This window comes from Triticum aestivum, chromosome 2D (genome assembly GCF_018294505.1).
Source record: "Triticum aestivum cultivar Chinese Spring chromosome 2D, IWGSC CS RefSeq v2.1, whole genome shotgun sequence".
Taxonomy (NCBI): Eukaryota; Viridiplantae; Streptophyta; class Magnoliopsida; order Poales; family Poaceae; genus Triticum; species Triticum aestivum.
The window spans coordinates 322,674,707-322,746,795 of NC_057799.1; the positions used below are offsets into that span (position 1 = coordinate 322,674,707).

The 72,089-nt window shown below is 47.0% G+C and overlaps 2 protein-coding genes across 2 annotated transcripts; both read left to right on the plus strand.

Annotated features, from left to right (window-relative positions):
- Positions 1-11,634: 11,634 nt before the first annotated feature.
- Positions 11,635-15,669, plus strand: LOC123052952 (uncharacterized). The gene is made up of 7 exons (XM_044476321.1): positions 11,635-12,021; positions 12,236-14,077; positions 14,184-14,265; positions 14,347-14,413; positions 14,650-14,835; positions 14,936-14,996; positions 15,076-15,669. The coding sequence occupies exons 1-7, from the start codon at positions 11,823-11,825 to the stop codon at positions 15,249-15,251; spliced, it is 2,613 nt and encodes an 870-aa protein (XP_044332256.1). The 5' UTR covers positions 11,635-11,822; the 3' UTR covers positions 15,252-15,669.
- A 13,649-nt stretch (positions 15,670-29,318) lies between these two features.
- Positions 29,319-35,065, plus strand: LOC123052953 (protein LONGIFOLIA 1). Its single transcript, XM_044476322.1, has 5 exons — positions 29,319-29,866; positions 30,947-31,014; positions 31,103-33,184; positions 33,518-33,668; positions 34,071-35,065. The coding sequence occupies exons 1-5, from the start codon at positions 29,719-29,721 to the stop codon at positions 34,850-34,852; spliced, it is 3,231 nt and encodes a 1,076-aa protein (XP_044332257.1). The 5' UTR covers positions 29,319-29,718; the 3' UTR covers positions 34,853-35,065.
- The last annotated feature ends 37,024 nt before the right edge of the window (positions 35,066-72,089 follow it).

A 72,089-nucleotide genomic window follows, 5' to 3' on the forward strand; every position in this document is an offset into this window, starting at 1 on the left:
CTTCCTCAAAACAGCCACCATACCTACCTATTATGGCCTTTCCATAGCCATTCCGAGATATATTGCCATGCAACTTCCACCGCTTCCGTTTTGATGACTTGAGCATTGATTGTCATATTGCTTTGCATGATCATATAGTTGATATAGTATTTGTGGCTCAGCCACCGTTCATCATTTTTCATACATGTTACGCTAGATCATTGCACATCTTGGTATTGCCAGAGGCATTCATATAGAGTCATACTTTGTTATAGGTATAGAGTTGTAATATTGAGTTGTAAGTAAATAGAAGTGTGATGATCATCAATTATTCATTTTTAGAGCAATTCCCTAGTGAGGAAAGGATGATGGCGACTATGATTCCCCCACAAATCGGGATGAGACTCCGGATAATGAGAGAGAAAATATAAAAAGGGAAAAAAGAAAAAAGAAAGAAAATAAAGAAAAGAAAGAAAAAAAGAAAAAAAGAAATAAAGAGAGAAGGGGCATGCTAGTTCCACACTTGTGCTTCAAAGTAGCACCATGTTTTTCATATGGAGAGTCTCCTATGTTGTCACTTTCATATACTAGTGGGAATTTTTCATTATAGGATTAGATGCACACCCACTTAGTTTTCATATTGAGCTTTCAAACACTTATAGCTCTTAGTGCATTCGTTGCATGGCAATCCCTACTCCTCGCATTGATATCGATTGATGGGCATCTCCATAGCCCGTTGGTTAGCCGCGTCGGTGTGAGACTTTTTTACTTTGTTGTTTTCTCTGTATTTACCCCTATCATCATACTCTATTCCACCCGTGGTGCTATATCCATGGCTCACGCTCATGTATCGCGTGAGGGCTGAAAAAGCTCAAGCGCATTAAAAAGTATGAACACCAATTGCTCGGCTTGTCATCAGGGTTGTGCATGATAAATACTTTGTGTTAAGAAGACAGAGCATGACAAGACTATATGATTTTGTATGGATAGCTTTCTTTAGCGCTGATATTTTGAAAGACATGATTGTTTGTTGGGATGCCTAAGTATTAATGTCTTTATGTCAAATTATAGACTATTGCTGTGACGCCCCCGATTTGACCGTACACTAATCATGCACGCAAATGTGTACGACCAAGATCAGGGACTCACGGGAAGATATCACAACACAACTCTAAAACATAAATAAGTCATACAAGCATCATAATACAAGCCAGGGGCCTCGAGGGCTCGAATACAATTGCTCGATCACAGACGAGTCAGCGGAAGCAACAATATCTGAGTACAGACATAAGTTAAACAAGTTTGCCTTAAGAAGGCTAGCACAAACTGGGATACAGATCGAACGAGGCGCAGGCCTCCTGCCTGGGACCTCCTAACTACTCCTCGAAGCCGAACTCCATGTAGAATCATCCTCGGGATCTCTAGCTCCTGGACTCCAGCATCTGGTTGCGACAATCCGGTATAGAAAAAGGGAAAAGAGGGAGAAAAGCAACCGTGAGTACTCATCCAAAGTACTCGCAAGCAAGGAGCTACACTACATATGCATGGGTATATGTGTAAAGGGCCATATCAGTGGACTGAACTGCAGAATGCCAGAATAAAAGGGGGATAGCTAGTCCTGTCGAAGACTACGCTTCTGGACATCTCCATCTTGCAGCATGTAGAGGAGAGTAGATTGAAGTCCTCCAAGTAGCATCGCATAGCATAATCCTACCCGGCGATCCCCTCCTCGTCGCCCTATCAGAGAGCGATCACCGGGTTGTATCTGGCACTTGGAAGGGTGTATTTTATTCAGTATCCGGTTCTAGTTGTCATAAGGTCAAGGTACAACTCCGGGTCGTCCTTGTACCGAGGGACACGGCTATTCGAATAGATAAACTTCCCTGCAGGGGTGCACCACATAACCCAACACGCTCGATCCCATTTGGCCGGACACACTTTTCTGGGTCATGCCCGGCCTCGTAAGATCAACGCGTCGCAGCCCCACCTAAGCACAACAGAGAGGTCAGCACACCGGTCTAACCCTATGCGCGCAGGGGTCTGGGCCCATCGCCCTATGCACACCTGCACGTTGCGTACGCGGCCGGAAGCAGACCTAGCCTAGTGGCGTTCCAGTCCAATCCGGCGCGCGCCACTCAGTCGCTGACGTCACGAAGGCTTCGGCTGATACCACGACGTCGGGATACCCATAACTACTCCCGCGTAGATGGTTAGTGCGTATAGACCAAATGGCCAGACTCAGATCAAATACCAAGATCTCGTTAAGCGTGTTAAGTAACCGCGAACGCCGACCAGGGCCAGGCCCACCTCTCACCTGGGTGGTCTCAACCTGCCCTGTCGCTCCGCCACAAAGATCCACTTGCGGGTACTCCTACGAGCCGACCCGACTTTAGTCATCACATGTGTCATGTATAAAGTATATAAGTATATACCCGTGATCACCGCCCAGGTGATCACGGCCCGATAGTATAGCACAGCAGACGGACAAGAATGTAGGGCCACTGATGGAAATCTAGCATCCTATACTAAGCATGTAGGATTGCAGGTAAAGGTATCAACAGTAGTAGCAAGGATAGGCTATGCATCAGGATAGGATATCGAAAACAGTAACATGCTACACTACTCTAATGCAAGCAGAATAGAGAAGAGTAGGCGATATCTGGTGATCAAGGGGGGGGGCTTGCCTGGTTGCTCTGGCAAGTAGGAGGGATCGTCAACTCCGTAGTCGAACTGGGCAGCAGCAGTGTCGGTCTCGTAGTCTACCGGAGAGAAGAGGGGGGAAGAAACAGTAAATACAATGCAAACATAAGCATGACGATGCGTGACATGACAATGAACAGTGCGAGGTGTGTCCTAATGCGACAGTAGGTGGTACCGGCGAAGGGGGGGAACATCCGGGAAAGTATTCCCGATGTTTCGCGTTTTCGGACAGACGGACCGGAGGGGGAAGTTGCGAGTTCGATAGGTTAGGGAGGTGTGGTGGACGAACGGACTGCGTATCCGGATTCGTCTCGTCGTTCTGAGCAACTTTCATGTTGAAAATATTTTAATCCGAGTTACGGATTAAAAGATATGATTTTCTAAAGATTTTATTAATTTCTGGAATTTAATTAATTATTTAATTTAATTCGAAATTTGGATTTATGACATCAGCATGATGTCATGCTGACATCAGCAGTCAACAGGGGTTGACTAAGTCAAACTGACATGTGGGTCCAGTGGGACCCACCTGTCATTCACTGATTAGGTTAATTAGGGTTTAGCTAATTAATTACTGTTTAATTAAATTAAACAGGATTAATTTAGTTAATTAATTAATTAAAATTATTTTTATTTTTATTTTCTTTATTTATTTATTTATTAATTTTTATTAATTTATTATTATTATTATTAATTCATTTTATTTATTATTTTATTTATTATTATTAATATTTGAAGTTTTAAAACATTTTCTAAATTGTTTTAATTCGAAATTAAATGTTAAATTGCTACGGGTACACAGAGAGTGTACCCAGCTATTTGTATGTGAGGATGACAGTGGGTCCCAGTTGACTGCTCAGTCAGCAGTTGACTGGTCCCTGTTGACTGGTCAAAGTGGGCCACGGGGTCCCACCTACCATTGACTGGGCTAGTCCTAGTCAGTAGTTTGACTGGTCAAAGGGCCCAGTGGGGCCCGAGTGTCATTGAGTGATTTGTTTAACAGACTTTTAAACAAAACCGTTGAGATTAATTAGGACTGTGGGGTCCGATGTCAGCGGCTGTTAGGGATTTGGTTAGGGGGTTAATGACGTCCACGTCATCGTGGTTAACGCCGGCGAGGAGTTACAGTGCGCCGGCGACGACAGCAACGCGTGAACCCGCCGGGGCTTGCGCTACGGGCGTCGGTTCGATGCGCGAAGGGGACCGATGGGTAGCTAGTGGTCGACCACGTCGACCGGTGGTCGCGGGGCGGCTGGACTTGGCCGGCGTCGACGGCGGAGTCGACATCCGCGGCGGCACGGGCGGCTACCGGAACAGGCGCGGTGGGGCGATGCGAGGCGGGCAGCGGGCGGGTACGGCGCGGGGAAGGGAGAAGGGACTGGAGGCCGGAGGTGGCCTCACCGGCGTTGGAGAGAAGCGGGGCGGCGAGGCTCGGGGGCGACCATTGTGGAGGGGGATGGGGACGAGGCGTCGTCGCCGTGTCGGGGAGGCGGACGCAGTCCGGCGAGGAGGAGGAGGGGGACGCGGCGACGGCGGGGCTGCGTCAGGCGGCTTCGGGTCCTCGTGCGGCGGCGATGTCGGGTCGCGCGGTGGTCGAGGCGGCGAAGAACCTGCGGGGCGGAGGCGGCAGCCCTCGGGCGCAGGCGTGCTCGCCGGGGCCGCGGGGAGCAGCGGGGAGGAGGCTGTGGCGTGGGGTGGCCTTCTGCGCCGGCGAGGTGGGGCGACGGGATCGGGGTCCGCGGCGACGATGTATGGAGCCAGATGCGGGGCTGCGATGGGGCGGTCCGGCGGAGGAGCTTCAGCCGACCTGCGGTGGGTGGCGATGGTCGTCGATGGCGGCAGGGGCTAGCGGCGGGCGTCGGTGGATCGTCCCCATCCCGATCCAGATCGGGATCGAGAGGGGGAGACGAGGGAGTGAGAGGGGAGGCGAGTGGGGGAAGTGGGGGGTTACGGCTAGGGTTTACTGGTGGGGGCCTAGTAGGCCAGGGGCGCGGGGTGGGGGGGTGGGCCGGCAGGCCGCTCGGCCACACGGCCAACTGGGCCAAGGCCCAGTCAGGGGGGCAGTTGTTTTTCTTTTTCTTTCTTTGTTTGTTTTAGTTTTAGTTCTTTTTCCTTTTATGTTTTATTTTAGTTACACTTTATTCTTAGTTCAGCAAAATATGACAATAGCTCCAAATTAGTGTTCCAAAACAACCCACTACCCTAAAAAGTTTTACCTCAAGATAAAATAGTTTATGATTTTATAAAATATCAAAGGCATTTATTTAATAGTTTTACCTACTGTTTTAATCATTTAAGTGCATTTAAACTTTTATAAAAATGTTGTTTCTTCACCATAACTACCTACGCGATATTTGTCACGATCCGAACATTTTAGTTTTAACATCTGAAAACTTTTGTTGTTTGCTTTTATTTAAACTTTGAATTTGTTTTGGTTCTGAACCATCAAGAGTTTATCAACAGTAATGGGGTGACGTGGCATCGTTAACGAGGGATTACTGTAGCTTAATTATCCGGGCGTCACAATTGCTTTGAATCACTTATGTCTTAATATTCATGCCATGATTAGATATATGATCAAGTTTATGCTAGGTAGCATTCCACATAAAAAATTATCTCTTTATCATTTACTTGCTCGAGAATGAGCAGAATTAAGCTTGGGGATGTTCATACGACTCCATCGTATCTATAATTTTTTATTGTTTCATGCCAATATTTTACAACTTTTACATATTTTTGGCAACAGTTCATATGATTTATTGGACTAACCTATTGATCCAGTACCCAGTGCCAGTTCCTGTTTGTTGCATGTTTTTTGTTTCGCAGAAAATCCATATCAAACGAAGTCCAAACGTGATAAAAATTTACGGAGAATTATTTTGGAATATATGTGATTTTTGGGAGGTGGGATCAACGCAAACGGGGTCCCACAGCCCCCAAGATACACCAGGGCGTGCCAGGGGGTGCCAGGCGCGCCCAAGTGTATTATGCCCTCCTCGTAAGGCGGTTGGCGCCCTTCTTCTGGCGCAAGAAAGATAATTTATGGAAAAAATTGTGTAAAAATTTCAGCCCAATCGGAGTTACGGATCTCCGGGAATTTAAGAAACCGTGAAGGGCCAAATCTGGGGAACGCGAAATAGAAGAGGACAGAGAGACATATCCAATCTTGGAGGGGCTCCCGCCCCTCCGCCGCCATGGAGGCCATGGACCAGAGGGGGAACTCTCCTCCCATCTAGGGAGGAGGCCAAGGAAGAAGAATATGGAGGGGGCTCTCTCCCCCTCTCTCTCCCGATGGCGCCGGAGTGCCGCAGGGGCAAGGATCGTGACAACGATCTACATCAACAATCTTGCTACGGTCAACACCAACTTTCTCCCCCTCTATGCAGCGGTGTAACACCTCTTCTCCACGCTGTAATCTCTACTTAAACATGGTGCTCAACTCCATATATTATTTCCCAATGATATTTGTCTATCCTATGATGTTTGAGTAGATCCGTTTTGTCCTGTGGATCGTGATCTTGGTTGGTATGATTGTATATTTTATTTATGGTGTTGTCCTACGGTGCCCTCCGTCTCGCGCAAATGTGAGGGGTTCCCGCTGTAGGGTGTTGCAATACGTTCATGGTTCGCTTATGGTGGGTTGCGAGAGTGACATAAGCTTAAACCCGAGTGAGTGGGTTATGGCGTATGGGATAAAGAGGACTTGTTACTTAATGCTATGGTTGGGTTTCATGACCTTAATGATCTTTAGTAGTTGCGGATGCTTGCTAGGGGTCCAACCATAAGTGCATATGATCCAAGTAGATAAAGTATGTTAGCTCATGCCTCTCCCTCATGTAAGATTGCAAGAATGACTACCGGTACTTGTTATCAATTGCCTAGGGACAAATGACTTTCTAGTTGACAAAAGCTATCCACTTTTATTACCTTGCAATTTATTCGTAGTTTTATTCTCGCAAAGTACTCGTAGTTTTATTCTTGCAAAATAGCTTCATACTTGTTTTAGTTAAAGCAAACGTCAAGCGTGCGTAGAGTTGTATTGGTGGTCGATAGAACTTGAGGGAATATTTGTTCTACCTTTAGCTCCTCGTTGGGTTAGACACTCTTATTTATCGAAGAAGGCTACAAACGATCCCCTACACTTGTGGGTTATCACACGCTTCAGCGAGTTCAGGTCCCCCTTCGCCCCCTTAGTCCACACACTTGCCCGTGTGGAAGCCACGACGACCGACTTGGAACGCTTGGCCTTGGGAATTGGCGTCGTATTTGACACCACCTCCCTCAACGCTTCTCCTGAAGCAGCCACCGCGCGCCCACCAGAGCCCGAGCCAGGAAGCCCCGAGGAAGTGAGCGCCATGACCACCCGACGAGGCGTGGTCAGCGCACCCAAGCACTCCATGGCCGGCACAACCAAGGCCCCTGCCTTGTGCCCTGTCGACTTCTTCATGTGACGCCCCGAGCCGCTCTTGCTCTTGTTGTGCTCCCACAATGCCCGGGAGACCCCGCCAATGTCCACGTGATCCTCCATCGACAGATGCTATGAGAGACAAAGTCCATTTCCTATGCTCCCTGTGGGGTCAACACTCTTACTTGAAAAAAGCTATAACTAAACCCTATGCACTTGCAGCCTATCACTGGCGCATCACGTCTTCTCTAGTATCTCTCTCCCTATTGTGTCATGAATGCGTTCCCTTACTTGGTTACTCTTGCGGCCTTGCCTTGCCTTCAATGTCATCGATAATTCCATTCATGGGCAATTAACTAACCCCTTATGTTAATCCCTGATTAAATCTCCTAACTACCTTGACGTGTTTATATTTTTGCATCTTGCGTGATCTTTTTCCAATCTTGCAGAAGTTATATGCTAACAATTTGGATTTCAGCTTCGGCATATTTCAATCCTCGCACCACATCATTAGGTTCTTCCAATTTCCTCCAGGGCTCCATGCCCAACCCACATAATGTGGCGCTATCCTACATGATGTTCATTATGTTTTTGCCACTTCTCCCATGGATATGTTCATAGACGAGTGAGTGTCTATATTATTTGTCATCCCACAATGCATGTTTATAGTTTTTTATTTCTGAACTATTACCAAATTGTGTTATCTGATCTCCTCTATCACTATTGCAGATCAACGCCATTCTCTCTATCATTCATTTACTTTTCTTGCGTACTTTTACTTTTAGCAACCTTTCACCCAAACTATTTCAACCTTTCACAACCCGCTTGCTTTGGTCCTCGACAAACTTGCAGGCACTCTTTATAGATCTCTACGAGAGACAAGTTCCATTTCATGCGCTCCCCATTGGATCGACACTCTTACTTTGGAAAAGCTATAACTAAACCATGTACGCTTGCAGGCTATCACCGGCATATCGTGTCGTCTCTGGTATCTCTCTCCCCGTTGTGTCTTGAACACGTTCCCTTAATTGGCTACTCTTGCGGTCCTTCCTTGCCTTCAATGTCATCGAGAATTCCACTCATGGCAAATTAACTAACCCCTTATGTTAATCCCTGATTAAATTTGTTATTTTTGCTTCTTGCATAATCTTTTTCCACTCTTGTAGAATTTATATGCTGACAATTAGGATTTCATCTTCGGCTTATTTCAATCCTCGCACCGTATCATCAGGTTCTTCCTAATTCCTCCAGGGCTCCATTTCTGACCCTCATAACATGAGGTTATCATACATGATGTTCATTACATTTTTGCCACTTCTCTCATGGATATGTTCATAGATGAGTGAGTGTCTGTATTATTTGCCATCCCATCGATGAATCTTTATCATTTTTTCTTTCTGGACTATTATCAAATTATGTTATCTGATTTCCCGTATCACTGTTGTAGCCTCGGGTTCATCACATGAAACCGTGCAACCAAGATATTCTAAGTAATATGAAGAGCATGTTCTATTGTTTCCGGACATTTTCCCCAAGTGTATTGTGAGTGCAATTTCTTTCGGGACAGCCAACCACAATCTAGGCAAGTGATTTTTTCCCCAGTTCCTGTAAGTCTAAAGTGTGAGAATAGTCATATAGTATTAATTTGCTTCATCGAGCATCTTTTTGATGTAAAAAGCATACCTCATTATATCATTTGTTGGTTCCAATCTCTAATCTACTCTCTCTAAAAACATAGAAATATCTGAATAGGCAAAATCTATAGGCAAGATACAACTTGCAGTAAATGTCTAAGCATTTTGGAGATAGTTCTAATGCCATAATAAATATTTGAACTATTTATTTGTCTTTAGTTTTGGAGTATTTTTTAACACATACCAGTGTTTCCTTTGCAACTAAATCCTCCGTTCCTAAAATATAGGAATGGCAGTAGTAAGAGTTAAAAAGCTTTATGTTATTCCTGATGCCTTCAATGCTCAGAGCATATCACAGGTGGCTCCTTATACAGTGGCGGAGCTAGCATTTGACAACAGGGTGGTTACCCTATTTTTTACAAGCAATATAACATGTGAACGTCCTAACTAACTAAAAATATTACAAAGAAATATATCAATATGGTCTTACAAACACACTAAAATTCTTAATTAAATCTCAGTTTTGCATAAAGAAGCCTACATAGTAGATACTACATGGACCATAGTACATATCTTGAGAAGTTCGCAAAGACTATGTTTCTGGCCTATGCTTTTGCATTGCCATGAAGGTATCGATTATATCACCTTCATTCACCTCAGAGAAAGCATCCCTCTCAATGTATGTGACTAGGCAATCATCCAAAAGACTATCACCCATATTATTTCTCAACTTGCTCTGACTAAACTCATGGCAGAAAATGCTCTTCAGCATTTGCCGCTGCCACCGGTAGAATCAATACCATTTTTAGAAGCAAGTACACCAAATTACAGTGGCGGAGCTAGCATTTGACAACAAGATGCTCCACCCTAATTTTTTTATAAGCAGTATGACATGTGAACGTTCTAACCAGTTACCAATATTACAAAGAAATAGATCAATATAGTCTTGCAAACACACTAAAATTCTCTATTAAATCTTTGTTTTGCATTAAGAAGCCTACATAGGACATACTACATGGACAATACATACCTTGAGAAATTTAAAAAGACTATGTTTCCTTTTGCATTGCCATGAAGGTATTGATTATATCACCTTCATTCACCTCGGAGAAAGCACCTCTCTCAATGTATGTGACTAGCCAATCATCCAAAACACTATCACCCATCTTATTTCTTAACTTGCTCTTGACTAAACTCATGGCAGAAAATGCTCTCTCAACATTCGTTGCCACCGGTAGGATCAATAACAATTTTAGAAGGAAGTACACCAAAATATGAACTATAACAATTTGGGTAGGAGGACGTACATTTGAATGAAAAGTTGAAAAGGATACATTTTGTGTAAACTTACAAAAGACTTAGTATTTCTCAAAAAAATTACTTAGTACCGACATGACATTCCTTAGTTGTTTAGGTACTTGGTTGGATTGTAGTGAATTCAAAAGAGGCATTTATGTTCGAATTCATGTATCTTATAGTACCACTGGGAAAACTAAATATGAACATTTATATTAATTAGAATGGTCATTGGATAGGAGATGTAGCATATGGAAGAAGAGGTAGAGCGATAGATGGGCATGGAGTCAGAGCCTCTTTTCTTTTTGAGAAATACTAAGTCCTTTGCAAGTTTACACAAAATGTATCATTTTCGACTTTTCATTCAAAAATGTACGCCCACCTTCCAAAAATGAAAATGGGAACTCCTATGTGCCGCTCTCTGCGGCAGACTGTCGACCACACGCACAACGGATCTCTCAACTAGGCCGGCCCATCTCGCTAGCGACAAGTAGATAACACTAGAATAAAAAAAGGCGCGTTGCCGAGGTTCAAACCCAAGACCGACTGCTTTAGATCATATGATTCTAGCTAGTTGAGCTAGCGAGCTTTCTTGCTTACAATATAGCACAAAACCTTAAGAAACTCAAACGCCGATCTGAATGTTTTCAAAATTTTGAATGCAAAACTTTTTTTCCAACCAAAACGTCAATGTTTTATCAAATGGGAACATTTTGAAAATTTGTTACAAATTTTGAGAAAACTCAAACATTTTTTAAACATGCAAACGAATTTTGGAGAAGCGCACATTTTTTTTAAATGGGGAACATTTTTGAAACTACCCAAAAAGCTGAACATGAACAACTTTTCAAAAATAGGAACATTTTTCAAATTCCAAACAAAATTTGGAAACACAAACAACTTTTGCACGCAAACATTTTTTGAAACTCCAGAACAAAATTTGAAAACATGAACAGTGTTTGAAATTTGCAAAGAATTTTTGAAACAGAACATTTTTCGAAACTCCCGAACAAAACTTGAAAACATGAACTTTTTTTGAAATTTGCGAACAAATTTTAAAGGGAACATTTTTTGAAACTCCCAAACAAGATTTGAAAACAAAAACATTTTTTGAAAATTTGCGAACATTTTTTGTATCCCAAATAATTTTTGATTAGTTGTGAAATATTGAACAAGCACATAAAGAAAAAAAGGAATAAAAACAGAAAAAGAATAAATACAGAAAAAAACTGAAAACCAGTCAAAAACCAAAAAACCTGTTCAGGAACCTTCTAGAAGGTTCCCAAAACCAATAAAGACCAGGGCTGAAACCTTCCATAAGTTCCCAAAACCGGATGCAATCTACACGTTAGATAGCTCTGATTGGCCGGCCCAGTCGTACACTTAGGTGTGTTATCGCTGTATGCGTTACCTCAACAGTGTTTGACGCAAAGAGCGTCATATATAGGAAATTCCAATGCAAATAGATAGTACAGGCCAAACTCTTTTTTTAGACAAATTGGATCATTAATTGATGCAATTTCGTTTATTCGTACAGCCCAAACTCTGTTTTTTTAACATAGTACAGCCCAAACTCGTACGGCCCAATGTAATAGCAGGGCTTTGCGTGTTGGCGCGCGGGTGACAAATCGAACCCGACACGTCGCTTAAACCTAATCCAGGCAGCGACGCCGCCGCCGCCGCCGAAACCACGTCGCGCTGCTCTGCCCCTATCTTGCAGTCACCAGCAGGGAGGCTCTGGCGGTCTGCGCCCTGATGCGCTCCGTGTATTCAGCCATCTTCTGCCTGTCCCAGAAAAACTAGATCGGATGGGGAAGAAGGGCAAGCGGCGGGGCGAGGCCGCCGCTACGGGTGCGCCGGAGGAGGCTGCCGAGCAGGAGGCTCCCGCGGCATCCGCTGCCGCTTCTGATTCAGCCACGCCGAGGAGGAGCAGGCGACGGGGCGGCGACGCCGGGGCCGCGCAGGAGGCCTCCGCCACCGTACACGCACTGGATCCCGCCGATGCAGGTACGCGCCTACGCCCGGCTACGCGTCTCGTTGAAACGGTGAAAATGCGTGTGTCCCTGGCAGCGGCTGCGGCTAGGGCTGGGTTTATCCATCTGGTAGTCCAATGCTTTGCTTCCTGCCCTTGATTCGCACTAGCCATGCTAATCTGTCTTTGTTTTCCTTGTGCTGCTTGGAGAAAGCGTGTATAGCCGAACTGATTTTATGGCTTCTACAGGGAAGGGGACAGCGGACAGGGAAAAGAAGCCTCAGCTCAACGAACGAAAGAAGAATAAGAGGGAGCAATCTCCTTGTGCTGCTGCATCGAGTGCTGATGCTGCCGCCACGGGTAAATCAGGTGTTGACTGCACTGATGGGGAAGGTGTTATAGGAGACTCTGAAGTTCGCAAGAAAAGAAAAAAGAATAAGAAGATTATGCAGGAGCCATCCTCTTCTACTGTGTCTGATGACAATGCTGTTGAGGTAAACAAATCCGGAGTTGGCTGCAAACATGTGGAAGATGTACCGGGAGATGATGAAGCTAGTAGGCGTCCCAGAAATGAAGAGGATCTAGGCTTTTCTGCTGCAAACATTGCAGAACAGGATGTACCGAAGGGTAAGAAGAAGCCCAAGCTGGGGAAACGGAATAAGAACAAGCAAGAACCATCATTTCCTGCTGTAGTGGATGCTGCCATTGTGATTGGTAAATCTGAAAATGAAAGTACAGATGGGAAGGGCGTTCCAGGAATTTCTGAAATTAGTAAGAGTCCCAGAAATGGAGAGGGTCAAGATTGTCCCAAGGTAAACATTGTGGCGAAGGAGACACTGGAGAGGAAGAAGCCTGAACCCAGGAAATGGAAGAAGAATAAGCAGGGGCGATCACGTGCTGCTGTGTCTGATGATGGTGCTGTTGAGGCAGACAAATCTGGAAATGTTGGCACAGATGGGGATGATGCTTTGGGAGATGCGCATGTTAGTATGAGCACGGTAGAGGATCCATGCTGTCCAGAGGCAAACATGGCAGAGAAGGGGACACAGGAGAAGAAGAAGCGTAAGCCCAAGAAACGAAAGAATAATAAGGAAGGATCCCCTTCTGTTGTACTTGATACTGGTGCTGTTGTGGCAGATGAATATGGAAATAGCTGTATGAATGGTGATGGTGCACCACAGGATGGTGAAGCTAGTATTAGCCCTAGAGATGGAGAGGACCCAAACTGTCCTGGGGTAAACATTGCAGAGAAGGGGGTACCAAAGTTGAAGAAGAATAAGCTCAAAAAATGGAAGAAGAAGAACCAGGAGCAATCCCCTTCTACCTTGTTGGATGCCGGTGATGTTGTGCCAGATAAATCAGGACGTGGCAGCACAAATGTGGAAGCTGCATCCAGAGGTGCTGATGTCACTACAAGTCCCAGACCTGGAGAGGGTCCAGAATGTCCCAATGCAAACATAACTGAGCATTTGGTGGAGGAAAATAAAGTGAATGAAGACTACTCTCAGGAACCTAAGCTCAAGAAACAGAAGAAATGTAAGCAAGATCAATCCCCTTCTGTTATACCAGACACCAGTGGTGTTGTGGTGGATAAAATTGAAAAGGGCTACATAGAAGGCGAAGGAGGGGAAGGTCTACCAGGAGATACTGAAATCAGTATGAGTCCCAGAAATGGAAAGGGACCAGATTGTCCTGAGGTAAACATAGCTGAAAATTTGGTGGAGGGAAAGAATGAGAATAACGGCAACTCTCAGAAGCCTAAGCGGAAGAAACGGAAAAGGAAGAAGAGGGCTCAAGTAGCTGTTACTGAGGCACCTGCGGTGGGTGATGTCAGCTCAGATGAAAGGAAGGATGTGTGTAGGACAGGTACCGTGAAGGTTACAGGAAGTATGGGATACTCTATATGTGAATCTGAGGTTACTGCAAAAAATGTTGTCCAGGATATGTACTCACCAGGAGGATCGCTTGTAAGGTTTCAGAGGAAAAAACTTCTTATTCTTGATCTTAATGGTCTGCTTGCGGATATCACTCCAATCCACCGCAACTCTCGCGACTCTCGCTTGGCACATGCAAAAGTTCGAGGCAAATATGGTAAAGTTACTTCTTTAATATTCCTTGTGCAGCACTTTCCTTTTGGTATCAATCTGGATCGGAATTTCTATCTCATCAAAACGCTAATGTTATACTATTGCAACAGTCTTCATAAGACCATACCATGACGATTTTCTGAGATTTTGCTTCCAGAACTTTGAGCTAGGGGTATGGTCGTCAAGAATGAAGTACTGATTCTTTTCCCCTACACCTCTTCACTTGACATGATTTACCCGCACGGTGCTAATTCCAATTTTCTAATTCTCCAGAGTAAATGTGGATGATGTTGTCGATATCCTTATGAAAGATCTCAGGCGACACTTGCTATTCTGCTGGGTAAGTAATGGAAATGCATATGTACTTGCTACTTCTAATCTCTGGCCAAATTTTTTTGTTGATGGTCTCCACTTGGAGTATAATTGCAAGAAAGCCAGGTGGTGTGCATTTGCACAGTCCATGAAATGTGTGAAAATGTCATTTGCATTGCTATATTATTTTTGATTACTTTTTTCTGTTTCTCTTTCTGGAGTTACTCTGAAATCCCGATGCATTAACTGTTCTAATCTGCCCAGGATGCATCTCACTGCACTACTACCAAGTGTAGTACTCTTGAAAATCAACGCAAACCCTTAGTACTGAAGGAACTAAAGAAACTGTGGAATAAAGAGGACCCTGATCTTCCGTGGGAGCAAGGGGAATTTTCGCCTTCGAATACTTTGCTTGTGGATGATTCCCCTTACAAGGCTCTGTGCAATCCGGTACTGAGTTGTACCCTGCTCGTATTGTGTCGTATGTGTTGATGCTAAGCCCATCTGTTGCTATTCAGATATATTTTATGTTGACATCTGTATTTTGCAGCCACACACTGCCATTTTCCCACAACCCTACAGCTACCATAACAGGACGGATAATTCATTGGGTCAGATTCATCATTTTAAGATTGCGTTACTGTTTTACATGTGTCGAATCATTAATGCTGAATGTTGTTCCGTAAACAGGACCAGGTGGAGATCTTCGTGTGTATCTAGAGAACCTTGCTGCTGCAGATGATGTTCAGCGTTATGTTCAGGAGCACCCTTTTGGTCAACCTTTCATTACTGAGAGTGATCCGAATTGGGATTTCTATGCAAAAATACGTGACAGACTGGAGAAGCGAGAGAAGTGTGCCGCTTGATGGTCCTGTGCCTTGATACAGTAAGCAAGAGCTTTGGCCAGGCTTGTGTTGGATGGCAGAAAGTTTTGGCTCTGGAGTTCGTTTTGTTTCTTGGCTTGGCAGTTGGCATGACTACTTGTAGGCAGGGGGTATTGGTAATTTGAACATTTTTTACTCTCTGTTGTTTCGGTTTGTGCTTATCCTGAAGTAGTCAAGGCTAGGTAGTGTTCACAAGGTCGTACCTATTACTTCACATGTACTTTGGTTACACACATGTTGACATGCGTCATTAATCATTCTTTCCCCTGTATCAAGGATAACAGGGTTGTTATATTTTATAAGTTGGTCAATTATGTTGTAAGGATGTTAGAGTTTTGCTGGCTTGTAACTTTTCCTCCTCTTGAGTAAGTGATGTAATCTTTTCACATTTGTTGAACTATAGTACTGTACCGCCAATGGTGTTTATAATTGCTAGAGTGGCAACAGATAGCATCATTGCAAGTGGAATTGGTTGTTCTATGTTGGGACTTGAAATCTTGTTGACTTTGAGCCCAACATTTGTCTTGCTGTGTTTTGTTATGAAATGTCCAAATCTGGAAAATAACCGTGTGTCATTCCGTGCAAGACACTTATGCTTGCGAATGCTGTCATATTCTGAGCATTTTCTTTGTCAATATGGTGGCAGTTTTGTGTAAATAGATGTGATTAATAATAATTGTGATGACATGACATGCACATGCAGCTTTGCACTGGTACTGAAGTGCTTATCCTGACCTGAGGACTTGGATATAAGTGCGGGTTGCAGAGTCACGAGTTGCATGCCAAGTCGTGGATGGATGAAAGCAAAGCTGGCAGCTGAAATCTTCTACTGCCACACTGTTGTGATGATAGCCGAAATCTCGTCACTCAAGTGTTAGTATAAGCAGCCCAACTTGTGTTCCTTTATTTTTAACTAATAATGTTCACGTGAAAAACTGCATATTCACACACATGGCCCGGCCCGGCCATTGTAGCTCACCAGGTCCAGGACCAGGAGCTTTTGTCTCTGTCTCTGTCTCTCTCTCTAAAAAAAGAGCTTTTGTCTCCATTTACGTACATACTTTGTAAGTTTGTATACGATGATCCCTAGGCTAGGCTGGTCCCATGCACTCTGGTCTCTGGGGCTACAGTGAAATGCATAAATCAAGCATCATCAAATTAGCTTATGGGCATGGTTAACTTTGTTTGCTTGAGAGCAATGGCAACATCAAGCCATGGACCGCCATGATGAAGGCGCACGTGATGCATCATTTTCTGGACAAGCATATCATTTTCAGAGATGAATGGCATACACAAAGCACCTGTAGATTTGCAGCGACTCTTGTAGGAGGTTATTGTTCCCATCATCTCATGCAGCACGTGAGGGCTTCTCTTTCCCTCTCCCTTTCCCTTCTCATCAGGTAGGCAGGCAGGCAGATCTTGCTTTTCTGCCCAGCAACTTTCCTTCTTTTCTGTCTCCAACACCACTCACCCAAGTGCGTCTAGTGTAAATGGACGGATGGTTCGTTTCCTGCTTAACACACCGACCGTTTGAGTGGTACAGTAACTAATTTCTAACGGAGGGAGTATATTATTTTGTCAGTTGACCCAGCATGCCCTTGTGTAGGGTGGCGCATGGTTTTGCTACATGCACAAGTGAAGCCATCCAAGTCTGAACAAGTATCCACAAAACAATCAACTAGTACTAGTAATTTCAACAATCAAGCGCCCACTGATTCTTGATTCCGCCGATGATTAAACAAACAAATCTCCTGTTCTGTTCTAACGGTATTGCTGCTGCAATCTCGATGCATCCATCTTAATTAGTACTAGCTCGCTCAAATGTTACTAATTTATCTAGCCAAATGCGTTGGCTTCCGTTCCATGTGCGTCCAGAATTAAACACCTAGATAATGAGAGACCATGCTGTTTTTTGACTGGTCTCACAACCCAAGATTTGCTTGCGTGCTTGTTGGTGAGTTTGCTCATGGAATCTCTCAATCAAAGGATGAGGAGACCTGACCTAACCTACCATGCGGATGCGGACGCGGTGCACAACACAGGCCACTGCTGATCTGGTCTTCATAGGGCTCACATGGGTCATGTGGCTGTGGGTAGGGAAGCTTCTGATTGCTGACAAAGAAAAGGAAAGGAAAACTATGGAGCCAGCATAATGTGCCAGCCTAGCTTGTGCAGACAAGTCTTCTGTTTCTTCCAAGTTCCAACATGCTTGCTTGTTACTGTACTTTGGGGATGAGGCTTATTGGTGGGGGTAGACATGGCTCTTGTCCTCGATAACTTTGCTAGTACTAGTTGCCATTGCTATTGCTGCTAACTTTCCCCCCATGTGGTGCAGTTGCAATTCTCCCTGCCTTTTTGCTTCTTCTCTTATTATCAGGCCATGTCCAAATCTAACTCATAGTCATATATCTCTACATTCCGCAAAAAAAAAAATCTCACCCTCTGATAGTGATTACTCACCATTACCCTTGTACTTATAATAATTATCACGCTGTGGTGAATAAGCCTGTGATCATGGCAGGGTCAATGATCGTGAGGTCCCAACCCAGCATTTGAATGGAGCAGAATTGACAGGCACGCAGTGTGCATCTGACCTTGCAAATGTTGCAGTGAGTTGAAGAATAATGTACTGCATCTACCAGCTAGAAGTAAGGCTCTTTCAGCTTTATAACAAGGAATCAATCAAATGAATGCCACATCATGATTCCTGCCCCAAAAAGCAATACAAAGTTAAAGATGAGGACAAGCATCAGATCTTGCCTACTGCTAGCATGATTTCTTACCCACTATTTTTTTTACTCCGTGCAGCTAACCAAGCAGTACCCCTTCCATGATCAAATTTGCCTTACTATACCAGCTGTTAGGGCATGTACAATGCATAGCCTCAAGGTGATGCCTCGCATGCCATATGACGTAAAGTAGGTTCGGATAGGGAAGCGGGATCCTCTTCAGGAGGCGGGTGCTTGAAGAGAAAAAGTGTGGTCCGGTGACAAAAGCTGAAAAGGTTGGAGTGAAAAGTAGAGATGCATGTGTATTAGAGTCTTTATTTTCTATTTCTTAATGAGGCCTACTAGTGGTAGCTTGCATTGGGGAGAAAAAATAAATGTAGGCGCCTCAAATTACTTTCTGTCATGGGGCATATGTATCCATATGCCACCATTGTACATGCCCTTACAGGTCTCTAAACAATTGCAGGTTGGTGAATGGTGAGTGTGTCTGTCCAGGACGGTCATGTGTTTGGTGCTACCACATACTTAAAGGTGTGCTCTTCTGTTCACCTGCAAAACATTACTTTAATTATATACTGTTAATGAATACAGCACAATAGTAAGTAATTCTGATTGCAAAACACATTACGGCTTTGTATAAGTTAGGAGCTGTGAAGGGGTCCTCCATGGAATTGATGAATATGGATGAGGTATCTCTCTCAACCCTAGATGCTCATCAGTGATTTTAAATGATTAGAATATTATCATCTTAGACTGAATCATGCTAGCATCAATGAGCTACTATTATTATTGCCCAGAATAGTTCAGGAAAAGTTAGTCTGCCTCTTTCGGATAATCTGGTACACTGTCAAAATAACCCCTCACCTAACAGCAGAATTAAACTGTGGTCCGGAAGTTTGATTGCCATCAAAACCTAATAAATATCCTAACTGTAAACGGCGCCAAAAAGAGCAGTTGGTTACAAGACACAAATACAGGTAGGTAACTGACAAACGCATCTGATTTCGCTGAAAAATGAATTGCCTCTGTACTCAGATCCTAGTATCACTCCATACTGCATGTATACTCCACGGGGAATATCCAGTGCACCGAACTCCAGTAGCACATTTTAAAATACAACAACAACAAAGCTTTTAGTCCCAAACAAGTTGGGATAGGTTAGAGGTGAAACTCATAAGATCTCGCGACCAACTCATGCCTCTGGCACATGGATAGCAAGCTTCCACGCACCCATGTCCATAGCTAGTTCTTTGGGGATACTCCAATCCTTCAGGTCTCTCTTAACGGACTCCTCCCATGTCAAATTCGGTCTACCCCGCCCTCTCTTGATATTCTCCGAACGCTTTAGCCGTCCGCTATGCACTGGAGCTTCTGGAGGCCTACGCTGAATATGCCCAAACCATCTCAGACGATGTTGGACAAGCTTCTCTTCAATTGATGCTACCCCAACTCTATCTCGTATATCATCATTTCGAACTTGATCCTTCCTCGTGTGGCCACACATCCATCTCAACATACGTATCTCCGCCACACCTAACTGTTGAACATTTCGCCTTTTAGTCGGCCAACACTCAGCGCTATACATATATTAATGTTCTGTCAATGTGCTAGATTTTTTTTGTTTAGATTTGTTGAAACATTTAAAATGTGTTACAACATCCGATGCATCCATAGCACCACAAGGTGGGTGCACCGGATAAATTCCTACATGTGTAAGAGCAACTCTAGCAGAGTCACCATAGGTGCGATCCTCGTATGGGATATGGAGCGTGCTACATATGCATTTGGAGGTTGCGGCAGCTGTGCGCAAACACAATCACCATAATGTGGCCTCCATATCTTTTTGTTGTTGCATCAACTCAATACTCACAGACCCGTTTGAGGGACTAAAACACTAAATTTAAGGTTACATTACATTACGAAGTTGTTACAAAGTTGATGTCAAACATCGAGGATTTTTTATGTCTTGGGAGAATCACTAGTTGCTCCCCACCATATGCATATGTCATGAGTCCACTCATCGTCTAGGCACAACCGCGCGACGAGTCCGGTAACCTCTTCTTCGTTCCATTTCTTCCCGTCGTCGTCGAGGTCGGGGACGACATTTTCAAGCGGTGTAAGGCCCAATATGGCGTGATTTATCTTGGTGAATGTCACCGTCCCCATGTCAAATGTGCCCTTTGGAACCACACATTCGGCCCCTCTTGGCCTTTAATGCCTGCCCTGCGGTGGTGTGCTTGAAGATTTCACCGAGGCGGATGGCCTAGGCGTAGGTGGTGTTGTGCTCATCCTATGCCTCCTTAACAATGAGGTGGCAGTGAGCATGTGATGGCTGATTGAGCTGCTTGGGCGAGCTCTCTCCTCCTTCTCATATGGGATCTGCACGTAGTCGTGCTGGATATTCTACTAAAGGGAGTGTGTTTAGGGATTCCAATCCGGACACTCATCGCGGGCTGGATCCGCATGTGCGCCCTCTAGCGCATAATGATGATCTTCCTCCTCCGCTTGCTCCTCATCCATCATTTGCTCCTCCTCCGCCAAGAGCGGCACCGAGTCCCACCGCAGGGGAAGCGACATGGTGACGGGAGGGAAGTGGGGGTGATGGTGGAGGTGAGGAAAATGGAGGTTGAGGGTGGCGGGAAAATGTGGTTGATGAGTGGAGGTGAGCTATTCGGACACAGCGACGACCATTTTACAACTATGGGTGGCGGGCGGCACGAAAACATGGCGGATGGCGGGAAAATGTGACAGGAAACGTGGCGCCGACGACCACGGGCAGTTGCCACATGGCAGACGCCATAAATTGGCACGACTCCCAGTGCCATGCCATGGGCGTCTGTTCCATTGGCAGAGAGAGGATGGGATGCGCAGGAGGTTGAGAAGGGAGGTGAAACTACCCTCTCGCGCGAGCTGTTGGTAGATGGCGCGCCCTCCAAACCAACGGCCCGTAACTTCCAAATATGAAGGTTCGCGGATTCAATATAGAGCGCCCACCATAAATTATGACGATCCGGGACCGAATGACAAATCTGCTAGAGTGGCCATTTCGACCAAAAACACCGTGTCCGCTAGACATGCTCTGTTCATGAACATAAGACGTTTTAAAGATTTATGTCGAATTGTCTAAACATAAACATGAACATAGGGAGTATTTGTTATCTTTTTCTACAGATAAATACTACTCCCTCCGACAGAGGATGGATCAGAGGGAGTAGTAGTCCGGATTTCCATGCTTATCAGTTCCTTGTGTTAGGTCAATCCTTGGGCGCAAATGTGGACCAAGTGCTGCTGCTAGTCATCCACAGTTGAAAACAGTTTGCAAAACCGAAAATGCCAATAACTAGTACTCCCTCCGTTCCAAATTACTTGACCCATATTTATTTAGACACGGATGTATCTAGACACTAAACAAGTATAAATACATCTGTATTTAGATAAATTCAAGTCAACTAATTTGGAATGGAGGGAGTAATAGTGTGTGGGGAGGGTACTTTGATCATTTGATTCGGCCAAGAGTCCATGTCATCCGTCCCTTAATTTATTCAGCTTGCTGCAACTTGCTCAACAGTCTGAGTCTGAGTCTGAACCAAATGAAAAGAAGCGGTCCGAATCTGTTTGAAGGAAAAACAAAAAGAAAGGATGATAAAAGGAGAGCTGCTTCGGTTTTTCGGCGACGCTACGGGACTCCGGGTCAACCTTTCAAAATCTCTCGCGGCTCCCATTAGGTGCGAAGACATAGACATGGCTGATGTCCTTCAGAACTTTGGTGGCATTACGGCGGCTTTCCCGATTAGATATCTAGGCCTCCCAATCACGACGGGGCGTATTAGACTAGTACATATTCAGGCTATCCTGGACAGGATCCGGGCTCGCCTCGCCGGCTGGAAGGGCAGATTAATGCCGTTGGCTGGTCGGCGTGTCCTAGTACGCTGCGTACTTTCGGCCATGCCCACCTTTGCACTCACAGCCCTTCGAGTCCCAAAGAAGTTCTATAAAGACGTAGACAAATCACGGCGGCGCTTCCTCTGGGCAGGAGATGAGGAGGTGTCCGGTGGAAAGTGCAAAGTGGGCTGGAGCACGGTGACCACGCCTGAGCAGTATGGTGGTCTAGGCATTCACGATCTACCTCGTTTTGCCAGGGCTCTACGTCTGCACTGGTTATGGCAATCCTGGAAGAACCCGGAAAGGCCCTGGGTCGGAACGGGCACGCCCTGCGACGCCTCGGACAGGGCCCTGTTTGCTGCATCCACAGCGGTGACCATCGGCGACGGAGCGACGGCATCATTCTGGTTCTGCTCATGGCTGGGTGGACGACAACTTTGCCAAGCCTTCCCCACTCTTTTTGCCAGATCCACCAGGAAGAACCTGTTAGATAAGTGAGCAACTGAGCTTTACTGAGGGCCAAAAGCCATTACATATACATGTGTGGTAAAGTGCAGGAAACCCCTTATACAATGGGGATATACCGAAAAGAGACTATACACATCTAACACCCCCCTCAAACTCATGGTGGATCAACAACACTGAGTTTGGAGAGGAAAAAGGCATGCTGCGCTCGAGTCTGTGCCTTCGTGAAGAAGTCAGCCAACTGTAACTCAGAGGGCACATAGTGAAGAGCGAGAGTCTGATCCTGCACAGCAGCACGCACAAAGTGGGCATCCACACCGATGTGCTTGGTGAGCTCATGCTTCACCGGGTCACGCGCAATACTGATAGCACCAGTATTGTCTGACAGTAAGGGAGTCGAGGTGGCAGCAGACACACCAAAGTCCTCAAGCAACCACCGTAACCAGATCACCTCAGCCGTCAGCATAGCCATGGCTCGCAACTCAGCCTCTGTACTCGAGCGAGAAACTGCAGTCTGTTTCTTTGTCTTCTAGGCAATAAGAGAGCCACCAAGAAAGACACAGTAAGCAGACAGCGAGCGTCGATCAGAGGGATCACTAGCCCAGGTAGCATCAGAGTAAGCCTGGAGCTCAAGAGAACTGGAGCGGGGAATGAAAAGGCGCTGAGAGATAGTGCCACGAAGATATCGTAGAACACGGAGGAGGTGACTATAGTGGACAGAGGTGGGGGCCGAGACAAACTGACTCAGGATGTGAACAGGATAGGAGATGTCAAGACGCGTAACAGCAAGATAGACAAGGCTACCAACAAGGTGACGATAGCGAGTGGGATTAGGAAGAGGGTCACCATCAGAGGCACGAAGCTGAACGTTGAGCTCCATAGGAGTCACAACAGTGCGGTCATCACTGAGAGCAGCTCGAGCAAGAAGATCCTGAATATATTTCTCTTGAGAGATGTAGAAGCCATCAGAGGTCGAGGAGATCTCAATCCCAAGAAAATAGCGAAGAGGACCAAGATCAGTCATGAGGAACTGGTCGTGAAGGCGGGCCTTAACAAAGGCGATGTAGTCAGAGTCGTCACCAGTGATGATCATGTCATCAACATAAAGAAGGAGAAGAGTCCGACCACGAGGAGACGTGTGAACAAACAGCGCGGGATCATGATCACTGGGCAAGAAACCAGCGGCAGTCACCACAGAGGCGAAGCGTTCAAACCAGGCGCGAGGGGCCTGTTTAAGACCATAGAGGGAGCGGCGAAGTCGACAGACCATACCGTCAGGAGCATAGTACCCCGATGGTGGCTGCATGTAAACCTCCTCACGCAACTCGCCATTGAGAAAGGCGTTCTGGACATCAAGTTGAGAGATAGACCACTGACGAACAGAAGCCACAGCAAGAAGAGTGTGGACAGTGGTCATGTGAGCCACATGAGCGAATGTCTCATCATAATCGCGTCCCTGCTCCTGCTGGAAACCACGGGCCACAAGACGAGCTTTGCAGCACTCAAGAGAACCATCGGAGCGAGTCTTAATCTTGTAGACCCACTTGCAGGTGATGGGACGAACACCGGAAGGAAGGGAAACCAGATCCCATGTGCCAGAACGCTCAAGGGCAGCAAGCTCTTCGGCCATCGCAAGTTGCCATTCAGGCTGAGTCATGGCAGTCTGATAGGAAGTGGGCTCAGCAATAACAGAGAGACCGTACCGATCAGGAGAGTAGCGATCAGGCGGTGGGCGAGGCCGAGCACGGAGGTTATGAAACGGGGGAGGCGTGAAAGGAGGTGCACCAGAGGTGGAAGGCGCATCAGGGGAAACATCCTCAGAACGAGGGCGACGCGTATAGTGAAGAGGAAATGGTGAGAGAGGGCGACTGACTGGAGATGATGGTGGAGAGTTGGAGGAGGAGAATGGGGAAGATGGTGTCGGTTGTGAAGGAGAAGGAAGGAGAGGTGCAGGCGGAGGAGGAAAAACATGAGGAGGCACATAGCAGGGTGTATCAGGGAGAAGAAGAAAAGAAAGATCGTCCACGGAGAAGCTCGAGGTAGAAGGACGTGGGTAGTAAGAGCGAGACTCGTCAAAGGTCACATCACGCGAGATGCGCAAACGACGACCAACAGGATCCCAGCAACGATAGCCCTTGTGCTCATCACTGTAGCCAAGAAAAACACACTCAACCGACTGAGCAGTCAGTTTGGTGCGTTCTCGCGGGACAAGAAGGACATAGCACACACACCCAAACATACGAAGAGCTGAGTAGTCGGGAGAGCGACCAGTGAGACACTCCATAGGAATACCACCCTGCAGAGCAGTCGATGGCTGTATGTTGATGAGATAGGTGGATGCAGAAACAGCCTCAGCCCAAAAATGGGGTGGGAGAGAAGCGGCAATCATCAGAGCACGAGTCGTCTCAAGTAGATGACGATGCTTACGTTCGGCAACGCCATTCTGAGCATGTGCACCAGGACATGAGAACTGGGCAAGAGTACCCTGTTCCGCAAGAAAACCACGCAACAGCTGGGAGATAAACTCACCAGCGGAGTCAGCACGAAAAGTACGAATGGGTGTGGAAAACTGGGTGTGAACCATGGCAGCAAAACGTTTGTATATAGAGAGAAGCTCGCTACGAGATTTCATAAAGTAGAGGCAAGTGTAGCGAGAGAAATCATCAATAAACAAGATATAGTAGCGGTGACCACCTTTCGAATCAAAGGGAGCAGGACCCCATACATCAGAATGAACTAAGTCAAAAGGACGCTGAGATACCGACTCACTGATAGGATAAGGTAACTGGGTCTGTTTGCCAAGTCTGCAACCATTACAATGTAAAGAAACATCTCCAGATACAGACCCTAAGAGGCCCTGACGAACTAAAGAAGACAAGCGAGAGCCACATATGTGACCAAGGCGATGATGCCGCTGCTGGAAGGACGCAGACGAAGAGGCAGCAAGAGCATGGGAGCTGGCTGAAGTGGTGGTAGCGGAAGGAACACAAAGCCAGTCAACCTCCCAAAGGCCCTCTGACTCACGGGGCCGAGGGCCAGCACCAACCAAAGCCTTGGTGCGACGATCCTGAATGGAGCAAGAGTCGGTATCAAGAATGACACGACAACCAGAATCAGTAAGTTGGGCAGCGGAAAAAAGATTCATGGTGAGGCGAGGAACATGTGAAGGAAGAGGTGTGCCATCAGCGGTAAGAACATTAACAGGCGAATCAAGAGGTCGAAGAGAAGACAGCATGGAAGAATCAGAAGACATATGAAAAGAGGCTCCAGAATCCAGAACCCACGAAGATGTACCTGACTGTGTAGATGTCTGCGGTGGTGGAGCAGTGGCTGCAGTCACAGCAGCAGCGGAACCGGTCGACGAAGAGCCTGAGGAAGCTAAGAGACGCTTGAGCATCATAATGTCCTGGTCAGTGAGTGACGGGGTCGAGGAGGATCCAGGAGTCCCACTGGAAGAGGAGCGCCTCTGGTCTCGCTTCTTCTCACGGCAATCAGACTCTGGGTGACCTGGCCGAGAGCAGTAGCCAAAGAAGGTGTCACGGCGTGACCGGCCCCTCTCAGCATAAGAAGGACGACCCCCCCTGAAGGAGTAGGCAGGAGTGGTGGAGCGGTGAGGCGAGCAGGGGGCATAGGAGCTCGGGCGGCCAACACGGATGGAACCACAAGTAACCCAGCAGAGCGTAGGCGGGTCTCTTCAGCACGAAGCTCAGCAAGCACCTCTGAGATAGGAACACGACCACGAGCGAGCAGGTGAGCACGGCGAGGCTCGAACTCAGAGCGAAGACGAGATAAGAACTCGTGAACCCGCTGGAACTCCAAATCGGACCGTGTAGTCTGACAGCAACGGCAAGTTCCACAAACGACGGTCCGAAGAGAGTCAAGCTGACGCCAGATGGCAGAGCACTGTGAATAGAACTCATCAACAGAGGAATCACCTTGCTGGAGTGCATGCTCCTGATGTACCACAGATAGGTAGAGAGCATCACCAGAGGGCTGATAGCGCTGACAGAGATAAGACCACATCGCCGCAACTGTGCCAAGTCCCATGAACTCGGAAGCAAACTGAGGGAGGACACTCGCAGTGAGAACAGCAGCAGCTCGAGCATTATCATTGCACCACTGAGTGTAAGCAGACAGATCATCCCGGTACACAGAGAGAGCATCGGAATAAGCGGATAGCTGCTGATCATAAGCATCAACCGCAGCATCATCCTGAGCCTTGGCAGCATCCCGGTCAGCCTGAGAAGCATCAACAGCAAGGACCGGTAGCACCGGTGGGATTGGGGCCACTGGCGCAACAGGGCATGGCGGACAGGGGACCTCGCCAGAAAGAACACCCCACAAAAGAAGGCCACGCATATGAATGCGCATGAAGCCCACAAACTCAGCGTAGTTGGTGCCATCAAAGATCACCGAACACCTAGGAACAACAACATAGCCCGAAGAAGACATAGCAAGGTCTGCTTTTGCTTTCTTTGTTCAGCTTCTGTTTTTTTGGTCAACGAACTGAAGATACCCGATCGGGATCGGGCTGGAGGACGAGCGAGGCAACCCCGCTCGATCAGAAGCGCGAGGGCGGGCGACCTGGCGCCGTACAACCCGAAGCAGGGGCCGGCGGCCTAGCTCGATCTAGAGCAGGAACGAGCGGGCGGGGCGGCCTGGCTCGATCTGAAGCAGGGACGAGCGGGCGGGGCTCGATCTAGAGCAAGGGCAGAGCGGGCGGGGCTCGATCCCCGCTCGAACAGAGGCAGGGGCACGAAGGCGAGCGGCCTGGTGCAGGCAGCCGCGGGCAGCAGCGGCCGGATAGCGGCGGGGGCGCCGGCGGGCAGGCGGGCCAGGTGCGTGGAGGGCAAGGTCGGCGGCTAGAGAAGAAGAGCTTCGGGCGCAGCAGGAGTGCCTGGTCCGGGCAGGCGGCAGAAGCGGGTGCCGGATCCGGCCAGCCAGCGACGGAATGGGCTGGAACGGCAGGATTCGAGGGAAGCTAGGAGGGGGGCGCACGGAGTTGCGGCGTGCGAGAGAGCGGGGCTAACCTAGCATCTGATACCATGTTAGATAAGTGAGCAACTGAGCTTTACTGAGGGCCAAAGGCCATTACATATACATGTGTGGTAAAGTGCAGGAAACCCCTTATACAATGGGGATATACCGAAAAGAGACTATACACATCTAACAGAACCGTTCAGTCAAGGACGCGTTGCACGACGACAGATGGATCCTGGACTTGAGGCGAGGTGACCCGGACGTCATTGCACTGCAGGTGGTGCAGCTTGCGAGGGAGATCAAGCAGGCTGCCCTCACTCTCATTCCAGTAACCCAAGACTGTATTACCTGGAAGCTCAGCGCCTCAGGCTGCTACTCAACAAGTTCCGCGTACAATGCCCAATTCAACAGTAGACAGCTTACCTCCTTCAAATCCATCATCTGGAAAGTCTGGGCGCCGGGCAAGATCAAGATGTTTCTTTGGTTGCTGCACCTTGATAGACTGTGGTGCAATGATCGTCTGCAAAGGAGAGGCTGGGACAATGGATATTTTTGCCCGATGTGCATGCGCAACCTCGAGACTTCAGTACACCTCTGCTGGGAGTGCCCGGTTGCACTGCAAGTCTGGCACGCGGGGGCAACCTGGAACGGCTGTGCCTCTCTGGATCAGACTTCCTGGCGTAGAGGAACAACAACAACGGACCGAGTGCAAAGGATTATAGCGGCAGCCGCTCCTGGCCACAGGAAGGGTGTAAAAACGTTGTGGCGCCGATCTCCTGGCATATATGGTTAGAGCGCAACGCTTGCACATTCAGAGGGAAACAGGCAAACGCAAGGCACATCATTGAAGCTTGCAAGCGCGACATTGAGCAATGGAGGATGGCCGGGGCAAAGTGCATAGAGTTACCCTTTGGGGAAGTGACGTGAAAGTATTCCCCTATGATCTTGGACCCGCAGTTCCCTTCTACTTGCGGAGCAGTTGTAATTTTCTCCCTCTTGATCACTTGATCACCCCTTGTCACTCTCCCTTCTGCTTAAATCAATGAAATGCCGGCAATGCCGGCCGCTTCAAAAAAATAAAAGAAGGAAAAAAGAGGGGTGCAGATTTAAAGGAGAAGAAATGGTGTGTGACAGACATAGAGATATATCACTTGCCTTCAGTCTGCAGCAGAGCAGAGTGTGCAATGCATGCTTCAACGCCAAGAATTGCTGCTGGTTTTCTCATGACGCACGGATCCACACCATGAATGCGGTGTTGTTAGTTGGCCCTGCCCTGCCCTGCCACTCACATTGAATGCGTCCTTGACCCGAAGACGCACCAGGCCAGATGGATGATTTCATTTGCAGGAGCAGCCCCCCACTAATTTTTGGACAAAGCACAGCTAATGGCTGCAAGAAGACGCTGTCAGATTTAGTATCGTCTTCTTCTTCCTCCTCACCCAACCCAACCCAACCCAACTGACGAGTAGTCCTACTGGGTTTGGAAGGAGACACGTTTTTACCTAACCCAACGACCAAACTCTTCACTTCCCCATGGCCATGGGCACTTGCAAAATGACAAACTGATGTTGACTCCCTCTCACACACACATACACATACACATACACATACACATACACATACACATACACATACACATACACATACACATACACATACTGCACATACATATACACATACACATACAGAGAGATGAGAGAGAGGAGATGGACAAGTGGACAAGCATCTCTCTCTCTCATGGTGATGGTGGGTACAGGGCCTTGGAGCGGCACATGGGGTGCTGAGAAAGAGAACAAGGAACCCCCCGGCCCGCGCCCACCCACATCTCCTCCAGCTAGAGGCCACATCTCCTAATAGTTAGTTAGGTGGTTTAGTTTAGTTTAGTTTATGCACTGCCTGGAACGGAAATGCCAGGTCCCAATACACTAGTACCCAAGTATACATGTACGTCAGTCCTCCTTAACTGCATTTAACAGGACAGTGGTACTCACATTACATTCCGGTAAAACGACCGGGTTAACAATGGCCTTCTTCTCTTCTCTCCAGCCCCTCCTCCCCATTCTCACCCTCGCAACTCTTCTTCCTTCCCAGTCCCAGTCCCAGCCCCAGCCATAGAGATAGAGCAGCGGAGCAGCAACAACAAGACGACCACCCTCCATCAGCTACCTCGAGTCCCAGAGCGGTGAGGGCGGCCATGCCCCTCACGCTCACCGCTCACACTCACAACATCTCCTTCTGCCCCTCTGGGCTGGCTCCCCTCCTCCTTACAAGAAAAGACCATGATTGAGCTACCACACTGCTGAGCTGGTAGCAAGGGGAGGACCGCCGGTCGGTTTGCTTTGCTGCTCCTCCTCCTCCCTGCATTTTGGGGATTTGGAAGAGGGGAGGAGGCGATGCCGGCCAAGTACCTTGAGGCGCTGGGAGAGGACAGGCGGCCGGACCTGCACCGCCAGATCGGCTGCGTCACCGGGATCCTGCAGGCCTTCGACCGCCGCTACCCCATCGCCGCCCACCACTCCCACAAGAGGCTTCTCCCCCCAGGTTAGGTTGCCATCCTCTCCTTCCTTCCTTCCTTCCTTCCCGCCGCACATGCTTCTGCTTTGCTTGCTCCAAACATGCATGGATTCATTCCGTCTCACCAATTCCTATTCCTTGAAGCAATTACGTACGTTAATGTTCGTATGCCACCGTGATATGATACGATAGATCAGGGCTCTGCTTTTGGAAGATCGATAGATCAGGGCTCTGCTTTAGCATGGTCTCAGCACATGCTCCTGTTTTTTCGGCCTTCTTTCTTTCCACATTGAATCGCTAGGTGCTGCTGCCGATTGCTGCGATCTACTGTAGCCTTTTCCCCTTTTTTTGGGCGAGCCACCCAGATGCAGGAATTTAATTACTATACCTACTTTAATATAGTAGGGTGGAGGCAGAGGGAAGTTTATGTCTGAATGAAATCTTTAGTTCAGAATTGTAATATTTTTTATCTGCACCGGCGCTGATTAGCCGGAAATTGGTCCCGGATGACCGACAAAATATGTCACTATGTCATGCAGACAGACAGATTAGACCCTGCTTCCGATAATAAAATCTAGTATCCGTAAACAGTTTTGCTAAGTCTCACTCGACGGAGACTTCGTTATGTCTCACTCGATGCTATAGTCCTTTGATTTTGCATGGAGATTCGTACAAAAAAAAGTTCTTCAGTTTTTTCTTTTTTCTTCTTATACTATATCACTTGACTAAGACTTGGTTAAGTCTTAGTCGAGTAAAACCTAGCCATACCCGTCTGTAAATGTTGACAACAATGAAAATGATTCCACAAATTGGAAGAGGATTCTTTTCACAAAAAAGTTTATATTTGGACAACGAATGACACTGACAATTTCTTCTTCTTTGGTGATAGTTCCAACTAGAAAAGTGTAGTGTATATTTGGACAACAATGACAGTGACATTTTTGTTTCTTTTCTTTTATAATGCAACAGTATTGATCAACTTTTTCTCTTGCTCGGGCCATGTATTTTTTCCATAAGAAGCAATATTTCCCCCTTCTTCTTTTTGAGGATTCAATGCATTTGTTTAGGCTGGCTTACCATTGAAAACTGTCTCACTTACTAAAACAGGCAATGCACTGTCAAGCAGTCCGAGCGTAGGGGAAGAGCGCACAAGATACGGACCCCAGATTGTTCTCGTGAGTCTCACTTGTCAATGTAAATGTACTCCTTCAACAGGCTTCCAGCCTTTCACAATTTGACTGACTTGCTGCAATCTGTATTCAGGACAAGAACTTCAGTAAAAGCTGGATTGAAAATCAAAGAGCAACGTCAACAATGGAGACCTCATCATCATCATGTTCATCGTTTTCCTCCCTTGATGGCAATAGATCAACACAACAGGACCTATCCTCAACTGATCGAATGCTATTTCCGGAGAAACCATTCAAGTGCTCGCCGAGGCTCAAGAGCTCGCCTGAGAGTGACAATGGACCGGACTATCTCCTGGTTGATACCCTCACCAACACACCCTCAGCTCAATCCAGCCACCCTACTCTTGGTATAAGAAATCTGGTAAAGGATTCGATTTACAGAGATACTCGTGATTTGTCAGCCAGAACTTCCACAATGGAAGCAGCAGTGGCAGATTACACATACAACCGTGGAGGTGGAGATCCAGCAACATGCTTGGATGAGTCCCCTAGCAGTGATATCCAAGGAAAGAGCAAGGGAACCATGGACATCAATGAGTCGCTCCGAGTGCTGGCCAAGCTCAGGGAATCCTCTTGGAGTCCATCTGAATCTGGCCACCAACCAAGGCTGTCTTACGATGCTCCTCGGTTCTCATACGACGGGAGGGAATCGGCATCAAAACATAGGGAGATGCCAAGATTGTCGCTGGACATCAAGGAAGGCCCTCTTAGGACCCGGGAAATGGACTCGCGGCCGAAGCCGAACATGGATGACACAGAGAGGAGTACCAGTTTTGGTTCTGATAAAGAATCCAATGCAGAGATCCAGAAAGAACAACCGGCAGCCTCTAAGCGTCTTCCAAGTGTCGTTGCAAAACTCATGGGTTTGGAAGAGTTGCCTGAGCCCAGCGACAACAAGGTGATATCACCGCAGGCACCCAAATCACTTCAAGAGAGGAAGCAAGAACATATACTGCTCCCTTTGAGCCTCTCCTCGCATAATGAGCCTGCTCGTAGGCAACACAGGAATCTGGATGCAACAATCAGGAATGTTCCTAACTCTAAGTTCCCAGCTGAAACCGCACCTTGGAAGCAGGAAAGGATCGTGCTACCCAGAAAATTGCCGAAAGGGTCCAAGGGGGCTCATGGAAAAGAGCAACCTGCTGCATCAGTTTACAGTGAGATAGAGAAACGACTCAATGACCTTGATTTTCAGCACTCAAACAAGGACCTGAGGGCACTTAAGCAGATCCTGGACTCGATGCAAGCAAAAGGACTGTTACAGAACAAGAAACGCGAGGAAGCATCAATGATCAAGTTATATGATGATGACTACAATAACCAAGAGGTGACTGATGCTAATCCGAGACTGAGCTGTAACACAAACTCCAATCAGATGTCTGAAGGGGCCCCATCGCCATCAATGGAAGAAGAGAGCATTGCAGACAAATTCTTTAAATCTCCTATTGTGATCATGAAGCCTGCAAATTCCGCAGACTTTTCGGGTGACGCAGATTCTCCTGTTGTTCCATTGAGGGGGCTCTCAGATTTACCGCAGCTGCGGACAGTCAATAGCACTGACAAAAGGAAAATGCCAAAGATCAATAGGGCAGCTGCTGAGCAACGTCTGAAATCTAGTCCAACGGTGCCTGCTTCTCAACCCCTTGCTTCTGATAGGAGACCAAATGGAAGAAATGAAGTGACGAGCAGGAAACAGAAGTCTAGTTCGCAGTTGATGACTGAGAGCTCATCCAGAAGACAGCAGTTACCAAGAGACAATAATGGAATGCTAAAGCATAAAAACTCCACTAGCCCCAGATTACCACAGAAAAAGCTCGACATGGAGCGAAGGTCTAGATTGCCTGTTCCTTCTCCTGAGGCTAACAAGAACCAAAGGCAATCTGTGGATAAGAGTCACTTGGATACAGTATCACCCAGAAGCAAAGTTAGAAGAAAGCTTGCTCAAGGTGAAGATGGTCATCAAAATGTTGCAAAGAGCAGGACAAGAAGTCTTAACCAGCAAGGCGATGATATGTCTTTAATGTCGGATGGCAGTATGAGTGTTGTATCAGAGCTGGACATAGAAGTAACAAGTGCTGACAGATCTGCAGAAGTTAATGCATCGAACTTCCAACAAGGCAATCAAACTCCACTAGGAAGGAATCCACAAAAAGTGGTAAGCTATTTCTTCTTTCATATTATCCTTCCATTCATCGAGAAAAGGTGTATTGGCTGTGTGCATCGTATGATGCAGAGGCCAGGTTTATCCCTTTTCGGGATTTTTTTTTTTGAGAAAAGGTGTATATTTCAAAGTTGTATTGGTGTGAAGATAGTATTATAATTTTTTTGCGACAAGATAGTATTACAATTGCTAATTCATCTTCATAAAACCGCAAGATGCAAAAGGATCTACATAGCAAACCCACCAGCCCGCTTTAATACTGAAGTCTTGAAATATTACTAGTGCCCCATGCCACTTCTCTAATTATTATGGTATTCATCTGTTCAGAAAACCTCTTATGATGCAAACAAGGACCTGTCATCTGTGGATCACGCAGCAGCTGTCCCTGAGCGGCCAAGTCCAGTCTCTGTCTTGGACTATTCATTTGACCAGGAGAATTTGTTCCGTACCAGCAAGACCTCAGATTCACCTAATGTTGGTAAGATCAGCTAGTTCGCCAGCTTTGCTAACTTTGTTTCTTGATCATATAAACTGGAAACTGTGTTCCTTTAAAATAGAAAACTCGACTTTTGTTAGCGTTAAATGGAAAGATCTTAAAAGTTGTTCACCTTACTTCCTGCTTCGACATTTCAATTTCCCTGGACCGGAGGATCATGAATCTCGTTATGTTTACTCACTATCATGCTTGTTGGATGTATATGTGCAACCGACAGTTGTTTTGCACAGCGATAGTACCTTTGGTCCACAGATAGAATTTCATGTTTACATAGTGGCATCTTTTGACCTGGATGGCTATGGATTGATAGTGTACTGGCATATATAGACTGGTGGATATTGGGTGCTTTCCAGTGGCTAATTTCTTTTTCCTTGGAACTCGCAGATGATCAGCGGCATCTATCAGATGCAAAGCCAACAAAGCCCACTGCTCAGTCCGAGAACAACAAGCTCGCAAATGTAGCGAGCCTTCTTCAGAAGCTCCAGCAATTGACTGTAACCAAGGATGACGATGAGGCCCCTCCTGTGGATCACATTGCTTTCTTGTGTGAGACACAAATTCCGGACCACCGCTATGTGTCGGAGATCCTACTGGCCTCGGGCCTTCTGATGAAAGACCTGGGTACGGGCCTGTCGCAAATCCAGCTCCACGCCTCGGGCTACCCCATCAATCCTGACTTGTTCCTCGTGCTGGAGCAACGCAAGTCCGGATGGACCTCCAAACCTGAGGGCGTCCATCAAAGCAGAAGGTCTGACGACCCCAAGAGAGCTCACCGGAAGCTAATGTTCGATGCCGTGAACATGCTCCTCCTCGAGAAGTTTGAGAAAGAAACCTCGGTCCATGCGGCTAGCTCGCTCACCGGAGCCAGGGAGGTGTCCAGCGGTCAGCAGCTGGTGAAGGCCATTTGCTCAGAGATCGAGTACCTGAAGACAGAGAGATCGCGGATGTGCCAGGAGAAGAGCAGCAGTGTGATACCTGACGCAGAGATCCTGCACAGGCTGGAAGGGTGGACGACGAGCTTCGGCCAGCAGCAGCTCCCCGGGATGATACTGGAGATCGAGAGGTCAATATTCAAGGAGCTCGTCGACGAGGTGGTTCGTGGCGAGGCTGCCGACGGGCCACAGGCAAGGGCTGGCAGGCGCGGCAGGAGGCGCCTCTTCACTTGACTTAAGTTGTCTCAAGATCTGGCTTGTCTGAAGAGAGGAGGTAAATAGGCGCTGTGTGAGGATTGAGTGTGGGCAATGCAGAAACCTCAAGTAGGAGTGCATGTTTGGGACACCTACCTTGTTATTCCAAATGTTAACTTATATATAGTTGTTTTTAAACCCGACGGCGTTTCTCTCTGGAATATAATTGTGTGTGCTTCTGAACTCAAATAATCGCATGGATTTTGTAATTTGAAATAGTGTATAAACGGGTGCATATGAAAAACACCCGGACAAAGAAAGACAATTATAAGTGTATGCGGAGACTGAGAAAACGTGTGATCAAATGTTTGCTGTACAAAGCCCGCATTGATCATCTCTGTACATATTTTCTCAAACACATTTGGGATTTCACTGTGGTGCATTTCCAGTTCAAAACCCTTTGCACCTACCACAAGTTTCATTAATCCAAACTCTCATGTTATAATAATCTAAATTCTTGTGAATATATCATCAGAATTCAGAATTGTGGGCATTTTCTATGAAAGTGTTGTTCTCACATGGGCTCGGGTGGACAGTAAAAAAATATGAAAAACAAATTCAAGAAATTTTGATTTTTTTGGTGTGAAACATTGACAAATGTTTTGATAGCTTGCAAAATTCCATCATGAAACGACATTCGTGGAAAACATGGCAAAGAAAACAAAATTGATGCTCCAAAATGCATTTGAAAACACCGTTTTGGAGCATTGATTTTGATATATTTTTTTGGCACATTTTCCACGAGTCTCATCTGGAGATGAAATTTTGCGAGCAATCAAAAAATTGACAATGTTTCACACAGAAGAAAAATGGATTTTTTTCAATCTATTTTGATTTTACTGTTCATCTGAGCTCACATGAGCACGCGATCAGAACAACCGCGTCCGCATTCTTTATCCCATATTTTCTTTTGAGAAAAGACATCCAAAGGGCATCTTATATTTGATGATTATCAACCATCTCAGTACGATGAAAAAGCAAAAACACACAAAACGATTAAAAAGTACACTAGCGGTCTTCTTCCTCCAGTTTTATGCCACTAGCCGTGTCGACGAACGACAATCTTTAGGACCAACAAGGCCCCTTGGTGGTTCGGCTGTGGGAATCACAGTACACAAAGAGCAGATCCAACAAGTAAACACACAAGATTTACCTAGGTTCGGGCCGCCGTGAGGCGTAAAACCCTACTCTGCTTTGGTGGAATTATACGTGAAAAGATGCTCAAGTTACAAGACAGCGCAAGCTTGCCGGTAAGGTGCTCGGGAAGCGCAATTACATAGTGCAAATGGGCAGAGTGTCGACCTTTGTAAAGGTTGACATGGGCCTCCTTTTATAGATGAAAAAGGCTACCACAGTGGTAAAATGGTAAATACAGAAGCACATAGTGGCTACAATACTATCATACCTAATTCTGATGGGTTAGGACAAAACCAATAAATGCTCCGATAGGTGTCACGCTAGGGAAGAATGCCGGCAAGGTAGTCCATCTCCACCTGTACCGCTCGCCCAGCTACTTCTATTCTATCGACACACCCCTTGGACGGGTATCAATAAAGTTGCTTTTTCGGCGGCAGGCCGACACGCGTTCCGATAAGCCCCACCTAACCACTTGCTCGCTCGATTGTTGGCAAGTCTCTGGCCATTGCCACGGTGGAGCGGTGGGCAAAGTTTGCCAGTCCGGAGCCTTATCGGTCTAAAGCTTGTCGGCATCTTGAGTCTTGATCTTCAGTACTGCTGTTAGTACTTCTCGATGACCTGCATGGAGGTCTTCTTCACGGTCTTGATAACCAAGTCTTGAGTGTATTAGAGAGGCTATCCTTCGACAAGCCCTTGCCGCCAAGATGGCTACAACTATCTGTGCATCGTCAGGGTATGAACACCCATGTTCAATACACCGATAGGAGCCCCCGGGCCCGGGCCACACACACATGTGAGACGTTGTTGAGCTAGGCCCGAAACAATGCACGGACACACGTGGCAAAGGATAACTGTCCATAATGATCACTTTTACTGCACGCCCACGATGACGCGTTAAATGCGGGACGTGGGAGAGGTGGAGCTAACTGACAACAAGCGGTTGTGCGCCTGCGAAAGCGTTGCCACACCAAGCAGTGAGGAGCCACCAGCCCCGCGCCTTCCCCATAAAAAGGAATCTGCGGTTGCGGTGCTCAATCCACCGCTTCCTTTGCTCACAATCCATCTCACGCGCCCATCTTCTTCTTCCTTGCCAAAACTGAGCACTCCGCCACCGCGCCGCCCCGCTCGCGCTTCCCACCAAATCCACCTTCAACAATCGCCATGGCTCCGAAGAAGGCTGACTCAAAAGCGGAGAGGAGGAAAGCAGCCCTCGCTAAGCAGCGGAGGGAGAACATCGTCTTCCCGCTAACGCTGACAGTGACGACGCGGTACGCGTATGTATGGGCGAGGAAGACGAAGGACCATGAAGCCACAGACGTGCTCTTAGGAACCGTCTCCCACAGTGCTGATAAGTATCAATTCTTTGCCGGATATTTCTACTGCAGGTTGTGTCCCCCCTTCTAAGATTTCTTCAATGAGATTATGAGGTCATACGGGTTCAGGTTGCTAGACTTTTCTCCCAGTGCCATCACCTGCACGTCTGTTTTTGCACATTTTTGTGAAAATTTTGTGGGGGTCGTGCCCAATGTGCCTCTGTTCCGCCCTTTATTCATTCCCCAGATTGAGAAAGGTGATGCTCTCTCCGGCAGCATCACTTGGATCCTAAGGATAGGAATGAAGAAGCACTACCTCGACGGCAAGCTGCACATCAAGTGGCCTGAATGGAGGTCTAAATGGTGATGGATTAAGCATGAGAACTTCCCGGCATACCGCGCTCCCAGAACCAGGAAGATAGAGAGGAACCCGCGCTGGAGCGACATGGGCCCTAATGACGACAAGCTTGGCCTTGCTCTGGACAGAATCTCGATGCTCAAGGCTCTTGGGTTGATCATTGAGATGGTTGGTGCAGACTTCACCAGACGCCGGATCTCTCCTCTGTAGAGAGAGGAGTCTGACAAGCTTGGGAGTATGGGAACCCTACCGACATGATGCGGCTACACCCATGCCTTCACAACAATCTGACTGTCATGGAGCACTACTGACTCATTTGCCAGCTCTTCAATAGGGGCTGCAACTTCACCTTGCCGGAAGGAGTCATCCCTCTGTGCAACACCACCACCAAGGACTCCATTGTGGCATGATGCCGGCATGCAATGCCAGGGGTGCCCTAGCAGATTGGAGGGTACCCACCGAGGCCGAAGTGAACGAATGGTTCTTCAACCTGGCTGAGACGGCGCATGATGCGGAGCATCCTAAGGTCATCCCCATGGACCTACCTTTGTCTCCTACGACACCACATGGACCAATGACTAGAGCTCGAGCAAGGGCTATCGAAACTAAGGTGAACTCGCTCCTCTCCAAACTACCACTTTCCATATGTGAGACATGGCTACTACCTCAAGCGGAAACCCTATGTGTGATCAGGTACCTAGAGGACGACCGGACCAGGAGCAACTACACCCAACGTCCAAGATGGCGAGGACACCAATTACAAGAACCAAGAAGAAGAGCTGCCGGGAAAACTACAACCTTTGGACGACCGGACCAGGCCGGACGTCCGATGCCTAAAGGGCCAGCCAGCCCAAGTCCCAGCCAGCGAATGCTACAATGACCGGACGACCGGCACGGACCGGACGTCCGACACCCCCAGCGTCCGGACGACCACCCGGGTCCGGATATCCGGTGTCACATCACAGAAGGGAAATTAACGGAATTCTGAAGACCTCCGGACGATCGAGCCCCGAACGACCTACACCCTCCGGACATCCGACGGCGCCTGACCAGAGCAGAATCACCGGATAACCGGCGCCATCCAGACGACCGGACCCTCACGAGCCACCGGACGTCCGGTAGGTGCCGGGCGACTGACGCCTGTCTGCGCACAGTGTGTTGGGCCGAGGCCCATGTACCCATTCGACCCCCTAGACTATATGTACTCCTCCTCTTCCACTTTTCTAGGGTTAGCATTGGTTTAGCTCATATGAGAGATAGAGCTTTGCTCATCCACTTGATACCTACTCCATTGGAGGCCAAGCCCTCCATCTAGAGAAGATCCCCCAAGTGGATTCAAGCCCTCCATCTAGGAGAAGATCCCCTAGTGGATCCAAGACCTCCTCTTGGAGAAGAACTAGTTACTTGTATCCCCCTTTGTTGGATTTGAATCATGTATCTCTCTTTGTGTTCATGGATCTAGCACATGTGTGATTGTTTCTCATTGATTTGAGTGTTTCCCCTCGTTTCCCCTCATGTTTCCCCTTGTGCGTTCTTCGTGTTCTTAGGGAATCCCCCTCCAAATCGTGAAAGATCGCCCCCTAGGGTTCCACCCTACATCATCTTGGTATCATGAGCCAAGGTTGATCACGAATTTGGAGCCCCTACCCCTCTTTTTCTAGCCTAATTCTGTTGATTTTCTCCCAATTTCGAAAACCCCCACAAAAATAGCCACAATTCTTTTTTTTGTGATTTATTGGTGTAATGAAGTTTTGTTGGATTTGATCCATTGATTTGCTTTGCCACAAGTGGATCTAGCTTTCCCTCATCATTTCCCCCATTTCCATCCACAAATTCGTCCAATTTTCACCAAATTTTGCTTCTCCACCACGAACCCTAGAAGTTCACCCTGTGCCCGAAATCGCCCAGGCACTGGACGACCGACAGCCTCCGGTCGTCCGACCACCGGTCATCCGACCACCACCAGACGTCCGACGTTCCCTAACGAAACTGAATTTTTTCACCCGAAAATTTCCAGCCAGCGCCCACACTTCTGTGTTGCCACTCCAATACCCACATTGCATTTCCTCATAGCCACCACCGCTTTCCGCAAACACCATCGCTTACCCGCTACCAACTCCGTCAATTTTGACACATTTTGGTCATTGAGAATTTGAGTTGTGGTTTCTGTTTCCTAACGTGTTTCGGCTACTTAGGGACGGTTCAACAACGACATCATCGCAGCTCATCTTCGCCATAGATTCGTCATCGACAACACCCATTTCACCATTTTGACACCATCAACCGTACGCAAGGGCGGTAACCTCGACGACACTTTCGAACATTCTCCCTTGCCATTGCATTGTTAACCTCTTAGCCTTCCTTTTGCGTAACTTACCCATCAAGACTAGCCTTTGAGTATTGCCGGCAACGTTACTTGTGCACATTAGTGATCATAGTTTCCTATTGCAGACATACCATATCATCTTGGTATCTGTATCTTGGTATCATCTCTTATGCCACAAGGTTGTCATCGCATATACACAATTGCTATCTTGGTTCGTGAAGTTTTGCATAAGTGGCCAACGAAAGAGCTCAGAGAGAAAGAGCCAACAAGCTTTTAAGCAAAAGAGAAACATAAGCAAAGAGCTTTTAAGCAAGAACCATAGCATCATACTACATTAAGATTGTCATACTCGATCATCTTGGATCATATCATCCGAACATCATACATATAGCATACTTGGGATAGAAGTCGTTGCATTTTTGCTTTGTAGGTTGTGCACAAGTCTCCTATCCGCCTATTGTGCAATCGTACTAGCGTCTCTCTAGAGTTGTGCAACAAGAGCATTTTCCATGGATTCCACATTTTGAGCTCGTTCCTTGGTTGCACGACCCCACTTATCTATCTCTCTGTGTGTGTGTGTTTCCGTGTGCCATATTGCTATTGGTCTACTTGTTGCATTTGCGAATTTGTGAATCTTTTCCAACATTATTGAATCTTGCTAGCAATTGCATCAATTTTGTGCCACCATCCTAACCAAGCTCCACCAAAGGCTTTATTTGTGTAGGTGTGAGAATTGACAAGATCTGGTACCAATTGTGCTATTTCCTTTGTTACACTATTGAGTGATCACTGATCCATTTTCAACATCGGGTAAGGTACTTTTGATCTAGTTCTTTCCATTCTCCCACTCACATTTGCTTGAGATGATGGATGGGCCAACTACTTCTTCGAACCCGCTCTTCATCGAGCAAGATGAGGACCCAAACATCTACGTCACCAAGAACCACCTCTTTGGCGCGCAAAGAGCTTTGCATCAAGAGAATGAAGCATTGGGCGACCGCATCGACATACTCGCTACCGACTTGCGACAATACGAGTATGTACGAGAGACTACTTCGACACATCAATGGCTTATCTCAAGGAGGACATACGAGCCATGATGGTCAATCTCTCTTCTACATCTTCGTCCTATTCAAGACGGAGCCACTCAAGTCGTCATTATTCGCAATTTTCTTCGCATGCAAGTCCTCCAAGACTCGTCCACAACGTCGCGACGACCATGAAGTTCATCAAGCTCCACAAAATCCATTTCATGGCAATGAGTTACAAGCATGTCTACGTGAACATGAACGACTACGGCGACTAGCTAATGAACCTTCGGTCCAAGAGAAAGCTCCAATACGCCAAGATCAACAAGAACAACCAGATGGTGATGCCCTTCCAAGACATACGACTCCTACAACCAAGCTTCAACGACTACACCGCCTTCTACATCAACCAAGCCTTCTTCAAGCAACGGCGGCAAGTCCAACTACAGGAAATTTTCGTCAACTTCGACACCAAGTCGTCCTCCTACTACAAGCGAATTCAAGCCGAGATCTTCATCATCAACGACTCCCAACGATGAGACCGACAAGACAAGTTCCATCAAGTGTTTTACTTGCCAAGGCCGAGGCCACAAGACATACCAATGTCCCACAAGGCGCATCATGATTGCCAACGATGATGGCACATACGACTCTCTGAGTGAAGAAGAAATGGAAGCCCTTGAGCATGTCGCAATGCACCGGCAAGTGAATGAAGATGAAGATGACCAAGTATTTTTTGACAATGATTCGAGTCCGGCTCTCGTTGTCTCCAAGGTCTTGACGCTTCAACACCAACAAGAGGAAGACCAACGTTGCCACATCTTCCATACCAAATCAGGCATCAACGATCGTTCTATTAAGGTCATCATCGATGGAGGAAGTTGCCACAACTTGGCAAGTGAAGAGCTATGTTCCAAGCTACAATTGGTCAAGATGAAGCATCCTCGCCCCTACAAGGTCCAATGGCTTAGCGAATCCAGCACCATCCAAGTGGAGCACACGTTCAAGTCTCCTTCAAGATTGGAGCATACGAAGACACTTTGGAGTGTGATGTGGTTCCCATGTCCGTTTGCCATCTCCTACTTGGACGACCATGACAATTCGATCGCGGCGTCATCCACAATGGGTGAACCAATCACTATAGCTTCAAGATGAAGGGAAGGAGTACGTGCTACGACCTATGTCACCAAGCCAAGTGATCGCTGACAAGCAAGCAACCACCCATCATGGAGAGAAAGTGAGAGAGAGAACCAACAAAAAGAGAGTGAGCGCCACAAGCCAAAATTGAGTGCCTCCACGATGAGCGACAAGAAAAACTTAGTGCTATTTTGTACCAAAAGTGAGATGAGAGAAGTGTGTGAGAACCCATCAAGTGTTATGCACTATGTCCTATTGTGCAAGGAAGAGGCAACAAAAACTAACACCTCTCACCATCTACCTTTAGTGTTGTCTTCCCTATTGCAGGAGTTCAAGGACGTCTTCCCTGATGAGCTACCTCCAAGACTACCTCCTCTACGCGGCATCAAACACAGAATCGACCTCATCCCCGGCGCACCATTACCGAACAAGGCACCCTAACGCGTCAACCCCGAAGAAACCAAGGAAATACAATGGCAAGTCCAACAACTCATTGACAACGTACGAGCATGTACGTGAAAGCTTAAGTCCGTGTGCCATACCGGTTATTCTTGTGTCTAAGAAAGATGGTAGTTTTCGCATGTGTTCCAATTGTCGTCCTATCAATGCTGTCACCATTCATTATAGATATCCTATTCCACGGCTTGATGGTATTCTAGATGAGCTTAGCGGAGCCACCATTTTTTCTAAGATTGATCTTAAGAGTGGCTATTACCAAATTCGCATCCAAGAGGGTGATGAATGGAAAACCGCTTTCAAAACCAAGTTTGGCTTGTATGAATGGCTAGTTATGCCTATGGGTTTATCCGAAGCACCGGGCACCTTTATGCGTGTGATGCATTTTGTTCTTAGAACTTACATTGGTGTTTTTGTTGTGGTCTACTTTGATGATATTCTTGTGTTTAGCATGTCTCTAGAAGATCATGTCACCCATCTTAGAACCGTTTTGCAAACCTAGGGAAAGAGCGCCTTTATGCTAATATGGACAAATGCCTTTTTGGTGTTGACAAGCTTGTTTTCTTGGGTTTTGTTGTGTCTTCTAAGGGTGTTCATGTAGATGAAGCTAAAATTGATGCTATTAAAACTTGGCCCAACCAACGAATTTGCAACAAGTGCGAAGCTTCCTTGGCTTAGCCGGTTTCTATCATAGATTCGTTAAGGACTTTAGCACTACTGCATCCCCTTTGCATGCCTTAAGTAACAAGAATGCACGATTTGTTTGGGGAACATCCCGAGTCTTCTCTTCGTTTCTTAATTTTGCAAGAGGCTTTATGGAGGTGGACTTATGGGACACTTTGGACGCGACAAGACCTTCGCTATGCTCTCAACAAAGAATTACTTTTGGCCCGATATGTTCCGAGATGTCTCCCGCTACACCAACCGATGCTCTACATGTCGCGAAACTAAGTCTAAAGCTCAATCCCATGGTCTCTATATGCCACTTCCTATTTTGTATCACCCATGGGAAGATATTAGTATGGAATTTGTGCTTGGTTTACTCAAACTTGAAATGGAAAGGATTCCATGTTTGTTGTTGTGGACCGTTTCTCTAAGATGGCACATTTTATACCATGCAACAAGATAGACGATGCTTCACATGTTGCAAATCTCTTTTGTAGGGAAATCTTGCGTCTACATGGAGTACCCAAGACTATCGAGTCAGACCGCGATGTCAAGTTCCTAAGATACTTTTGGAAGACGCTATGCACCAAGCTCGGAATCAAGCTCTTGTTCTCTTCAACATACCATCCACAAACCGATAGCCAAACGAAGGTCACGAACCGGACGCTATCCACTCTCTTACGTGTGTTGATCAAGAAGAACATCAAGGAGTGGGAAGAGTGTCTACCAATCGCCGAGTATGCCTACAATCGCGCAAGACATTCGACCACCGGCAAGTCCCCCTTCGAGGTCGTCTATGGCTTCAATCCGTTGTCCCCATTGGACATTCTACTTCTACCTTTACAAGAGCGCATCAAGATGGACGCGAGCGCACGAGCAACCTATCTCAAGAAGGTGCATGAAGATACAAGGCACACCATCGAGCACCAAGTACAACGCCTCGCGGCCAAGCTCAACTTCAACAAGCACCCTGATACCACTACAAAAAAATACACTTCCGTGATGATACGTGTTTGTCACAGTAGGTCACGTTTTCTGTCATGCATGTACATCCATGACGATTTTATGACAGAATCAAGATAGTCATACCTGTGCTGTCATAGAAGTGTTCCATGACATTACAAAAATTATCATCACGGAAGTGTCCACTTCCATGAAGATAAATCGCCTGTCATAAAAGTGTTGGGGAACGTAGTATTTCAAAAAATTTACCTACGATCACACAAGATCTATCTAGGAGATGCATAACAATGAGCGGGGAGAGTGTGTCCATGTACCCTTGTAGACCGAAAGCGAAAGCGTTTAGTAACGCGGTTGATGTAGTCGAACGTCTTCGCGATCCAACCGATCCAAGTACCGAACGTACGGCACCTCCGCGTTCAGCACACGTTCAGCTTGATGACGTCCCTTGGGCTCTTGATCTAGTTGAGGACGAGGGAGAGTTCCGTCAGCACGACGGTGTGGCGATGGTGATGATGAAGTTACCAGCGCAGGGCTTTGCCTAAGCACTACGACGATATGACCGAGCTGTGTAACTGTGGAGGGGGGTGTCGGTGTCAAAACCGGCGGATCTCGGGTAGGGGGTCCCGAACTGTGCGTCTAAGGTCGATGGTAACAGGAGACAGGGGACATGATGTTTACCCAGGTTCGGGCCCTCTCTATGGAGGTAATACCCTACTTCCTGCTTGATTGATCTTGATGAATATGAGTATTACAAGAGTTGATCTACCATGAGATCGTAATGGCTAAACCCTAGAAGTCTAGCCTGTATGACTATGGTAATGAGTATGTGTCCTTTCCGGACTAAGTCCTCTGGTTTATATAGGCACCAGGAGGATCTAGGGTTACACAAGGTCGGTTACAAAGGAAAAGAATCTACATATTCGGTCGCCAAGCTTGCCTTCCACGCCAAGGAGAGTCCCATCCACACACGGGTGTAGTCTTCGGTCTTCGTATCTTCACAGCCCATCAGTCTGGCCCATGGCTAACAGGCCGGACGCCCGAGGACCCCTTAGTCCAGGACTCCATCAGTAGCCCCCGAACTAGGCTTCAATGACGAGGTGTTCGGCGCGCAGATTGTCTTCGGCATTGCAAGGCGGGTTCCCCCTCCGACGGTTTCCAAGTAATGTATTCGGCTTTTAATTCAATGTTGCACCCCTTGGCTTCTGTGCATCGATGACTTCAGCTCCCACGTGTCGGGCGAATGCGGACGGTCAGGGTATTTTTTGCAAATAACACCCTGGCCATGCAAGAAAGAGCGTCTATTTAAAGAGATTGGGTCTCAGATCCATTCGGCACCACGCGTAGAAAAATCCTCAGAGATTGCCAGGAAAGACCAACCCAATATGGCTAGCATTCCCAGCTCCTCCTCCCGTTCCGACCCAGAGAAAGGCGAGTGGGAGAGTTGCTCTATGTCCCACAGCCATTTGGCGAAGTTGCAAACGCAGGGATTTCTTCCCCCTGCGGATCTGGTCCCTGTTCGAGCAGGGCTTGCTTCCTTCAACGGCAAGACCCAGGCGGAGGATTTCCCCAATCCATCTGCGGGGGAACGAGTGTGCTTCATCCCCTATCTGTTGAGGGGCGTGGGATTTCCAATTCACCCCTTCCTCCGAGGGCTTCTGGAGTACTATGGCCTCCAGCTGCACAATTTTACCCCAGCCTCCATCCTGCACATTGCGGGTTATGTCGCTTTATGCGAACTATTCCTGGGTTGTGAGGCCCATTTTGATCTATGGAGAAAGTTGTTTTGTCTTGTCCCGCGCAACCACGAGGGATTGATATTTGAAGTGGGCGGGGCCGAAATATGGCGTATTGCTGAGACCGGATACCTACCCGGCACACCGAAGAAAGCTTCCGAAGAGTGGACCTCTGAATGGTTTTACATTCATGACGTCGTACTTCCAGATCCAGTCCGGAGGGGTTTCCCCGAGTTTACCAATGTTCCTCTGAAGAAACGCCACAGCTGGCGCCCTCGGAGCCTGAGGAGGAAGATAGTGCGGAAGTTCGCCAGCTTCTGAGCAAGATCAGGACGCTTGCCCAGTCCGAATATACGATAGTTGAAGTGATGGCGACCTCCGTAGCACGGGGAGTCCAGCCACTCCAATACAGAGGACTTCCCATGTGGAACTACAATAGGGAAGATGACGCCTCCCGCTGCGGCAGGAAAGGCCCGGACACCCCTACCGCCTTAGCCAAAATATTGGCCGAGCTGTTCAAGGGTGAGGAAGAGGAGTTCCTGCGCATCACGCACAAAGAAGGATATTCCATGTACAGTCCTCCTAGCTGGGTAAGCCCCCAACTCTTATACTCTACTCATTTCACTCCCTGAGCTTCGTTCAATAAATATTAACCCGTCCATTCATAACAGCACTGGCGAAAGATTTCCGAGGGGCTTTACAGCCCCGCCCCGCAGCCCGAGGGCCACAATCGGGACCTTGACCCCGGATTCGAAGAGGATCCGGATATATTCGTGGTGCTCGAGAATGGCGTGTTTTACCAGGCGAGCTACGATGGCACGGAAGTGGCCATCATCGCCGATTACCCAGGTCTTCTCCCTGCTTCACACGTAAGTAATCAAGAGACATCTCCCCCGAAAGGATTCCCTCGTTACGCCTCACCCACCGCACTGTCTCGTGCTTCAAAGGGGAGGCGTTCGACATACCGTGCTACTCTAGGAGCGACTCCGAAGAGAGTGGCTCCCGCACCGGGCAAGCCTTCGAAGAGGAAGGCAAACGAAGACACGGTCGGGCCCTCATCAAAGAGGTATGGGTTTGCAAATATGTTTGTTTGATAGTCACATCCAACTATGACCTTCATGTTTGTAATGCCCCGGATCCGATGCGCCAGGTGTCTTCTGTTTATTCGTCACCATTGCCTTGTCATTTTCTTGCGTGTTGCATTTTGCCATGTCATCATCTGCATTGCATCCTCATATTTTCAAAACTTGCATCCGGTCCTTTTCCCCGTTGTCCGTTTCGTGATCCGACACGCTCACACGCGCCCGTTGCCCCTCTCCGACCTCGTATCGTGAGTGGCATAAAAATGTTCTCGGAATGGGTTGAAACTTGGCGTGCGGTCTTATTATAGTGTAGACAGAGCGCCTGTCAAGTTTTGTCGCATTCGGAGCTCGTTTGATAGCCCATCCGTTAAACTTATAGCGGCATCGTTGGACTTTTTCGGTCTCCGGAAACCGTTGCCGGGCTGCCTTCTCTTCTCTCCTCTCAGCCCAACCCACTCTCCACAGCCCACCTAGGCCTGCCTAAACCCCCCTCTCGATCGGATCCGTCGGATCGCGATCGGAGGCTCCGAAACAGCCTCAAACCCCCAAACCCTAGCCCCTACCCTATTTATACCCCTCCATCATGCCAAAAATGGCCTAAACCTAGCCCCTAACCCTCCCCTAACCTCCTGCCGCCGCTTCAACCTCGAAGCCCGCGCTGCCAGCCAGATCCAACCACCTCCTCCTCATTTTCCGGCGCCCTCCACCTCACACCCGCCACTTGGCGCGCCCCGATTGGCTCAGCCGCCGCCCGCAGCCGCTCGTGGCCACTCGCACGCGGCCACGTGGCCTCTCCTCGTCCCCCCAGCGCTCCCCACCCCCGCCGGCCCTGCGAGCCCTGCCACGGCCCGCCCGAGCCCATCTGGGGCCCGGGGCAGCCCGCGCGTCGCTGCCGCCCTATGCCCGGCTCCCGTAAGCCCCGCCGCCTAGCGCCCTTGCGGGAGTCCAGCATCGCAGCCCGCACCTCCCTTCGCACCGAGCCGGCGCCGCCGCCACCCCGAGGTCACCGCCGACGCCTCCCACGCGCCCCGCGCCCTCCGCCGTCCGCCTCTGCGCCGACCCAGCCGCCTGCCGGAGCCGCGCGTCGTCCGCCGTCCTCCGCCGTCGCCGCGCCGGATCCGGCCGGTGCTCGCCGCCCCGACCCCGGTGGTGCTCCTCCTCGTCCGCCCGACCGTCTCCGGCCACCCTCCGGCCACTCTCCGGCGAACCCGGCAAGATCCGCCGCCGTCTCGTAGAACGCGCCCGGGCCAACCCCAGATCCGGTGATATGGATTCTTCCAAGTCCCCAGGATTTCCTTCTCATGTGCATATGTTTGACATGCCATAACTTCTTGCATATTTCTCCGTTTTGCATGCACGATATACCGAATTGTTCATCATGAGATGCGCTACATTTCCTTACATTGTGGCATGCTTGTTTGAGTTCATCTTGATGCCCTAATCATCGTTGCAGGGGTGCTATATGATGTTAATTGCTGTCTGTTAACAGAACGTGTTGTTTTGTCATTTTCGTTGCATTTTGTGTGCGCATCCTTTGAGCATGATGTCTACATGTTCTAGGAGAATATTCATGCCATCTTTACAGTGGTGCAATCCATGTATTTTTGTGTGCCTCGTAGTGAGTGCAGCAAGCTTGCGTAGTAGGGTACTTGTTGTTGCTGTTTTGCTAGGCTGAACCTGTTATATCATGATGCTATGTAAACCTGCTGCTACAAGTCATTCTATGCATAATCTGGAGATGTTCACTAAGGATGTTTTGTTATACATGTCATGCTCTATCTATCCATGCCCTTGGTTGCATTTATATCCTGCTGTAGCTTGTTGTTATCTTGCTCTCAATTTGCTAAATAATGTTGCTGTCAGCCTGTTAACATTAAGTTCAGTTTTGCCATGTGCTTTGCTAGTGATCCATGCACTCTATGACTATGCTATTGCCATGTTTAGCTCCATAAATGTGTTTTATTACTGTTGGCCACCTTTTCATGCCATGTATTGCTCTGTGGTGAGTTGTACAAGCTCACCAATATGCCTACTTATCGTTGTTTCTGCCATGAACTGTTAATTTCAGTCGGAATCTGTCATATCACTTGCCATGTTTGCATGGATGCTACCATGTTTTCTGTTGATCTTTGGAACTAGATCAGTAAGAGAGTTTTCTTCTTTGCCTTTAGTATTAGCATGCCATGCTCTAGTTTGCCATGATAGCTTGCTGTAACTTGTAGTTTGCTAGCTCTAATCATTGCAACCTGATGTTATTTCTGTCATGACCTGTGAATTTCTGCCAAGTCTGTGAACTGTTATTATTTGCATTCTTGCCATGTCCTCTTGAGCATGTTCTAGTGAATTCTAGAGATAGCTCAGTGTTCATGTTTTGTTATGCTTTACCTGTACATCTTTCCCATGCCTTTTTTTCATGTTGGGGTGCTGTAGCCTATTGTTTTGATGCTTGCAATATGCCTAGTTGCTGTTTTGGACAGCTTGTCCTTTAAACATGTTTCATGTGTATGTGTTGAACCGTTGCTCCGTTTTGAGTGTGCTCTATATGAAACTTGCTTAGTTTTGCATGTAGTTTCATGTTACCTTGTTGCATCCATGTTTTGAATGTGTTTGCTTGATGTTTGAATGCATTTTGCATCAATGCCATGTTTAACTTGTTTTGCTCATATCTTCTAAGCCGTAGCTCCGAATCTAATGAACTTTATATGTAACTTGACTAGAATTTCGTGTAGATTGTTTTGGTGCATCTTAACTTGCTGTTTAACAACTTGAACATAAGGTTTATTCAGATCTGGAACAATTTCTAAATTTGCATATGGGTATACCGGAATTGTTATATGTTGTTTCCGGCCTCATTTAAACTTGCTTTGATGTGTTGTTCTTGTATGCATCATCTCTTGCCATGCGTAGCCTCATGTAGCCTTGTTATGCATCATACTTGGTTGAGCATCATGCCTTGTTCATGTGTGGTGTGTTTACCATGTTGTGTGCTTCTTCTCGATAGTTCCCGTTTCGTTGCGATCGTGAGGATTCGTTTGTCTACGCTTGGTTCGTCTTCTTGGCTTCGTCTTCTTCATGGACTCGTTCTTCTTCCTAGCGGGATTTCAGGCAAGATGACCGTCACCTTGGATCTCACTACTATCATTGCTATGCTAGTTGCTTCGTTCTATCGCTATGCCGCGTTACCTACCACTTGCTTATCAAGCCTCCCAAATTGCCATGAACCTCTAACCTTTGTCAGCCTTCCTAGCAAACCGTTGTTTGGCTATGTTACCGCTTTGCTCAGCCCCTCTTATAGCATTGCTAGTTGCAGGTGAAGTTGAAGTTTGCTCCATGTTGGATTATGTTTATGTTGGGATATCACAATATCTCTTATATTATTAATACATCTATATACTTGGTAAAGGGTGGAAGACTCGGCCTTATGCCTGGTGTTTTGTTCCACTCTTGCCGCCCTAGTTTCTGTCATATCGGTATTATGTTCCCGGATTTTGCGTCCCTAACGCGGTTGGGTGTTATGGGAACCCCTTGACAGTTCACTTTGAATAAAACTCCTCCAAGAAGACCCAACCTTGGTTTTACATTTGCCTAACAACCTATTACCCCTTCCCTTGCGTCGGCCAACCCGAGGGTCATCTTTATTTAGCCCCCCCGGGCCAGTGCTTCTCTAAGTGTTGGTCCGAACCGAGCCGCCTGCGGGGCCACCTTGGGGAACTCGAAGTCTGGTTTTACTCATAGCTTGTCTCATCCGGTGTTGCCCTGAGAACGAGATATGTGCAGCTCCTATCGGGATTGTCGGCACATCGGGCGGTCTTGCTGGTCTTGTTTTACCATTGTTGAAATGTCTTGTAACCGGGATTCCGAGACTGATCGGGTCTTCCCGGGAGAAGGAACATCCTTCATTGATCGTGAGAGCTTATCATGGGCTAAGTTGGGACACCCCTGCAGGGTATAAACTTTCGAGAGCCGTGCCCGCGGTTATGTGGCAGATGGGAATTTGTTAATATCCGGTTGTAGTAAACTTGAAGAAAACTCTTCTAAAATACACCAACCGTGTGCGTAACCATGATTGTCTCTTTTCGGGGTTGTTCGAGAGGAGAACACGGTTTTTGGGTTATGTTTGACGTAAGTAGGAGTTCAGGATCACTTATTGATCTTTATTAGTTGACGACCGCTTGTTCAGCTCCTCTTCTCGCTCTTGTTTCGTAAGTTAGCCACCATACATGCTTAGTCGCTGCTGCAACCTCACCACTTTACCCCTTCCTTACCCATTAAGCTTTGCTAGTCTTGATACCCATGGTAATGGGATTGCTGAGTCCTCGTGGCTCACAGTTTACTGCAACAACAGTTGCAGGTACAGGTTTTGCGATGATCATGATGCGAGAGCGATGTTGCTTGTTTTGGAGTTCTTCTTCTGCTTCTTCTTCGATCAGGGGATAGGTTCCAGGTTGGCAGCCTGGGAGCAGGGTGGATGTCGTTTGAGTTTCTGTTTGTGTTTCATCTGTAGTCGGATGTTGATCTTATGTATGATGTATGGATGTATTCTTGTGGCATTTGTGACTTTTGTATGTATCCCCATCTATTATGTAATGTTGATGTAATGATATCCACCTTGCAAAAGCGTTTCAATATGCGGGTCTATCCTTGGTGGGAACTTCGAGTTCCTCTCGGATAGGGTCGCATATTGGGCGTGACAATGTTCATCCTGTATCAGGAAAAGAGTTCGCTGGACTGTGTCCGGGGATCCGGCCAGTTATACTCCCAATAGCCGAGATCCAGCCCCAGCCGAGGAGACGGGGGCCGATATGGGAGTGCCGCCAGACTGTCCTTTGGCCGGGGGCTCAGAAAATATGTCCGTCACCAACTCGGAAGTGGAGAGCGCCATGAATCATCGACGCCGGAGGGCCATTTTACTAGACCCCCATTTTTCGAAAGAGGCGTTTAATGCCTTCAGCTCGGCTGATGCATACATCCGAGCTGCTCGAGATGGGCTTAGCAGAGCCACAAAGCAGCATTTGAAAGATGTGCAGGTAAGTTTACTGTGTCTAAGTATGATAACCGTATGCCAGTAGCCCCCGAGACTTAAAGTAGTTGGTACAACTGATTTGAGGATCGCTGCATAATCAGGTTCTCTCTGAGAAGAACGAGTTGCTGGCTGAAGAGCTAGAAAAGTGCCGGACGCAGTTAACTGCAGTTACCGCCGAACTGGAAAAATCCAAGAAGGCGCCTTCCGGTAATATTTCCCTCCATCGAGAAACAGTAATTGTATAGCGACTGTGTTAACGCTGCAGCTTTTCTCATAATAGGATCGTCAGATCAACTGGAGGAAAAAGAGTCGAAAAGACTACATGCTGCAGGCGAACAGGTGTTGACCCGAGTCAAACAGGAGAAAAACAAACTTCAAGATTCAAATACCAAACTGGGCGAAGAACTGAAAGATGTGCGAGCCCAGCTAGCCGACGCTGTGAAGGAGAACAAAAAGCTGCGAGGCGGCATATTCAGTACGTGGCCGGATTTACCTTATAATAGTTTGGAGGTAAAAGTAGCTGATATAGCTATGATTGCAGGTATGCTGACAGGCCGTCCCAAAGAGGAGGTGTCCGGATTGCCAAGTGATCTTCTGCAAGGGCTGTCGCAATTGCACGAGCAGGCTCGGCAGGCAATGCAGAGTGTAGCAAAGGCCTTATGGCCATCCGCCTCCCCTCCAGGGAGTATGGAGGAGCTTGTAGAGCTGTTTAAGGGAGCGCGGAGGTGTATCCGACTATGGAAGATATCGGCCTGCCGAGAGGGTGCGCGAGAGGCCTGGGCCATGGTGAAAACGCGGTACACCAGGCTGGATCCCAATCACATGGCCCGGGTCGGATCGCTAGGGTCAAATGGGGAAGAAATTCCCGTTAGTTTGGTATATAACCAAGTAGAAGTAGCCGCCAAGTATTCCCAGCAGGATTGTAAGTTAGATAGCCTGTTGGACGGCATAGAGGAGGAAGTTTTTGAGTCCAAGTGACTATGTACTTTCCTTTGCATATGTAGCTCTAGCTGAAAACGATTGTCATGGCGGACCTTTTCGCTTCAACCTCTCGACCCGAAGGTGCGGAGTGTTTCCGAATACCAGAACGGCCGAGTAGACCGGGTATGCATGGAAACCAGGCGTAGGGGTCATAGTTGCTTGAACAGACAATTATCCGACTAGTTATGTTATATTACATTAAGAGTGTAAGAAACATCTTCCAGAGAGAATAGTTCCGTTAAGGGTTCCTTTCCCTGGGTGTGCATGCATCGATGTGCATGTCCGAACTGTGATGAAGAAATCACAATGTGTATAGCTTCTGGGGGTTCATGATGGGACGAATGCAAAAACATCTTTAGTTCACCGACCGAATATTCCCTTAAGAACGCTAGCTTTCGGCTTCACCCAGTCTGAGGTACACATCCGGATGACCCGGCAGTAACAATCGCAGAGGTGCTCCCTTTATGCCCTAGCCGAACTAACGAGAACGTAGGGCATAAGCACAGGAGCCAGGCAACCCAGCTTGGCCAAAACTTAAGTCATATCAATGCATATAATGGCGAAGAAAAGGTACATATGGGAGAAAACGCATATGTGAGGAGCTTGATGCTCGAAAAATAACAATAGCAAGCTTCTGTCCAAGAAGCCCCCAAGTATAATAGATGTACATACTTCAAGACGTATGCGTCGGGGGTGTACGGTCTGACCGCACGAAAGCTTTTAAAGCTAAAAATAAAAACGAAAAGAGAGAGAAAAAATAATGGAAACAATAGGGGGAAGGAGACGAACAATGATTTCCACGCTAGGCATAGAATCTTCGGAGTCTGGCCGCGTTCCAGGGGTTTGGCTCTAATCGATTGTCTGACGCATCACGCAGGCGATACGCCCCTCCGGTGAGAACTTTGTCGATGATGAAGGGACCCTCCCACTTGGGCTTGAGTTTGTCCTTTTTCTTCTCCGGCAGGCGCAGAACGAGTTCGCCGACGTTGTAAGTTTTGGCCCGCACCTCTCTGCTTTGATACGTGCGAGCCTGCTGTTGATAAAATGCGAAACGAGCTTTTGCAACGTCGCGCTCCTCCTCCAGGGCATCTAAGCTGTCCTGCTGATCGAGATCGGCCTCTCTCTCTTCGTACATGCGCACTCGAGGTGAGTCATGAATAATGTCGCAGGGTAGTACTGCCTCTGCGCCGTGAAGAAAGGTGTGAATCCGGTAGTGCGATTGGGCGTGGTCCGCAACCCCCAGAGTACGGAGTCGAGCTCCTCAACCCAGTGCTTGTCTGACTCTTTCAAAGACCGCACTAGTCTAGGCTTAATGCCGCTCATAATAAGACCATTGGCTCTTTCGACTTGACCGTTTGTTTGTGGATGATATACAGAGGCGTAATCGAGCTTAATGCCCAGATTAGCGCACCAGGTTTTCACTTCGTCGGCTGTGAAATTGGAGCCGTTATCAGTGATGATGCTGTGCGGAACACCGTAACGGTGTACAACGCCGGATATAAAGTCTATTACTGGCCCGGACTCGGCCGTTTTAACTGGTTTAGCCTCTATCCACTTGGTGAATTTGTCCACCATGACTAGCAAATATTTTTTCTTATGGCTTCCTCCTTTAAGGGGTCCAACCATATCCAGTCCCCAGACCGCAAAAGGCCAAGTGATGGGGATTGTTTGTAGGGCGGTGGGGGGCATATGGCTTTGGTTGGCGAAGAGTTGGCATCCAACGCAACGTTGGACAAGGTCCTGTGCATCCGCTCGGGCCGTCGGCCAATAGAATCCTGTACGGAAGGCCTTGCTAACAAGGGCCCGAGCTGCGGCGTGGTGCCCGCCGAGACCGGCATGAATCTCAGCCAGGAGCTGCCGCCCCTCCTCCTCGGAGATACATCTTTGAAGGACTCCGGTAGCGCTTTTCTTATAGAGCTCTCCGTCGTGAACCTTGTAGGCCTTCGAACGCCGGACAATGCGGCGGGCCTCATTCTGATCCTCAGGAAGTTCCTTCCTGTTAAGGTAGGCCAGGAAGGGTTCGGTCCATGGGGCAATGACTGCCATGATGAGATGCGCCGACGGTGTTATTTCGGTGGCTGAGCCTCCGATGATGTCGGTGTTTCGGAATCTGGGGTTATGTTCGGATCCGGACTAGTGTTGTCATTTTCCCCCTGCCACACCATGGATGGCTTAAAAAGCCTTTCCAGAAAGATATTAGGTGGGACGGGGTCGCGCTTGCGCCGATACGAGCAAGAACGTCCGCCGCTTGATTACTCTCTCGAGCCACATGATGGAACTCGAGCCCCTCGAACCGAGCCGACATTTTTATGACGGCATTACGATAAGCTGCCATCTTCGGATCTTTGGCATCGAAGTCTCCATTTATTTGAGATATTGCAAGGTTTGAGTCCCCGCGCACTTCCAGGCGTTGTATGCCCATGGAGATAGCCATCCGGAGACTGTGTAATAAGGCCTCGTATTCGGCTGCGTTGTTGGAGTCTGTGTATAGTATTTGGAGTACGTACTGAACGACGTCTCCAGTAGGGGACGTTAAAACGACGCCCGCTCCTAGCCCTGCCAGCATTTTGGAGCCATCGAAATACATAACCCAATTGGAATATGTGCCGTACTCTTTAGGGAGTTCGGCCTCTGTCCATTCGGCGACGAAGTCAGCCAGTACTTGGGATTTGATAGCTCGACGTGGTTTGTATGTAATATCAAATGGAAGGAGCTCAATGGCCCATTTGGCAATCCGGCCTGTGGCATCGCGGTTGTTTATTATGTCGTTGAGTGGTACTTCGGAAGCCACCGTGATCGAACACTCCTGGAAGTAGTGTCGTAGCTTTCGGGATGCCATAAAGACCGCGTATGCTATCTTTTGATAATGGGGGTACCGGGATTTGCATGGTGTAAGGACAGTGGATACGTAGTATACTGGCTTCTGAAGCGGGAATTTGTGTCCGTCCTGTTCTCGTTCAACGACGAGCACGGCGCTCACCACCTGATGTGTTGCCGATATGTATAATATCATGGGTTCGCCGACGTTGGCGCGGCCAGGATTGGGTTGCTTGCTAGAAGGGTTTTTATTTCCTCCAGTCCGGCTGTTGCCGCGTCCGTCCACTCGAAGTGATCGGTTCGCCGTAGAAGGCGATAGAGTGGCAGTGCCTTTTCTCCTAATCTGGAGATAAAGCGGCTTAGAGCTGCCACGCAACCCGCGAGATTTTTGACTTGTTTGAGGTCCGTTGGCGTAGCCAATTGAGACAGAGCTCGAATTTTGGCTAGATTTGCTTCAATTCCTCTATTGGAAACGATGAAGCCCAGCAGTTTTCCCGCGGGGACGCCGAAAACACACTTTTCTGGATTGAGCTTGATGTCATACGCGCGGAGGCTGTCGAATGTGAGATGTAAATCGTCTATTAGTGTTTCGACGTGCCTAGTTTTGATGACGACGTCGTCCACATAAGCTTCAACTGTCTTGCCGATCTGTTTCTCCAGGCATGTTTGAATCATGCGTTGGTATGTGGCACCGGCGTTCTTGAGCCCAAAGGGCATGGTGTTGAAGCAGAATGGCCCATATGGGGTAATGAATGCTATTGCAGCTTGATCGGACTCCTTCATTTTGATTTGATGGTACTCGGAATATGCATCAAGGAAGCACAGTGAGTCGTGTCCTGCGGTAGCATCAATGATTTGATCAATGCGGGGGAGGGGGAAGGGATCCTTAGGGAAAGCCTTATTGAGGTCTTTAAAATCGACGCACAACCGCAAGGATTTGTCCTTCTTTGGTACCATCACCAGGTTTGCCAGCCAGTCCAGATGTTTTATTTCTCTGATGAATCCGGCCTCGATTAGCTTGGCCAGCTCCTGCCCCGTAGCTTGGCGTTTGGGCTCGGAAAAGCGCCGCAGTGCTTGTTTGATTGGTTTGTATCCCTTTAAGATATTAAGGCTATGTTCGGCCAGCTCACGTGGGATTCCAGGCATGTCAGAAGGGTGCCAGGCGAATATATCCCAGTTTTCGCGAAGGAAATCCCTTAGTGCGGCGCCGACCGTTGGGTCTAGTTGTGCTCCAATAGATGCTGTCTTCTTGGGGTCCGTTGGGTGGACCTGGAATTTGACTATTTCTTCTGCCGGCTTGAAGGAGGTGGATTTGGGTCGTTTGTCTAAGATCACATCGTCCTTATCCACCGTAGAGCGCAGTGCGGTTAATTCTTCGGTCGCGAGGGCTTCAGATAATGCCTCAAGGGCCAGGGATGCGGTTTTGTTTTCGACGCAGAGTGCTATGTCCGGATCACTAACAAGAGTGATTATGCCGTTTGGTCCAGGCATTTTGAGCTTCATATACCCGTAATGAGGTATAACTTGGAAGCGTGTAAAAGCGTCCCGCCCCAACAAGGCGTGGTGTCCGCTGCTGAAAGGAGCCACTTGGAAGGTGATCTCTTCAGACCGATAATTCTCCGGCGTGCCGAATACCACGTCAAGTGTGATTTTTCCTGCACACCACGCCTCCCGACTAGGAATGATTCCTCGGGAGGTCGTGCTGCTTTGCTTGATGCGGCTCCTGTCTATTCCATTTTGTGGAGTGTATCCTCATAGATGAGGTTTAGTCCGGTGCCGCCGTCCATGAGGACCTTGGTGAGTCTAAAGCTGTCCACGATGGGACTAAGGACTAATGCGGCTGGCGCTCGGACTGTCTTGTATTTCGGTTCATCACCGGCATTAAAGGTTATAGCCGTGTCGTTCCAAGGGTTTATCGCGACGATTTGGCAGACTTCGGCGAGGTCTCGGAGTGCCCTTTTGCACTTACTGTTTGAAGCGAATGTCTCGAAGACCGTCAATACTCTGGGGTCGTCATCTTCTGGAGGGTGTTGCTCTGGGGCATTTTTGGTAAGGATGTCATCGCGGCTCTTGGCTACCTGCCGGAGTATCCAACATGCTCTAAGGCTGTGGGTTGGTATGGTGTCCGGTGTTGTGTGTATTTTGCATGGGCCATCGAGCCATCCCTCCAGAACGGTTCCATGCTGCGTAATGGGTTTATGTTTCTTGGCTATTAGACTGGGCGTGTCACGAGGATGTGCCCTTTTCGCCTGGACCAGCGGTTGAGTTGGGACCGATGGCTCCCAACAAGCTGCCTGATCTTTCCAGGCGCTTTCCATTGCGTTGTACTTCTGTACGATAGTTTCCAAGTCAGTGAAGTGTAGTATACGACGGCAATTAATGGCGTTGAGGATTCCTTCATTCGTGCAATTGTTGTAGAACGCAAATATCACGTCCTTGTCGCGGCAATCTTTAACCTTGTCCTTGACAAGGAGGAATCTGGCCCAGAAGTGGTGGACCGTTTCCTGAGACTGTTGTTGTATGCTCATGAGAGCGCTTATGTCTGGGTGGGTGGGTGGAATTGGATTCGGACCCTGACCCGGCCGATGATCCGGAGTCTGAAGGTTTTCCAGACTCAACAGTCCGGGCTCCGGAGTATCTTCTGGTTGCCTATGCCCACCATCCGATTCTATGTTCGGAAGGCCGGTCACCTCCTTTTGCTGGTGGGTGTCCGGCTCTGCAGGGTCGGCGACCCGCACATAGTCCATCTTCAGTATGGGGGAAGAGTCGCTGTCTTGCTCCTCGACTACCGCTATCTGGTGGGTGACCGGTGGAGATTTGATTTCTCTTTGGTCGGGTTTAAGCCCAATCCGATCGTAATCTATGGCGATTCCCAGGGCGGCGATGCGATCAAGGAGCTCATTTAAAGACGAAAACTCCGCCGAATCCATCTGCTTGGAGTGTTTGGGGTCGATACGAAGGGGATTTTCGATGACCCGATAGGTCATCGTCGTCTTAGCGGCCGAACGGGCGGTCATGGTAAAGCCGCCCAGCCGGAGGGTTTGGCCTGGGGCCAGTTCTCCTCCGGTGGTGATATTGTCTTTAAGGACGAGGCGAGTCATCGATCCTGTCATCGACGGCACAGTGGAACTCTCAATGAAAGCACCAATGTCGGTGTCAAAACCGGCGGATCTCGGGTAGGGGGTCCCGAACTGTGCGTCTAAGGTCGATGGTAACAGGAGACAGGGGACACGATGTTTACCCAGGTTCGGGCCCTCTCTATGGAGGTAATACCCTACTTCCTGCTTGATTGATCTTGATGAATATGAGTATTACAAGAGTTGATCTACCACGAGATCGTAATGGCTAAACCCTAGAAGTCTAGCCTGTATGACTGTGGTAATGAGTATGTGTCCTTTCCGGACTAAGTCCTCGGGTTTATATTGGCACCGGGAGGATCTAGGGTTACACAAGGTCGGTTACAAAGGAAAAGAATCTACATATTCGGTCGCCAAGCTTGCCTTCCACGCCAAGGAGAGTCCCATCCGGACACGGGTGCAGTCTTCGGTCTTCATATCTTCACAGCCCATCTGTCCGGCCCATGGCTAACAGGCCGGACGCCCGAGGACCCCTTAGTCCAGGACTCCCTCAGGGGGCACCGCACACGGTTAAGAGAAACTCGTGTGTTCTAGGGTGCCCCCATGCCCCCGTATATAAAGGAGGGGAGGGGGAGGCCGGCCGGCCCCTGTAGGGTGCGCCAGGAGAGAGGAGTCCTACTAGGACTTGGAGTCCTAGTAGGATTCCACCTGGAGGAAGGGGAAAGAAGGAAGGGAGAGGAGGAAGGGAAGGAAAGGGGGGCGCCGCCCCTTCCCCTAGTCCAATTCTGACCCAACGGGGGGGGGGGGCAGACCCTTGTGGCCCTTCCTCTCTCCCCACTAAGGCCCATCAAGGCCCATTAGTTCCCCCGGGGGTTCCGATAACCCTCCGGCACTCCGATAATTATCCGGTACCTCTCGGAACTCATCCGGTGTCCGAATAACATCGTCCAATATATCAATCTTTATGTCTCGACCATTTCGAGACTCCCCATCATGTCTGTGATCTCATCCGGGACTCCTAACAACCTTCGGTCATCAAATCACATAAACTCATAATACAAATCGACATCGAACGTTAAGCGTGCAGACGCTACGGGTTCGAGAACTATGTAGACATGACCGAGACACATCTCTAGTCAATAGCCAATAGCGGAACCTGGATACTCATATTGGCTCCCACATATTCTACGAAGATCTTTATCGATCAAACCGCATAATAACATACGTTGTTCCCTTTGTCATCGGTATGTTACTTGCCCGAGATTCGATCGTCGGTATCATCATACCTAGTTCAATCTCGTTACCGGCAAGTCTCTTTACTCGTTCCGTAATGCATCATCCCGCAACTAATTCATTAGTCACATTGCTTGCAAGGCTTATAGTGATGAGCATTTCCGAGAGGGCCTAGAGATACCTCTCCGAAACACGGAGTGACAAATCCTAATCTCGATCTATGCCAACTCAACAAACACCATCGGAGACACCTGTAGAGCATCTTTATAATCACCCATTTATGTTGTGACGTTTGATAGCACACAAGATGTTCCTCCGGTATTCGGGAGTTGCATAATCTCATAGTTAGAGGAACATGTATAAGTCATGATGAAAGCAATAGCAATAAAACTAAACGATCATTAATGCTAAGCTAACGGATGGGTCTTGTCCATCAAATCATTCTCTAATGATGTGATCTCGTTCATCAAATGACAACACATGTCTATGGTTAGGAAACTTAAACATCTTTGATTAACGAGCTAGTCAAGTAGAGGCATACTAGGGACACTCTGTTTGTCTATGTATTCACACATGTACTAAGTTTCCGGTTAATACAATTCTAGCATGAATAATAAACATTTATCATGATATAAGGAAATATAAATAACAACTTTATTATTGCCTCTAGGGCATATTTCCTTCGGTCTCCCACTTGCACTAGAGTCAATAATCTAGATTACATAGTAATGATTCTAACACCCATGGAGTCTTGGTGTTGATCATGTTTTGCTCGTGGAAGAGGCTTAGTCAACAGGTCTGCAACATTCAGATCCGTATGTATTTTGCAAACTTCTATGTCTCCCTCCTTGACTAGATCGCGGACGAAATTGAAGCGTCTCTTGATGTGCTTGGTTCTCTTGTGAAATCTGGATTCCTTCGCCAAGGCTATTGGTCTAGTATTGTCACAAAAGATTTTCATTGGACCCGATGCACTAGGTATTACACCTAGATTGGATATGAACTCCTTCATTTGCTACTTCCGAAGCAGCTATGTACTCCGCTTCACACGTAGATCCCGCCACAATGCTCAGCTTGGAACTGCACCAACTGACAGCTCCACCATTCAATATAAATATGTATCCGGTTTTTGACTTAGAGTCATCTGGATCAGAGTCAAAGCTTGCATCGACGTAACCATTTACGATGAGCTCTTTGTCAGCTCCATAAATGAGAAACATATCCTTAGTCCTTTTCTGGTATTTCAGGATGTTCTTGGCCGCTGTCCAGTGATCCACTCCTGGATTACTTTGGTACCTCCCTGCTAAACTAATAGCAAGGCACACATCAGGTCTGGTACACAGCATTGCATACATGATAGAACCTATGGCTGAGACATAAGGAATGACTTTCATTTTCTCTCTATCTTCTGCAGTGGTCGGGCATTGTGTCTGACTCAACTTCACACCTTGTAACACAGGCAAGAACCCTTTCTTTGACTGATCCATTTTGAACTTCTTCAAAACTTTATCAAGGTATGTGCTTTGTGAAAGTCCAATTAAGCGTCTTGATCTATCTCTATAGATCTTGATTCCCAATATATAAGAAGCTTCACCGAGGTCTTTCATTGAAAAATTCTTATTCAAGTATCCTTTTATGCTATTCAGAAATTCAGTATCATTTTCGATCAACAATATGTCATCCACATATAATATTAGAAATGCTACAGAGCTCCCACTCACTTTCTTGTAAATACAGGCTTCTCCAAAAGTCTGATAAAACCATATGCTTTGATCACACTATCAAAGCATATATTCTAACTCCGAGAGGCTTGCACCAGTCCATAAATGGATCGCTGGAGCTTGCACACTTTGTTAGCACCTTTTGGATCGATAAAACCTTCTGGTTGCATCATATACAACTCTTCTTTAAGGTATTCATAAGGGAATGCAGTTTTGACATCCATTTGCCAAATTTCATAATCATGAAATGCGGCAATTGCTAACATGATTCAGACAGACTTAAGCATCGCTACGGGTGAGAAGGTCTCATCGTAGTCAACTCCTTGAACTTGTCGAAACCTTTCGCAACAAGTCAAGCTTTGTAGACAGCAACATTACCGTCAGCGTCAGTCTTCTTCTTGAAGATCCATTTATTCTCTATTGCTTGCCGATCATCGGGCAAGTCAACAAAAGTCCACACTTTGTTCTCATACATGGATCCCATCTCAGATTTCATGGCCTCAAGCCATTTCGCGGAATCTGGGCTCATCATCGCTTCCTCATAGTTCGTAGGTTCGTCATGGTCAAGTAACATGACCTCCAGAATAGGATTACCGTACCACTCTGGTGCGGATCTTACTCTGGTTGACCTACGAGGGTCAGTAGTAACTTGATTAGAAGTTTCATGATCATTATCATTAGCTTCCTCACTAATTGGTGTAGGAATCACTGGAACTGATTTCTGTGATGAACTACTTTCCCATAAGAGAGCAGGTACAATTACCTCATTAAGTTCTACTTTCCTCCCACTCACTTCTTTTGAGAGAAACTCCTTCTCTAGAAAGGATCCATTCTTTGCAACGAATATCTTGCCTTCGGATCTGTGATAGAAGGTGTACCCAACAGTATCTTTTGGGTATCCTATGAAGACACATTTCTCCAATTTGGGTTCGAGCTTATCAGGTTGAAGCTTTTTCACATAAGCATCGCAGCCCCAAACTTTAAGAAACAACAACTTGGGTTTCTTGCCAAACCATAGTTCATATGGTGTCGTCTCAATGGATTTAGATGGTGCCCTATCTAACGTGAATGCAGCCGTCTCTAAAGCATAACCCCAAAACGATAGCGGTAAATCAGTAAGAGACATCATAGATCACACCATATCTAATAAAGTGTTGTTACGACGTTCGGACACACCATTTCGCTGTGGTGTTCCAGGTGGCGTGAGCTGCAAAACTATTCCGCACTGTTTCAAATGAAGACCAAACTCATAACTCAAATATTCACCTCCATGATCAGATCGTAGAAACTTTATTTTCTTGTTACGATAATTTTCTACTTCACTCTGAAATTCTTTGAACTTTTCAAATGTTTCAGACTTATGTTTCATTATGTAGATATACCCATATCTGCTCAAATCATCTGTGAAGGTCAGAAAATAACGATACTCGCCGCGAGCCTCAACACTCATCAGACCGCATACATCAGTATGTATTATTTCCAACAAGTCTGTTGCTTGTTCCATTGTGCCGGAGAACGAAGTCTTAGTCAACTTGCCCATGAGGCATGGTTCGCAAGCATCAAGTGATTCCAAAAGCCCATCAGCATGGAGTTTCTTCATGCGCTTTACACCAATATGACCTAAACGGCAGTGCCACAAATAAGTTGCACTATCCTGATTAAACTTATATCTTTTGGCTTCAATACTTTGAATATGTGTATCACTACTATCGAGATTCAACAAAAATAGACCACTCATCAAGGGTGCATGACCATAAAAGATATCACTCATATAAATAGAACAACCATTATTCTCTGATTTAAATGAATAATCGTCTCGCATCAAACAAGATCCAGATATAATGTTCATGCTTAACGATGGCACCAAATAACAATTATTCAGGTCTAAAACTAATCCCAAAGGTAGATGTAGAGGTAGCATGCTGACGACGATCACATCGACTTTGGAACCATTTCCCACGCGCATCGTCACCTCGTCCTTAGCCAATCTTTGTTTAATCCGTAGCCCCTGTTTCGAGTTGCAAATATGAGCAACAGAACCAGTATCAAATACCTAGGCACTACTACGAGCATTAGTAAGTGTTGGGGAACGTAGTAATTTCAAAACAATTCCTACGCACACGCAAGATCATGGTGATGCATAGCAACGAGAGGGGAGAGTGTAATCTACGTACCCTCGTAGACCGTAAGTGGAAGCGTTTATCAACGCGGTTGATGTAGTCGTACGTCTTCACGATCCGACCGATCCAAGTACCAAACGCATGACATCCTCGCCTTCTTGATCCAGCAAGACGGGCGAAGTAGTAGATGAGTTCCGGCAGCACGACGGCGTGGTGACGGTGTTGGTGAAGAAAAATTTCCGCAGGGCTTCGCCAAGCCCTACAGAAACTATGACGGAGGATAAACTAGAGGGGACAGGGTTGCCGGCACACGGCTTGGTGTTTCTTGATGTGTCTTGGGTGCTAGCCCTACCCATCTATTTATATGTTGAGCCTTGGGGTCGAAACTTGGAGTAAAAGCCTCCACAAAGTCGGTTTCACCCGAAAGGCAAGAGTCCTTCTCGGACTCCACGGCCAGACGCCAGGGTTCCCGGCGTCGGGACCCAGATGCCAGGGACCCTGGCGTCTGGCCCCTGGACTCCGCAAAACTTCCTTTTGTGCTACCTCGTGGGCTTTCCCCTTTGGCCCAGATAAAGTGTTCTCGCGCCCAAACATTTCGGGAAACATCCGGAACCCCTTCCGATGGATTCCGGAACCCTTCCGGAGATCAAACACTACTATCCACATATCAATCTTTACTTCCGGACCATTACAGAGTTCCTCGTCATATCCGTGATCTCATCCAAAACTCCAAACAACATTCGGTCACCCACATACATAACTCATAGTATTATATCGCCAATGAACGTTAAGCGTGCGGACCCTACGGGTTCGAGAACTATGTAGACATGACCGAGACACCTCTCCGGTCAATAACCAATAGCGGAACCTGGATGCCCATATTGGCTCCTACATATTCTACGAAGATCTTTATCGGTCAGACCGCATAACAACATACGGTGTTCCCTTTGTCATTGGTATGTTACTTGCCCAAGATTCGATCGTCGGTATCTCAATACCTAGTTCAATCTCGTTACCGGCAAGTCTCTTTACTCGTTCCGTAATACATCATCCCGCAACTAACTCATTAGTTACAATGCTTGCAAGGCTTATAGTGATGTGCATTACCGAGTGGGCCCAGAGATACCTCTCCGACAATCGGAGTGACAAATCCTAATATCGAAATACGCCAACTCAACAAGTACCTTCGGAGACACCTGTAGAGCACCTTTATAATCACCCAGTTACGTTGTGACATTTGGTAGCACACAAAGTGTTCCTCCGGTAAACGGGAGTTGCATAATCTCATAGTCATAGGAACATGTATAAGTCATGAAGAAAGCAATAGCAACATACTAAACGATCAAGTGCTAAGCTAACGGGATGGGTCAAGTCAATCACATCATTCTCCTAATGATGTGATCCCGTTAATCAAATGACAACTCATGTCTATGGCTAGGAAACATAACCATCTTTGATCAACGAGCTAGTCAAGTAGAGGCATACTAGTGACACTCTGTTTGTCTATGTATTCACACATGTATCATGTTTCCGGTTAATACAATCATAGCATGAATAATAAACATTTATCATGATATAAGGAAATAAAAAATAACTTTATTATTGCCTCTAGGGCATATTTCCTTCAGTCTCCCACTTGCACTAGAGTCAATAATCTAGTTCACATCGCCATGTGATTCAACACCAATAGTTCACATCACCGTGTGATGAACACCCATAGTTCACATCGTCATGTGACCAACACCCAAAGGTTTACTATAGTCAATAATGTAGTTCACATCGCTATGTGATTAACACCCAAAGAGTACTAAGGTGTGATCATGTTTTGCTTGTGAGAGAAGTTTAGTCAACGGGTCTGCCACATTCAGATCTGTATGTATTTTGCAAATTTCTATGTTAACAATGCTCTGCAGGGAGCTACTCTAGCTAATTGCTCCCACTTTCATTATGTATCCAGATTGAGACTTAGATTTATCTGGATCAGTGTCAAAATTTGCATCGACGTAACCCTTTACGATGAACCTTTTGTCACCTCCATAATCGAGAAACATATCCTTATTCCACTAAGGATAATTTTGACCGCTGTTCGGTGATCTACTCCTAGATCACTATTGTACTCCCTTGCCAAACTCAGTGTAGGGTATACAATAGATCTGGTACACAGCATGGCATAGTTTATAGAACCTATGGCTGAGGCATAGGGAATGGCTTTCATTCTCTTTCTATCTTCTGCCGTGGTTGGGCTTTGAGTCTTACTCAATTTCACACCTTGTAACACACGCAAGAACTCTTTCTTTGACTATTCCATTTTGAACTACTTCAAAATCTTGTCAAGGTATGTACTTATTGAAAAACTTATCAAACGTCTTGATCTATCTCTATAGATCTTTGATGCTCAATATGTAAGTAGCTTCACCGAGGTCTTTCTTTGAAAAACTCCTTTCAAATACTCCTTTATGCTTTCCAGAAAATTCTACATTATTTCCGATCAACAATATTACATTCACATATACTTATCAGAAATGTTGTAGTGCTCCCACTCACTTTCTTGTAAATACAGGCTTCACCACAAGTCTGTATAAAACTATATGCTTTGATCAACTCATCAAAGCGTATATTCCAACTCCGAGATGCTTGCACCAGTCCATAGATGGATCGCTGGTGCTTGCACATTTTGTTAGCAACTTTAGGATCGACAAAACCTTCTGGTTGTATCATTTACAACTCTTCTTTAAGAAATCCATTAAGGATTGCAGTTTTGTTTATCCATTTGCCAGATTTCATAAAATGCAGCAATTGCTAATATGATTCGGACAGACTTAAGCATAGATACGAGTGAGAAACTCTCATCGTAGTCAACACCTTGAACTTGTCGAAAACCTTTTGCGACAATTCTAGCTTTGTAGATAGTAACACTACTATCAGCGTCCGTCTTCCTCTTGAATATCCATTTAATCTCAATGGCTCGCCGATCATTGGGCAAGCCAATCAAAGTCCATACTTTGTTCTCATACATGGATCCCATCTCAGATTTCATGGCCTCAAGCCATTTTGCAGAATCTGGGCTCATCATCGCTTCCTCATAGTTCGTAGGTTCGTCATGGTCAAGTAACATGATCTCCAGAACAGGATTACCATACCACTCTGGTGCGGATCTTACTCTGGTTGACCTACGAGGTTCGGTAGTAATTTGATCTGAAGTTTCATGATCATCATCATTAGCTTCCTCACTAATTGGTGTAAGTGTCACAGGAACCGGTTTCTGTGATGAACTACTTTCCAATAAGGGAGCAGGTACAGTTACCTCATCAAGTTCTACTTTCCTCCCACTCACTTCTTTCGAGAGAAACTCCTTCTCTAGAAAGGATCCAAATTTAGCAACAAAAGTCTTGCCTTCGGATCTGTGATAGAAGGTGTACCCAACAGTCTCCTTTGGGTATCCTATGAAGACACATTTCTCCGATTTGGGTTCGAGCTTACCAGGTTGAAGCTTTTTCACATAAGCATCGCAGCCCAAAACTTTAAGAAACGACAACTTTGGTTTCTTGCCAAACCATAGTTCATAAGGCGTCGTCTCAACGGATTTAGATGGTGCCCTGTTTAACGTGAATGCAGCTGTATCTAATGCATAACCCCAAAATGATAGTGGTAAATCGGTAAGAGTCATCATAGATTTCACCATATCTAATAAAGTACGGTTACGATGTTCGGACACACCAATACGCTGTGGTGTTCCAGGTGGCATGAGTTTGTGAAACTATTTCACATTATTTTAATTGAAGACCAAACTCATAACTCAAATATTCGTCTCTGCGATCAGATTCTAGAAACTTTATTTTCTTGTTACGATGATTTTCCACTTCACTCTGAAATTCTTTGAACTTTTCAAATGTTTCAGACTTATGTTTCATCAAGTAGATATACCCATATCTGCTCAAATCATCTGTGAAGGTCAGAAAATAACGATACCCGCCGTGAGCCTCAACAATCATCGGACCGCATACATCAGTATGTATTATTTCCAATAAGTCAGTTGCTCGCTCCATTGTTCCGGAGAACGGAGTCTTAGTCATCTTGCTCATGAGGCATGGTTCGCAAGCATCAAGTGATTCATAATCAAGTGATTCCAAAATCCCATCAGCATGGAGTTTCTTCATGCGCTTTACACCAATATGACCTAAACGGCAGTGCCACAAATGAGTTGCACTATCATTATTAACTTTGCATCTTTGGCTTCAATATTATGAATATGTGGATCACTACGATCGATATCCAACAAACCATTTTCATTGGGTGTATGACCATAGAAGGTTTTATTCATGTAAATAGAACAACAATTATTCTCTAATTTAAATGAATAACCGTATTGCAATAAACGTGATCAAATCATATTCATGCTCAACGCAAACACCAAATAACACTTATTTAGGTTCAACACTAATCCCAAAAGTGTAGGGAGCGTGCGATGATGATCATATCAATCTTGGAACCACTTCCAACACACATCGTCACTTCACCCTTAACTAGTCTTTGTTCATTCTGCAACTCCTGTTTCGAGTTACTACTCTTAGCAACTGAACCAGTATCAAATACCGAGGGGTTGCTACGAACACTAGTAAAATACACATCAGTAATCTATATATCAAATATACCTTTGCTCACTTTGCCATCCTTCTTATCCGCCAAATACTTGGGGCAGTTCCGCTTCCAGTGAACAGTCCCTTTGCAGTAGAAGCACTTAGTCTCAGGCTTAGGTACAGACTTGGGCTTCTTCACTTGAGTAGCAACTTGCTTGCCATTCTTCTTGAAGTTCCCCTTCTTCCCTTTGCCCTTTTCTTGAAACTAGTGGTCTTGTCAACCATCAACACTTGATGCTTTTCTTGATTTCCACCTTCGTCGATTTCAGCATCGCGAAGAGCTCGGGAATTATTTTCGTCATCCCTTGCATATTATAGTTCATCACAAAGTTCTATTAACTTGGTGATAGTGACTAGAGAATTCTATCAATTACTATCTTATCTGGAAGATTAACTCCCACTTGATTCAAGCAATTGTAGTACCCAGACAATCTGAGCACATGCTCACTGGTTGAGCTATTCTCCTCCATCTTCTAGGCAAAGTACTGTCAGAGGTCTCATACCTCTCGACACGGGCATGAGTATGAAATACCAATTTCAACTCTTGGAACATCTTATATGCTCCATGGTGTTCAAAACATTTTTGAATTCCCGATTCTAAGCCATAAAGCATGGTGCACTAAACTATCAAGTAGTCATCATACTGAGCTTTTGCCAAACGTTCATAACATCTGCATCTGCTCCTGCAATAGGTCCATCACCTAGCGGTGCATCAAGGACATAATTCTTCTGTGCAGCAATGAGGATAATCCTCAGATCACGGATCCAATCCGTATCATTGCTACTAACATCTTTCAACTTAGTTTTCTCTAGGAACATATCAAAAATAAAACAGGGGAGCTAAACGCGAGCTATTGATCTACAACATAGATATGCTAATAGTACGAGGACTAAGTTCATGATAAATTAAAGTTCAATTAATCATATTACTTAAGAACTCCAACTTAGATAGACATCCCTCTAATCATCTAAGTGATCACGCAATCCAAATCAACTAAACCATGTCTGATCATCACGTGAGATGGAGTAGTTTTCAATGGTGAACATCACTATGTTGATCATATCTACTATATGATTCACGCTCGACCTTTCGGTCTCAGTGTTCCGAGGCCATATCTGCATATGCTAGACTCGTCAAGTTTAACTTGAGTATTCCGCGTGTGCAACTGTTTTGCACCGGTTGTATTTGAACGTAGAGCCTATCACACCCGATCATCACGTGGTGTCTCAGCACGAAGAACTTTCGCAACGGTGCATACTTAGGGAGAACACTTATACCTTGAAATTTAGTGAGAGATCATCTTATAATGCTACCGCCGATCTAAGCAAAATAAGATGCATAAAAGATAAACATCACATGCAATCAATATAAGTGATATGATATGGCCATCATCATCTTGTGCTTGTGATCTCCATCTCCGAAGCACTATCATGATCACCATCGTCACCGGCGCGACACCTTGATCTCCATCGTAGCACCGTTGTCGTCTCGCCAACTATTGCTTCTACGACTATCACTACCGCTTAGTGATAATGTAAAGCAATTACAGGGCAATTGCATTGCATACAATAAAGCGACAACCATATGGCTCCTGCTAGTTGCCGATAACTCAGTTACAAAACATGATCATCTCATACAATAAAATATAGCATCATGCCTTGACCATATCACATCACAACATGCCCTGCAAAAACAAGTTAGACGTCCTCTACTTTCTTGTTGCAAGTTTTACGTGGCTGCTATGGGCTTAGCAAGAACCGTTCTTACCTACGCATCAAAACCACAATGATAGTTCGTCAAGTTAGTGTTGTTTTAACCTTCTCAAGGACCGGGCGTAGCCACACTCGGTTCAACTAAAGTTGGAGAAACTGACACCCGCCAGCCACCTGTGTGCAAAGCATGTCGGTAGAACCAGTCTCGCGTAAGCGTACGCGTAATGTCGGTCCGGGCCGCTTCATCCAACAATACCGCCGAACCAAAGTGTGACATGCTGGTAAGCAGTATGACTTGTATCGCCCACAACTCACTTGTGTTCTACTCGTGCGTATAACATCTACGCATAAAACCTGGCTCGGATGCCACTGTTGGGGAACATAGTAATTTCAAAAAAATTCGTACGCACACGCAAGATCATGGTGATGCATAACAACGAGAGGGGAGAGTGTAATCTATGTACCCTCGTAGACCGTAAGCGGAAGCGTTTATCAACGCGGTTGATGTAGTCGTACGTCTTCACTATCCAACCGATCCAAGTACCGAACGCACGGCACCTCCGGGTTCTCCACACGTTCAGCTCAATGACGTCCTCGCCTTCTTGATCCAGCAAGACGGGCGAAGTAGTAGATGAGTTTTGGCAGCACGACGGTGTGGTGACGGTGTTGGTGAAGAACAATTTCTGCAGGGCTTCGCCAAGCCCTATAGAAACTATGACGGGGGATAAACTAGAGGGGACAGGGTTGCCGGCACACGGCTTGGTGTTTCTTGATGTGTCTTGGGTGCTAGCCCTACCCCTCTATTTATATGTTGAGCCTTGGGGTCGAAACTTGGAGTAAAAGCCTCCACAAAGTTGGTTTCACCCGAAAGGCAAGAGTCCTTCTTGGACTCCAGGGCCAAATGCCAGGGTTCCCGGCGTCTGGACCCAAACGCCAGGGACCCTGGCATCTGGCCCCTGGACTCCGCAAAACTTCCTTCTGCGCTTTCCAAAAACCTCGTGGGCTTTCCCCTTTGGCCCAGATAAAGTGTTCTCGTGCCCAAACATTTCGGGAAACATCCGGAACCCCTTCCGATGGATTCCGAAACCCTTCCGGAGATCAAACACTACTATCCACATATCAATCTTTACTTCCGGACCATTCCGGAGTTCCTCGTCATATCCGTGATCTCATCCAAAACTCCGAACAACATTCGGTCACCAACATACATAACTCATAGTACTATATCGTCAACGAACGTTAAGCGTGCGGACCCTACGGGTTCGAGAACTATGTAGACATGACCGAGACACCTCTCTGGTCAATAACCAATAGCGAAACCTGGATGCCCATATTGGCTCCTACATATTCTACGAAGATCTTTATCGGTCAGACCGCATAACAACAAACGTTGTTCCCTTTGTCATCAATATGTTACTTGCCCAAGATTCGATCGTCGGTATCTCAATACCTAGTTCAATCTCGTTACCGGCAAGTCTCTTTACTCGTTCCGTAATACATCATCCCGCAACTAACTCATTAGTTACAATGCTTGCAAGGCTTATAGTGATGTGCATTACCGAGTGGGCCCAGAGATACCTCTCCGATAATCGGAGTGACAAATCCTAATCTCGAAATACGCCACCTCAACAAGTACCTTCGGAGACATGTGCAGAGCACCTTTATAATCACCCAGTTACATTGTGATGTTTGGTA

What these genes read in the sequence shown, in the direction of transcription:
- LOC123052952 (XM_044476321.1), top strand. Translation starts at nt 11,823, where the DNA reads ATGGGGAAGAAGGGCAAGCGGCGGGGCGAGGCCGCCGCTACGGGTGCG. An exon ending in ACTGGATCCCGCCGATGCAG is followed by an intron (nt 12,022 to 12,235) that starts GTACGCGCCTAC and finishes TGGCTTCTACAG; the next exon opens with GGAAGGGGACAGCGGACAGG. An exon ending in GTATGGTCGTCAAGAATGAA is followed by an intron (nt 14,266 to 14,346) that starts GTACTGATTCTT and finishes CTAATTCTCCAG; the next exon opens with AGTAAATGTGGATGATGTTG.
- LOC123052953 (XM_044476322.1), top strand. Translation starts at nt 29,719, where the DNA reads ATGCCGGCCAAGTACCTTGAGGCGCTGGGAGAGGACAGGCGGCCGGAC. An exon ending in CAAGAGGCTTCTCCCCCCAG is followed by an intron (nt 29,867 to 30,946) that starts GTTAGGTTGCCA and finishes TTACTAAAACAG; the next exon opens with GCAATGCACTGTCAAGCAGT. An exon ending in CTCAGATTCACCTAATGTTG is followed by an intron (nt 33,669 to 34,070) that starts GTAAGATCAGCT and finishes TGGAACTCGCAG; the next exon opens with ATGATCAGCGGCATCTATCA.